Here is a 72,089-nt window from a genome sequence, read left to right on the forward strand (position 1 = left end):
TGTTCTCCAACAGAAAACCACCTTCACAAAATCGACCCCCCTGCTTAAATGGGAATCAGACCTAGGTCACCCCTATCCTACCGAACAATAGACCAAAGCTTGCAAAGCCACTTATATGGTTACCAGTTGTTCTACCCTCTGGGAATTGTCTACCAAAATAACACAAAGATTGTACTTGACTCCTGTAAGATTATCTAAATTTGGTGGGTCGCAGAGTGACAGGTGCTGGAGGAACTGGGGATCCCAGGGGACTTTGCTCCATACGCTATGGAGCTGCCCCATATTAGCACAATTCTGGACGTCAATCTTCCACATTATCTCCGACTCTGTGACCATTCCCCAACCTGGATGGGCGCTCCTATCGCTCGACTTGGAACAATTTCCAGCCCACTCCAGACACACTGTCCTACACATATTGTTGTCTGCTAGGCTATGCATTACAAGAAAATGGAAAAAAACCCTACCACCTACCATAGGGGATGTTATACAGACTACCCAATTACACTACAAATATGAGAAAACACTGGCACTCAGGGATGAGAAAAAAGACAGTGCTGCTAAGAAATGGCACTTGTGGTCATCCTGGTATGATAGGAACTATATGAACCCACTTGCCCTACCCTGAGATTTCTGGACCAATTTGGGAACTTGGGAGGGGCCGGCTCAGGCTCCGGACACAGACTTGATCCCAGATGGGGGTGTCCGGAGCTGGAGACGGTCCTCCTCTAGAATACACCTCAAGAACACCTAGACTTGTTCCTCCATTAGCAACTGAGAACTACTGCAGATAATTGTGCACTGTTATCACCTGTTGAAATGACATGGCGTTGTTTGACCGCCACATTTGCTCTTGTATTACTTTGTTTTATTATTTACGACGATGCTCCGCTTGACGAAAATGATCTGATTGTACTGTAAAGTAAAAACCTTAATAAAAATCTATTGTGAAAAAAAAAAAAAGTGTGTCGTGTTTTTCTTAGAGAACCTATAACTTTACATGTGTTTACTTTTGGTGTTACCTGGGAAATGGTTGATAGTTGACAATGAAAATACACTTGACACTACATGTAATACACTAGGAAAAATGAGGAGGCAGCTAAAATAAACACAAGCGAGACATTTACATTTTTGGGTACACAGATTTTTACTTGGTTTTGTTAAAAAATTAAGCCAAATTGGCTTGCGAGGGAATGGCCCCCCTACACATAAAGTAGTCCAGATATAGATCCCGGACTGCACAGGCACTTTGGGGGGGAAAGCCAGTACGGGCAGGTTCGAGGACCGGCAAGGATAGATTAGGATTGTTAAGTCCAGCCTCGGCCCAACCGTGGCCATATAGGTCGGAGATTGTCTCCGCAAAAAATTATGCAAAATGCAGCATGCAAAGATTATATATAGTTCCACTTGTACTCCGCCATATGGATGGATGTCAGAAAAAGGCGGAACTGGCTGGCCATTATCCCGAAGGCGTTCTCCACCACCCTTCGGGCTCTGGCCAGCCGGTAATTGAACACCCTACTCTCTGGGGTGAGGGTGCGCTGGGGGAATGGCCTCATAAGATGGGGTCCCAGGCCAAAGGCTTCATCAGCCAAAAAGACGAAGAGGAGTCCTTCCACATTCTCAGCATCCGGTGGCAATGCTAGATCATCGTCTTGGAGTTGATCCGCAAACTCCGTCTGCCTGAAGGCTCCCCCATCCGACATCTGGCCGTTCTTACCCACATCAACATACAGGAATTCATACTGTGCTGACACCACCACCATCAGCACAATACTATTAATCCCCTTGTAATTAAAGAACTGGGAACCAGAATGGGGTGGTGGCACGATGCGGACGTGCTTTCCATCGATGGCTTCCCCACAGTTGGGGAAGTTCCACCGCATTGCAAACTCCGATGCCACAGTCTGCCATTCCTGTGGCGTGGACATAAGCTGTGGAATCCAAAAAAAATAAAAAATTCTCCACATAACATTGCAAGCAGGTTATACAAAGACATAATAATCATAATAATAAGAGCATTTTACACCAAAAAAACTAAGCCACAATTAGCACATTCATCACCCCCTCTGATGGACCATTGACCAATTTTTTTTTTTGGGGGGGGGCTAGATGAGTTCAAAATAATATATATATATATTGGTGAACCTAGACTTTACCACACATTTTGGAGAGTAGGCTAGATGAGTTTGGGAGTTCAAGAAAAAAAATATATATTGGTGAGCCTAGACTTTATTATACATTTTGGAGGGGGGGCTAGATGAGTTTGCGAGTTCAAGAAAAAAAAAAATATATATATATATATATATATATATATATTGGTGAACCTAGACTTTACTACACATTTTGGAGGGGGGGGCTAGATGAGTTTGGGAGTTCAAGAAAAAAAAATATATTGGTAAACCTAGACTTTACTACACATTTTTTTTTGGGGGGGGGTTAAAGCATTACAATGGATATAACATAAAACATTGGGAAGTGACTAGGCTAGGTGTGTTTGGGCCCACGATAGCATGCTGGGGAGGTAAGTGAAGGGAAATGTGCATGTAGGCCAAAAAAGGGACATCGATAAGAGCTTATAGCATGCATGGGGGCAAAGGGGACATTCACAGCACATTATAATCATGGTAATTAGGGAAGGAGGAAATAATTAAAATACATTAGCATACATTAAATACATAAAATGTGATATTAAAGGAGAAAACTTACCCTCATATGGTCATCCTGCAGAACCTGGATAATGGCAGAGCAGGTATCAGGAATGATGAGGCCCAGAGCCTGGGGGGAGATGCCCGTCGTGAACTTCAAGTCCTGAAGGCTTCTCCCAGTTGCCAGATAACGTAGGGTGGCAACTAGCCTCTGCTCAGCGCTGATGGCTTCCCGCATAACGGTGTCCTGCCTGGTGATATATGGCGACACCAAAGCCAACTGGTGCTGAAAGACGGGGTCAGACATCCTCAGAAAATTCCTGTAGTCATCAGAATTATTTTCCTGCAGCAGAGGCATATGAGAGAATTGGTTCCTACGGAGCAACCAATTCTTGGTCCATGAACTCCTCCTCACCCTGTTCATGGACTGGTCTAGGTCTAAAACAAGCAGACCTACACCAAACTTTTGCATAGCACGAAGTCGCCTACGACGAGAAGGTGCCTACAACATGGCTAGAAACGAACGGCAAATCAGAACGCACTAAACAGACCGCACTGAAGAACAGCAAGTCCTATGAAGAAGGACCTAAAAATCAGAAACGAGCGGACAGAAACGCAATGTAAAACAAATACGACCTGAACGCAAGTCCTGATAGGCAAGATACGAACCCACAAGCACAAACTGAACGACAGAAATCGATCTGAAAGCACGAAGACTGAAAAGTGCGAATTGTCACTCACCAAACTTTTACTAACACGCGGAAACACGAGATTAGCAAAAGTAGCCCCAAGGGTGGCGCCAAAGAATTCAAACTTCCCCTTTATAGTACCGTCGTACGTGGTGAACGTCACCGCGTTTGAGAACGAGAAGATTTTGTCTGTTACGTGTGTACGCAAAGCAAGCTTGTTGAGTTCCTCGACAAGCCTAACAAGGAACTCGACGAGGAAAACTGTGTGTTTCGCCCGACGAGTAACTCGGTCGTGTGTACGAGGCCTTAGAAGTCGCTTGCTCCTTCTTGGGGCTTTCCGGCAAAACAAAAAACGCATCAGAACTTCTGATGCTTGCCGACCTTTAGACTCCGACTGCCCGCACCACATCCAAAAGGTGCAACTGCTTCCCTTCTGGTGAGCCAGGTTGAGAGAAAAAATAAGTTAGAACAATGTCCTGATTTAAATGAAATTAAAAACTACTTTAGGCAAAAGGGATGGAACAGGATTTAGCACCACTTTATCATGGTGCAAAATCAAATACGGCTCCTTACAGGAAAGGGCCACCAATTCGGAGACCCTTCTACCCTAAGTAATTGCAAAAAGAAAAGCCATGTCAAAAGAATGTAACTTTGTTGATTGGTTCAAAAGGCTGTTCCTGTTCCAAAACCTAATTCAAATCCCAAGGGCAAAGAGGTGATTTAACGGGAGGCAATAAGTGAGTAACTCCCTGAAGAAAAGTCCAGACCAGGGAATGTGAAGCCAAAGGCTTCTGGAAGTACACTGATGAGACTGAAACCTACCCTTTAATTGTTGTCAAGGCTAATCTTTTATCTAAGCCTGACTGAAGAAAAGAGAGAATTCTCTCTACTAAATATCTGCAAGGATGCCAACTTCTGGCCTCATACCATGCAATGTAAGCCTTCCAAACCCTGTGATAAACCTTCCTGGTGACCGCCTTTCTGGCATTCACTAATGTAGTTAACACTGGTCCTTAGATACTATGATCATCTAGCACCCTGGCTTCAATAGCCACGCCGTCAAATTCAGTGAGATTAAATTCAGGTGTGACATTAGATCGAGTCGGAGTGGAAGCATCCATGGCTTACCTACTTCTTATCTCACTACCTCCGGATACCAGGCCCTTCTGGTCCAGGCCAGAACTACCAGAATGACTGATGTAATTTCCTCTTGGAATCCTGTGCAAATGATGTGGCAGAAGAGGAATCATCCCGATTGTAAGTGGATCTCTTGGTCTGGATACAAGCTGCTCAATCTTGCAGTTGAACCTGGATGCCAGCAGGTCTACATCCGGTGTACCCCACCGCTGGCAAACCTGCATAAACACCTGTGGGTGCAGAGACCATTATCCTGGATGTATCTGTTGGCTGCTGAGATAGTCCTCTTTCCAGTTCTCTACCCTTGGAATGTGGACAGAAGACAGCACTGGCACATGCCTTTCTGCCCAGGATAACACATGACTGACCTCCATGTGGGCCAGACTCGGCTTCACGAGTGGGTGAAATGGAAACACCTGTGTATGCTGCTGTGGTTTCAAAGAACCCAGGGAGGAACAAGGTGTTTCAGGGACCTCCACTAGAGGTAACTTAAAAGCTGTATGGACCGTCTGTACAAGAGAATGGATGAGAAGCTTTTGTGATTGAGAGGCTGATATAATCTGAGCCTCTTCAGGCTCTAAATCACTTGAGGGAGATTCCTCTGTTTGGCTATAAATTAACTGAACGGCCATTACCTCTTCTACCTCATCATCCAAGTCTTGCTCCAATATAGGGGAAATAGGGGAAGGAGATCTGTCACACTTTCTTCCACTCTGTGTGGCATTAGCGATCATTTCAGCAATCTTGCTTTCTAGACCCGCCAAAGCTGATGATAGATCCTCCTTAGTAATATACTCTGAGGTAGAAGCATTGGTAGCAGGCCCAATGCCGGATAGACACGGCGGCTCAGATTGCCTGGTGTCATCCAGTCTTTCAGGTGAGGCTATTGCAGCAAAGTTCCGTTTAGCCTCTACAGGGACCACTGATCGAACACATGCGCCCTTTGCTGCAGTGCTCCTCCAAAACGCTTCCTGGAAGACATGGCTTGCTGAAGCATTGGCAACTGGCTTTGTGATACAATGCACAAGCTCCTCAGTACCACAATTCCCCCTTGGAAGAATCTTATACAATGAACTGTTCTTCCAGCTACTGCAACATAATTAGGCTGTCATCACCCATAGGACTCACATTTCACCTAGGACATGTGTGTCCCCTCCTCCAGCCAGCAACTAACTGTATTTTTAACTGTCAGGGCCACGTGCACAAGTCTGTTCTTGCCCCCCATGGATGAAAACACACAGAGCAGCACACCTATGCCCTCTAGTGGGCAAATAAAAAGCATTGCAAGGAAAACTTAAAAAAAAAACATGTCAGCCTAGATACAACTGTTGCAGGTGAATACTTAATAATTGGACCCTGTTTTTTCACAGGGCCACTCCCGTCGCAGGACAATAGCCTAAGCCAGAGGTCCAGTCTTCACCCATCACAATGGGTTCTGTCACACAGACCTTCAAGTACTGGGTACCCTTTTAGCATGAGGGTCCACTCCCTTGGACCTGTACAGCACCCTGCAGGAATGCCTTAGTGCTGTGGTATCCAGGATTCCACTACGCAGGGTTTAGCACCTGAAGGTTGCATTACAGGCAAAACCTCATTGTTGATCCTGTAATCTTCTTTACGGGGCTTGGGTACCATTTATCTTAGCATAGTAGCCTTTTGAAATGGATCTGATCTAGAAATGCTGCCCCTTGATTTTTAAGAACCTGTGTGAGATTACAGCATGGAAACTCACAAAGAGCTCAACAAATGACCATCCACCATTTTAAACACTGGTGAAATAACTGGAGTACTTCCTGTATATGAGGGGTTATATAGGGGATCACTTCCTGTTTTTGGTAATCCTACCAGTATCCATTCACCTATAGGTGGCGCATAACTCAGGTATTAATGTATATGGCTACTCTGTGTCCCCCGTGATGTACGAGAAATAAAGCCATTTTTTTTACAGGTAAAAACTTGTCTCATCTCTCTCACTTATATTGCAGCCTACCCAAGATGCTTGCATATTGTCCAGCCACTGAACAATTTTTTGTGGCTACCATCTCTAAAGCCTCATACACACGCTCGGTTTTCTCAGCAAGAACCAGCAAGAAAACTGCTGGCAGTACTAACTTATACTTAGAAAAAATGAATATGCCATATGCATTTATAGAGCAATCCAAGCCTTTCCTATGATTGCCATGTTGTCCTGGGCTGAGTTTTGTTCACCTTTGTAAACGTTAGGCCCCGTACACACGACCAAACATGTCTGCTGAAACTGGTCCGCGGACCAGTTTCAGCAGACATGTTCGGTCGTGTGTAGGCCCGAACGGACAGGATTCCAGCATACATTTGCCCGCCGGGCCTTTTCCCAGCGGGCAAATATTTCCGGACTTGTTTTAAAACAGCCCGCTGGAATCCTGTCCCCTCGGACATGTTCGGTCGTCTGTACAGACCTACCGTACATGTCCGAGCGCCCGCCATCCCTCGCATGCGTCGAATGACTTTGACGCATGCGTGGAAGCATTGAACTGGCAGGGCCGCCCACGTCGCCGCGTCATCGTCGCCGCGACGGCGCGGACACGCCTTGCGTATTGTTTACGCGTGGATTTCTGTATGATGGTGAGTACAGCCACCATACAGAAATCCCCGGGCATACATGTACGGTGAAAACGGTCCGGCGGACCGGTTTCATCGTACATGTATGCTCATCTGTATGCGGCCTTAGAATCATGAGCTAATGGTTAAAATAGATTAGAATTGCAGGTAGCACACCAAATCCAAGGGGCAAAGGTGGGTGCTAATGAGGTATACTGGGTGTCATGTTCTATAAATTCTCAAGTAAATGCATGCTTACCAACATGGACTTTGGAGACATCAATTAATAGTGGTGAAAAAAAACTATACAGATTTAACAATACCTGATTAAATAATGGTTAAAAAAAATAAATTATCTACAGGGATGTTGGGTTTTATTATTTTATATTATTAGAAGTCTAGGCAACAGTGATTTCTAAAAAAACATTTCCTTGGACATGCTGCAGTTCACTAATTCGAGAATACTAAATGAATTACTGTTACAGTGCAACACAAAAGTCACTCTGGTTGCAGCACTAATGAATAATTATGAATAATTATGAGAAGTGTTCAGGTACAGAGCAGTGTTGTGAGTGTAAAAGCAAATTCTGCTTCATCTCAGTTTGTTCTGCACCAAGATAGTTGTACATCAATTGTGACAGATTTGTTTTAAGAGAAGTCAGTTGAAATGACAGCAAAGGAGTCACTTAAATAGTTAAATATTTTAAGACAGATAAATACAAGACTAATTTCTGCATCAGCACTGGCAATTTAAATAATAAGTGCACTTTTAAAACAACGTTGCTTCTTTAATACCCCCCCACCCCACATCCAGGCAAAGTTTTCAGATAAAACCTGTCACTGTCTCCTTTTGTTTTTTGAAAGTTTCATTTTAGATCATCAAGAATCCTGTCTGTTCAAGTATACTTCTTTTTCATGGTCTGATCATATGCAAACCTCTCTCAGGGTTTATCAAAAATGATCTCCGTAAGGTAGTCAGGTCTGGCCGGCCCTGTGGATAGCTGTTTCTGACTAAGCTCGATCTGCCCTGAGTTCTATTAGTGGCACATAGCAACCATGGGAAGAAGCTTTAAGCCTACATCACCTTCTGATTTACACCCTAGGACTTACAGGACAATGTCCATACTGTTCAAGTGTACTTCTTTTTCCTTGTCCTATCATTTGCAAACATGCAGACCTCTCTCCAAGTTCATAAAAAATAATTTCTGCAAGGCAATCATGTCTGGCCGACACTGAGGATGACTGCTTCTGACTAAGCTCTTTCTACCCTGAGTTTTATTAGTGGCACACAGCAACCATGTGAAGAAGCTTTAACTCTTAGACCCCGTACACACGACCAAACATGGCTGCTGAAACTGGTCCACGGACCAGTTTCAGCAGACATGTTTGGCCGTGTGTAGGCACGAGCGGACCATTTTCGGGCGGATCGGACAGGTTTCCAGCGGACAACTGTTTCTTGGACTTGCTTTAAAACAGTCCGCTGGAAACCTGTCCGCCCGGACATGTACGGTCGTCTGTACAGACCTACCGTACATGTCCGAGCGCCCGCCGTCCCTCGCATGCGTCGAATGACTTCGACGCATGCGTGGAAGCATTTAAAAGGCAGGCCCGCCCACGTCGCCGCGTCATTGTCGCGGCGACACCGCGTCATCGACGCGGCGACACCGCGGACACGCCCCGCGTATTGTTTACGTGCGGAGTTCTGTTCGATGGTGTGTACAGCCATCGAACAGCAACCATGTGAAGAAGCTTTAACTCTTAGACCCCGTACACACGACCAAACATGGCTGCTGAAACTGGTCCACGGACCAGTTTCAGCAGACATGTTTGGCCGTGTGTAGGCACGAGCGGACCATTTTCGGGCGGATCGGACAGGTTTCCAGCGGACAACTGTTTCTTGGACTTGCTTTAAAACAGTCCGCTGGAAACCTGTCCGCCCGGACATGTACGGTCGTCTGTACAGACCTACCGTACATGTCCGAGCGCCCGCCGTCCCTCGCATGCGTCGAATGACTTCGACGCATGCGTGGAAGCATTTAAAAGGCAGGCCCGCCCACGTCGCCGCGTCATTGTCGCGGCGACACCGCGTCATCGACGCGGCGACACCGCGGACACGCCCCGCGTATTGTTTACGTGCGGAGTTCTGTTCGATGGTGTGTACAGCCATCGAACAGAATTCCCCGGGCAGACATGTCCGATGAAAACGGTCCGCGGACCGGTTTCATCGGACATGTCTGCTCGTGAGTACAAGGCCTTACACAATGATTTTTTCAGTAAAGCTCTCCACACTTAACAGCACTGTACAATCTCACTCTGACAGAATTGACCACATTAAATCTAAAATAAGGGAACCTAGTGCACAATGACCTTGTGGATGCCTTTACTGACCATGATCCTGAAATTCAGGGACTACAATCTAAACTTACCGAATTAAGGGACCACTTAAGCAGTAATATCAAATGCAGGAGTATCCCTGAATCTATGTGTCCCCCTGATATATTGGCCTTTATCCAACAACTCATGAAGGCTCTCATACACTATTTGAGAGAGTTAAAATTGTATATAGACAGGGTGCATAGAATTTCCAGACCAAATTTTCTACCAGTTATTGCACCTAAGGGATGTACTCGCCCTTGCCGCGCTCAGTTTTTTCATGTAAGGATTGAATTATGGCTGGGGCCAAACAAAATCTAGTTCTGCAGGATCAATTTGCTGGTTTATCCCTCTATGCAAACTTGTCTTAGCACACCATCATTAACAGGAAAAAGTTCACAGCCCTGGAAAAACTTTTGAGAAATAACGAAATTATCTATACATGGGGTTTCCGTACAAAGCTATGTGTAACATTGAATGGGAAAACTGTCCCCAATTCTAAGTTGAAAAAAAGGGCTACACATATTAAAATAATGGAAACATATTCTGGCTAATGTCCAGTCTCTCACTTCTGCAAATTCTTAGGTGACTGGACTCTTTATGGACCTGAATAAAACAAATTCCTCTTTTTCACAGGATTTTCCAGTCAGTCACCTCAAGATCCAATGTTTTTAACGTGCATCATTTCATTCCTACTGACATCCTCACTAGTGACCCAGAGATAATTTTCATACAATATTTCTGCCTCACCTCACTACTGATGAACTCTACAACGCAAAGACATCTTGTTTCTCATCTGCATCTTTTTCTATTTCACTTCTATCATTACACACGTTATCGACACACGTTATCGACACTGCATTGCCATGATGCTGAAAATTATTTCAATTAATGCCAAGGGCCTTCAACTGTATCAAGGAATCTTCCCCTGCTAAGAGGCCTTCATCCCAATCCCCTACCAATTTATTTTGCAAGTATGACCTCTATGACATCTGGCGTGGCCACCTAAAAGGACTATTCCAGGATTGACTACTTTCTATTGGGCAAACATTCATTGTAAGCTATTTCTCACTCTGAAATAGGAATAATCTCCTGATCATGCTCACATTACAATTGAAATTTATGCCCCAATCATAATACACCAACTAGCCTTTGGAGACTCAACACTTCCCTTATAGCTAATCTACAACTACTAACACCAAACACCAACACCAAATAGGCACATAACCTGTTTTTTTTTTACCTGATATAAATTGCTTTACCTGATGGAATCCCTTCAGGACATACATGATTAAATTATCTTCTCAATGTAAAGAAACAGAGGACCTGTCACCTGGCAGATTGAGCATTTACGCCTTTTCATAGAAGATAAAAAAACAAAAAAAAGTAATAAGCGTCACTCCCCAGTTTTCCTTATCCACTTCACCTCTGGAAGATTCACCCCCCTTCCTGACCAGGCCATTTTTTGCAATACGGCACTGCGTTACTTTAACTGACAAATGCGTGATCATGCCACACTGTGCCCAAATAAAATGTACATCCTCTTCTTCCCCACAAATAGAGCTTTCTTTTGGCTGTATTTGATTACCTTTGCGTTTTTTATCTTTTGCGCTATAAACAAGAAACGACCGGCAATTTTAAATATATATATATATATATTTTTTACTTTCTGGTCTGAAAGACCCAATACAAAAATGTAAAAAAATCTATTTTTTTTGTATTCTTCTACTTATTTTTGGTAAAAAATCCCAATGAGCTTATATTGATTGGTTTTCACAAAAGCTATAGGAGTTGATTTACTAAAGGCAGTTGCACTCTGCAAGAGCAGTTGATCCAGAGCTTATTAAATGAGCAGAAGCTCTGCTCACTTCCATCATATTTTCCTTGTACGTGATTGGGTACTTTTTGCAGAGTGAAGCTTTACCTCATTTACTAAGCTCTGGAGCAACTGCACTTGCAGAGCGCAATTGCACTTTTGTCTGTAGTAAATCAACCCCATAGTGTCTACAAACTATGGGATATATTTATGGAATTTTTTAATTAATTAATTTTTTTAACTAGTAATTGCGGCGATCAGTGACTTATAGCGGGACAAATATTGCAAAGGACAAATCAGACACTTAACTGTCACCGATCAGTGCTTAAAATTTGCATTGTCACTAAACTAATGACAATGGCTGGGAATCGGGTTAACATCAGGGGAAATCAAAAAAATAACTGTGTGCCTAGCTGGTGATTCAGTGTAGTGGGGGAGGTGATTTTACTAGTGGAAGGCATGGATCGGTGTTCCTGCTTTACAGGACAGAATGGCAATCTGCCTTATTTACATAGGCAGACTGCCTTTCTGCCTGTGTACCGAATGATTAGCGGTTGCCAACGTAAATCCGGTCTGCGGGACCAGCTGATCAGCTCCAGCTGTGTAAAATCACAGCGAGAGCGAGCTGCCGGCGGCACAACTCATGTCTGGTACCCGGAAGTGCAGGATCATGTATATATACATGATCCTGCAGAGCACAACCACCTTGTAGCAGTAAATGTGCTAAAGGGCGGTCAGCAAGTGGTTATCTATACTGCATGTTAGACAGCAATTAGGACATCATATAACTATGAACACAACCTGAAATATACCAAAGCTAAGCACTATGGGCCAGATTCACAAAGCACTTACGCCGACGTATCTAGAGATGCGCGGCGTAATTCAAAAATGTGCCACGCGTATCTATGCGCTGTATCCTCTAAACGAGATACACCTGAAAACCATTTTTCCGACGTAAAACAATTACACCGGCGCATCTTGGAGCGCAAAATACGCTAGACACACCATTGATTTGCTAGTTAAATATGCAAATGAGGGAGATACGGCGATCCACAAAAGTACGCTTGTGCGTCGTAGGCTACGCCCTGTATGCATCTGCTAGTTTCACGGCGGAAATTTACACCTTATAAAAGGTGCCTTAACTTTGCACCAGCCGTGTACAGGTCAGCTAAAGCAACACCGTTAGGGAAGAGCTGAGCACACACACTTGCAGGACAACAATCTGTATGCCAACATGCCAGGGGCATCCATGCTCATAGCTATACTAGTGACTTTAGAGGAACGCAGAAGGAGGAGGGAACGGAGGAGGAGGAGGGCACAGGAGAGGATATACCGCAGACGCCTAGATGTCTTTGGCATGGCTGTTTCTGAGGTGTATCGCAACTTCAGATTCAGCCCTGAAGCCATCATGGAATTAACCACAACCCTGCAGGATGACATCACCAGCCCAACACACCGCTCACATGCACTGGATCCACTGGTCAAGGTAGTGGCAACACTCCATTTCCCTGCCACTGGCTCTTTTCAGCGCACAAGTGGATTGTTGGCTGGGATGTCACAATCCTCCATTAGCAGATGTGTGCACCAGGTTGTCCCTGCAATCCTGAGATGCATGGCAAACCAAATCATGAAACCCACCCAGAAGGACCTGCGGATGAAGACAATGACAGATTTTGACAAAATTGCCAGATTCCCACGCACCATGGGGGCCATTGATTGCACACATGTGGCACTACAGCCCCCCCATGAGACAGAGCACATGTACTGCAATCGGAAGCATTGGCATTCAATCAATGTACAGGTGATAGTCGATGCCCAATACCTCATATGGCACGTCCGTGCCAAACACCCAGGATCCAGCCATGACAACTTCATATACCATCAAAGCAACATCCCAAGAGAATTTGAACATAACGTGTATGGGGGCAGCTGGCTGGTTGGTGAGTGACATGGGTGTCAGGTATGACTGTCCCCCCCCACGATGCAGACATCACGAGGGGCACATGCATGACTAACATCCTCCTGTCTTTTCCCTTCCAGGTGACTCTGCATATGCACTTGGACCCCATCTCATGACTCCATTCCGGAACCCCCAAACCCCAGGAGAGGAAAACTACAATGCTGCACACATACGTACCCGTGCAGTGGTGGAACGAACCTTTGGCCTCCTGAAGTCCCATTTCCGATGCCTGGATAAGTCTGGGGGCACCCTGTTGTATTCCCCAAACTTTGTGTGCCAGATCATCGGTGCATGTTGCATGCTGCACAACTTGGCAGTGAGAAGGGGCCTGAAGATTGACATACGTGATGACCTGACCGCCCAACCAGACATTCCCCCCCTGACCGAGGGTACCCCCTCTTCGGAGGGAACAGCAGCCAGGAGACGCCTCGCAGAAGGCATCTTTGCACAGTAAACACACACATTAAACATGGCACAATGAGAATGCATGCATGCACACCACTGTGGTCCCTAACACACACACCCCACATCCTCATCGAATTGGATTAGACCGAAGTACCCCGCATGGTACTAGGGAGCAGCAACGCCACACCAAGGCTCCAATTATGTCACTGTGCATTCATACACCATTCACATGGACCTGGGATCACTTCTCCCTGATCCTGGTGATCCCTACTCCACCAAAAATGAGGGTGACACACTTTTTTCATCAGGAATGTCACCCCCACATTCATACATCATTCACACAAATATAACAAATCATAATCACACTAGAATTAAAAAAAAAAAATTCAAAAGTACACCCAAAATTAACGGCGGCGTGGGCTACGCCTGGGCCGACCACGGCCACGGCCAACCAGGGGAGACTCATGGGGGGGAGCAGGGGAAGGAGGAACTCGGCCACCCCCCTGGTCTTCTGGGTGGCCTTCCTGCCTGCAGCTGAGGCTTGTGGCCTGGGAGGAGGGGAGAGAGAGACCCTTGGGGGGGAGCCCTGTTGGGGGAGGAGTGGCAGGGGCTACCCCTGATGGAGGCCTGACTGCTGCCAGCCTCAGGGGGAGCCACATCCAAAAGGCCAAGGTTTTTCCTGGCAAGGTCCATCCGATCATCCTCAACCTTCCCCCCTCATCCTCCTCCCCTCAACCTCCTCCCCCTCAACCTCCTCCTGAGGTGAGGTGTGGCCACTCCCCTGCCCCGGGGACTCCTGCCTTTCTTGGGGCTCTTCAGCAGCATGTTGTCCGGGGGATGGAGCAGACTGGCCTGATGGCCCAGCAACCTCCTGGCCATCTGTGGATGACATAAAACATACACAGGTTGGAGGATCCACACACTTGGCACATATTCCCTCCCCCCCCCACACATGCTACTCGCCAGATAGAGAAAAAAATGACCTGTCCTCACGGCCTCATCGGAGTCAAAGCCAGGCAGGCCCACTACTTGCTGGCTGTGGAAGTACAGGGCCACTGCACGCTCCTCATCTGTCCACCTGACGGTGCAAGGTGGGCCCCCACCAGTGCCCCTGGCATGGGCATTTACCTTGGCCAGCTTGTCACGGACCAGGCTCCTCAGATCATTGATCTTCTTTGCGATCCCACTGGTGGTCCTCGTCTCACCCCCCCTCATTGATCTCATCAGTAATCTGCTGAAGGATCGCCCTCTTCCTGGCCGGGGGGATGTCCCGGCTCTCAGGGCCATGCAAATATCGCCCAAATCGGGTGATCGCCCTAGCAAAGATATGCTTTTCATGCACCGAGAAGTTGAGCTTTCTCCTCTTTGGAGTCATCTCACCACACAGCACTCAGCACCAAACAGACACAAAAATCAGACAGAACAAACAAACACAAAAAGACACAGAACAAACAAACACAAAAAGACACAGAACAAACAAACACAAAAAGACACAGAACAAACAAACACAAAAAGACACAGAACAAACAAACACAAAAATCAGACAGCAAAAACCAGACACCAAAATCAAACCGCACAAACAGACAGCTAATACAAATTCAAAAAAACACACAGAAAAAAAAGACACAAAAAACACTCAGAAAAAACAAACACCTACTACAATCTCCTACTTCAATAAATCTTTACTCTAACACTACTACACTAACCAAGAAACAGCCACAGACAACAGAACAAAAGCACCTAACTTCAGGAAGGAGAACACAGGGATTTACTTTTGCAATGGAAGGGCGTTTGTCTGGGGCTATTAATACACAGGGCGTATCTAACTAAGTATGCTTGGCCTATTTCCTATCTCACTGATTGCGCCGGGCCGAGTTCTGAGCATGCCCAGTGAGGTGCATATTCATGCGCGCATGCGCAGTACGGCCGGCCCTTCATTTGCATGGGGTCACGGCTCATTTCAATGGAGCATGTCCACTTCCTTCCCACTTTCAATTACCCCGCCTTACGCCTCGGAATTTACGTTACGCTGGCGCAAATTTGGGCGCAAATACTCTGTGGATACGGCACTTACATCACAAAATTCAGCCACCGTAACGTAAATGACATACGTTACGACAAACGAAATATGCGCCGCTCTACGTGAATCTGGCCCTATGGTTTTAACAACAAGTCAGGTGTGTGGCTAGCTAGGAAAATCAAATCCCAACAAATTAAACAGAAAATATTCTCCATCATGCATCCCAATACAAATTGAAGACTTTCCAACCTACAATATGTAGCAAATGCCTTCAGCAATTCCTATAAATCTCTGTATGACTTGTAGAATGATGCATCCACGCCACAACCTACTACATCACGTATTGAATCATTCCTGCAGGCTTGTAATCTTCCTGCACTATCTGTAGAACAACTGAATAATATTTCCCAACCCTTTGCACTCCAGGACCGTTCTTCTATTGTTAAAACACTGCCTAATCATAAATCTCCAGGTATCAATGGTTTCTCTTGCAAATTTTGCAGACAGCTGGGTGACCTCATATCTCCCCATTTACTAACTAACTTGAACCTAGCCATGTCCTCAGGTTCCCTTCCTCCTGAAACAAGTGGCAATTGTCACCATTCACAAAACCAACAAAGACCCTTCTATTACTAATTATTATAGGCCTTTATTGTTTTTTTTAATTCTGACATAAAAATGTTTGCTAAATTACTTGCCCTTGGATTAGTGCATATATTACCATCCTTGATACATCAGGTGGGATCTGTGTCATGGAGATAGGCCCCTGATGGGACTATATAACATAGTTCAACCAATACATAGAAAGTTCATGAAATCTCATATGGGTCTTTAAGGTAGGCACTCTAGTAGGCTGCTATAACTGAGATAGGAACAAATCTCTTAAAGGCACAAGGGGGCGCCAGCTAAGTGCAGCATTAATGAGTATCTTTATTGTAAAATAAGGAGCCAAATACAAGCTCACATAAAAAAAAATCTATATTGCTTATCTGCAGCCATCAGCAGGGTGCTCAATCCACCCAGGAAATCTGCATCTAGCAGCTGGGCAGTGTGCAGAGGAAAGACCAAAACCCGAGTCCACAAATCCCACAGGTAGAGGAAACCCTGGAGCACAAAAGAGGATGTGACGCCATGCCGGGGGAGGGACTGTATTCATGGTAACGAGTTTTAAAGCTCTATTGGCTTATTTGTCAATCCAATAAACAGATGTGTACCAGTACTACATATAAATAGGGGAGTGACAGTAGAATACAGGGCTCAGTGGATCCCTGTAACCAATCAGCATGCATGAGGTGGAAATGGGAGGGGAAAGCAGCCACAGTATCAAAAAATAATGACAGGATTCATGATTCCATATGCATCAGAGGAACAACAGAGCCCAGCAGACCAGCACACTCCTGATCTAAAATATCTACAGAATATATTGCAGAAGATTAAATTAAAATAAGAGCGGTACCTAACATTTCAAAATGGGGAAAACATTTTTACCATAGAAATATGGGAATAATACTAATATTAATAATAAAAATTGATTCACGGAATAAAGCATATGGGAAAAAGAATATGTGATGAATCCTATCTTGGCAGTGTTATAAGCCTTTAATAATTAGGATGGCCAGGGACTTGAAGAAATAGCAGAAAAGGACAAACATGATTAGACAATATGTGGAAAAAGGTAGTATCTCTGAGAACATCCTAATTAATATAGAAAAATATGTATATAACAAACAAATATGTTAAAAAAAATCAATAAAAGGAATCATAAGGAGATACTCAGGTGGTGGATGCAGTATATTAATATATAACGAACCAGTATGGTAAATCGTGTAGCTATAGAGGATAGAACCAAACTAATTGATTACACTATGAACCCACTATATTACAGGGTAGTGCTGATCTCATTCTACTTATTAAGACCAGCTGATGCCAAAATGTCCAATACGTAGATGCAGTAGGTTTCTTATTAGCACAACCTATGGAACAGTTCGGCAGTAATAACCCAGACTGTCAAACCATCAATTATTTTATTGAAGTATTTTGTGAAGTGACTGGAGACACTGTGCCTGTTGCTACCCTCCTCAACCAAACGGCAGTGCACACCAAAACATTTTCTCAGTGTCCATATGGCCACCCAACATAGAAAAAGCGACACGGACACATGAAATAATACACCACAAATTCAGAAAATGAGTTGTAAAATGCTTTAATATTGTGTGTTTTGCCTTTCACCTCAAACTGTTTTTAGGTGTGCTGGATATACTGTATTTACAAGTTAGCCATTTTAACGTTTTACATTGGTACATCTCTTTGAGGGAGAATAAGAAAGATACAAACTGTGTCTTGGTATTCATGGTGAATCTAAATTTACTAAGCTATTCTTAATGCTGGGTTCCTTTCCATAGGTCATCTTGGGTTGTCCTGTGATGGTGGCTTTAACATGGGGGTCTTCTAGTAAAATAGGCTAATGTTTCTTGAAGATCTGCTTCATCCTATTTTTACTATGAAACCGTGTGATGAATCAGATGTGTTGTGCATTAAACTTTTCACGTTTTTGAGATGAACCATTTTAGTGGGGTACCCTTTATCAGCAAATTTATTTTTCATTAATGTACTATGTTTCTGGTAATCCTCAAGCCTGGTACAGTTATGCTGTAAAAAAAGCTCTTGGGTATATTGTTAATCCACAGAGGGTCATGGCAGCTAGTGTAATGAAGGAAAGATTTTCTAGCCGTAGGCTTTGTGTAGTTTACAGCATATATCTTCTCTTCCTCATCGCAAAGTAGAATATCCAGAAAAGCCAGGGAATGATTGCCAGAGACTGATGTAAAAGAGAGCCCAAATGAGTTGACATTGAAATACGAGACAAAGGTAGCCACATCAGTGTCTGAACCCTTCCAAATAATCACCACATCATCTATGTAGTGCCCATAACAAATTATGTTAGCTGAAAAGGGGTTGTTTCGCCAGATGTGGCATGCTTCCTAAAACCCCATCATCAGGTTGGCATAGGTGGGGGGAAAATTCACCCCCATAGTTGTGCCAGTCACCTGAAGTTAAAAATCTCTATCAAAAGAAAAGTAATTGTAAAGTTAGTAAGGCTTCTAGGACAACATTAACCTGTCTTTTGTTAAGCATCCTCAGCTAAGAAATGTTGGACCACCTAAATGCCAACTTCATGTAGTATACTGGTGTATAAAGAACATAAATCAAGGGATACCCATTTGTAAGTGGGCTCCCACTTATATTTTCCCAATGTTTTGAGGAGGTGTATTCCATCTCCAATATAAGAGGGCAATGCCTGGGCTAATGGTTATAGCAATTATTCTATGTACATCGAAAATGCACTTGTGACACTCTTCATTGCTGCCACAATGGGCCATCCAGGTGGATTAAAGGTGTCCTTGCGGATCCTCAGCAAGTTATAAAATTAGGGTACCCTGTAAAAGTGTCATGAGTGAATTTTCAAGTACCTTACAATAAAGGTATTCATTAATGCTACACTCACTTGTGTTTCTTTTAATACTTTACTCCACTCCCTCAGTGAGAATGCTTACATTAGACATGCTGTCCAAACCAATCTTTATCTCCAACAGCACTTGTCAAGGCTGTCCCGTATCATCCATCATATTTGCATTATTTATGGAACCACTGGAGGACAGAATACAATCTAATCCTCACATTGCGGACATTAATTTACATGATCAGGACCAAAAAAATTGCCCTTTTGCCTACCACAAGTCTCAAATTCTAGGTTAACAAATACCTGTCAATGTTTGGCAATGACCTGATGTGGGTGGATTCCTGCCAGTCACATGCTCTTAGAATAAGAGGGAGGTGAAGCCTCCATTAATCTACATGTAATATCATGCCCCCATTGTGTTTAGCTGGTTAGTGGGCTGTCATTTACCACTGTGTATATTCCCACTGGTGTAACTATGGCCACATGGGCTGCTCAGATTTCATAGAGAGGAAATAATAATAATAATAATAATAATAATAATAATGACTTAATGAGTATAAACAGCATGTAATATAGCATGCATTGATAGTTTTTTATGATGTGGGTTTAGTGACACTTTAATGTAACTCTCCCGCTCCCTCCTTCCAATTATATATATATATATATATATATATATATATATATATATATATATATATATATATATATATATATATATATATATATATATATATATACACATTTCTTACCTTTTAGATGTTTCTTAGGAGACAGTGGGTCTGATTTACTAAAACTGGAGAGTGCAAAATTTGGTGCAGTTATGCATAGAAATCAATCAGCTTCCAGGTTTTTATTTGTCAAAGCTTGACCACTTGCCTGCTGGGCACTTTTACCCCCTTCCAGACCAGGTCAGTTTTTAGCATTCAGTGCTCTCACACTTTGAATGACAGTAATGCAACACTGTACCCAAACAATTGTTTTTATCGTTTTTGTTTCACATAAATAAAGCTTTCTTTTTGGGTGGTATTTTAATCACTAGTTATTTTTTTTTTTGTTTGCTAAATAAGTAGAAAAAGGCCCAAAATTTTGGAGAAAAACCCACATTTTTCTTAGTTGCGATTTTACATTATTTTCTTCATTAATGTAGGTCTTAATTTATATTACTTAATTTTTTGGTAAAAATAACCCAAATCAGTGTACATTATTTAGTCTGTGTGAAAGTTATAGAGTCTACGAGCTATGCAACTTATCATTAAAAATTGATCAATCCTGATGTACTGACTGCCTATCCCATTTCCTGAGGCCTAACATGCCAGGACAGTACAAATACCCCCCAAATTACTAATTTTTGGAAAGTAGACATTCCCAGGTATTTAGATGTATTTGTATTTAGAAAATTGCCATAATAACAAGTTATTTATCACACACGGCATTGGCATACTTGCAACCATCACATTCTGCTACTCCTCCTGAGTATGAGGATACCACATGTGTTTCACAGCCTAGCCACACAGAGAGTCCCAACATTCAAATAGCACCTTTTGGCATTCTATGGGCATAAATAACACATCTAATTTCCTGACTACCTATCACATTTTTGAAGGCAGTAGAAACATCCATAAAATAACCCCATTTTGGAAAGCAAACACCCTGAGGTATATTCAATGAGGCATAATGAGTCTTTTGAATATGTTGCCTTTTCCACATGTTTTTGAAAAAAGTTGTTCATTTGTAAAATATTTCTAGCATGTACATCCCAATAATTACACCCCAAAATACATTCTACTGAACATAAGGTAAATAAAAGACTACCTGTGGCTTCAGTAGTGCAGTTGTCCACAGAGAGATCATTGATCCAGGCAGCAGGCAGGGATGTGGTCAGTAACGTCGAAAGGAATCGTCCAGGCAGCAGACAGGAATACTGTCCGTAGTCAGTGCAGGCAGCAGGCAGAGATATTTTCAGGACAGCCAAAGCATTGGTCCAAGCAGTAGGCAGAGATGTGGTCAGCAACAGTCAAACAAATTGTCCGGGCAGCAGGCAGAGACATGGTCAGCACAGCCAAAGTATTGGTCCTGGCAGTAGGCAGGAACATGGTCCATAGTCAGTACAGGTAGTAGGCAGAGGGTAGTGAGTTCAGGCAGAAGGCAACAGGCAGAGGCATGATCAATTAACAGTCCAGGATAAATCGACAGCAGGCAGAAATATCAGTCTTAGGGCCTTAGTCAGGTAAGACCCAGGCACAGGGGTAGAGGCTTTTACCCACCCAAATCTCTTCTAAGCATCTAGTCTCCAGATCCTAATCCATGATTTATAAAACCCTGAGAAAACCAGAAATTTAGTTTTCTCCACTCAAAAAAACTACTCTGGAGACCCATGTGTTATCTTGAATCCCACTACTACAGCAGTAGGGCAACAGATCAGTCCAAACAGCAGGCACAAAACATGGCCAATTAACAGGTCAAAGTCAGTTCAGGTGGAAGGCAGAAATGTGGTTGATAGTTCAAGGGGGAAATCAGAAGCATTGTCAATAAACAGGCCAGTAACAGTTCAGGAGCAGGCAGAGGCATGGTCAGTTTGGGTGGCAGGAAGAGGTGTGGTAAAGTAACATGCCAGGCTCAGTTCAGGAGCAGGCAAAGGCATGAGGAGTGTGAAGCCAAATGGCAGGAAGTCAGTATTACATTCACCATACGTCACTAATATTGTAGTGATGGTATGGTGCCAGCGGAAGCAGTCACCTATGCAAAGGCCTGGTTGGGAAGGGCATTAGGGACAATAATAACAGGTGTCTCATCTGACTCCCCCTCTAGAGCACACAGAAACTTTTTTTATGTCTTTGGCCTGTATCTCTGGGAGGGACATTATCAGGAAAATGGTGATTGTGGCATCTGCTTACTGCATCTGAGCAAATGCTTTTTGGTGGGCCTTCCAGGTACACAAGGACAGTGACAATTTCCTCTTGATAGGTAAGAAAAGATTACAGGTCTCTCAGTGGATTTACAGTAGATCACATAGGAATTATATATTGCCAAATTAAAAAGATACAGTAAATATAAACTTTCTTGTACCAATGGTAAGTTCTCGTTGTTGTAGGGCTGGATCATCTGATCATTGTAGTTGACTCACCTCATGAACATATTGTTCTCACAAACACATTTGAGTTTCTGAACTGGGCCATTCCTTTCGGGGATTTTGTAGATTGAGGGTCACTGTGATTGGCCCTTTACCACGATCTGTGATGCGCTGTGTCCAAGGCATACAGCAATCACAGATCCTTCCTGATGCGTGCCCCAGGGGGTATGGGGGAAGCATGTTCTCAGGAGGACAACAATAGAAGCCCTCCTGGAAATGTGTGACCGCACTGTAGCCATCATTCAGCTATAGCACGGTTAGCAAAGGGTTATTGAACAAGCTGAAGTTAAAAGCTGATTGGCTACTATGCACAACTGCACCAGCTTTTGCACTCTCAAATTTTAGCAAATCAACCCCAGTGTCCTCTTATTAACATACAATGCAAAAAGCGTAGCTTCTAAATCATTAAATATATTCTGTGGACAATATTTAGACATACTGTAAGGGTGAATACTTTGGAACAGCTAAGACAAAAAGTTTTTCTTGTTTATTATTTGGCAGTTATGCCAGTACTGTGCATGGATGTTGAGACCAGGGCCATAGCTGTGCGTTATGAGACCCTATATTAAAATAATTAGGGGGCTTGGTTGTTTTCCTAGCAATTTCATACAATCTTCCTAATCACTATATAGCCACAAAGCAATTGTGATGGCACTTTCATTTACTTGATTTTAAATAACTTTTAGTTTGAGTACCATGTCAGTGACTTAATTTTTATGGTAAAGACCATTCTGCTTCTGGATAAATTTGTCAAGTGCATGCCCATAACACTACTTATGATTTTTCTCATGACGCTTGCTGCCATGGTGGCTTGTTCCTCATAGCTGGGGGGGAGTACCATTGCTGAGCTGAGGCCACTTTATTGGCTTTTCTGAAGGTCTATAGTGGAGTTTAGAAACTGACATCTAAATCTGTGCATCGGAATCAGTATACTCTATCTTGGATGAGTGAATCCCGTTGCAGCTGAGGATCGCGCTGGTATTATTATGGTTTAGGGTGAGAGTCAATATAATTGGGTGTTGGTGACGGCCCTTCTATCCAGCGTACCAGTATACACTTCAGGATGATCACTTCTCATGAACTTTTGTTTGATTTATTTGAAACCTTATTTAGCTGAGTGCTGTACCCTTTTTTATCTATTAGACCACTTTCACACTGAGGCGCTTATCAGGCGCTTTCACGCTAAAAAAACCAGCGCCTAAAAAGCCCACAAAAATGTATTTCCATTAAAATCAATGAATGCTTTCACACTGGGGCAGTGTGCTGGCAGGGCTGTGAAACACTCCCCTCTCCATTGAAATGAATGGAAAGCTCTTCAAAAGTACCTGAGTAGCGATTCAAAAGCGCTCAGTGTTTTTACTGGCAGTTTAGAACCATCTCAGTGTGAAAGTGGCCTTACTTCTATTGTATCCAGCAATATTGTGCTAGCTGCTACTTGTCAGATTTATAGCTCAAGCGCAATAGATTTGTATTTTTATACTTTAAAATAAATTCCTTCAGCCAGCCATTTTTTCAACCAAGACAGTCGGGGAGATTTGGAACATTCAGAATCTGGTGCAGCTGTGCATGATAGCCAATGTTTTTTCATTTCAGCTTGTTCAGTTAAGCTTTGACAATAAAACATGGAAGCTGATTGGTTTCTATGCAGAGTTGTAGCAGATTTTGCAATCTCCAGCTTTAGTAAATAACCACCATTGACTACATTTGCCAGAAACATTTTTTTTGCTGGCACTGTATGTCAATCATATTATCCAAAGAAATATTCTTCAAGTATTTGTCTATGATATAAGCTTGCAATAATCAAGTCATGCTCATGGAAAAAAGGTTAAAAAAAAACAGGGGTGAAAGAGAGGGTAATGTATTTTAAGTGACCCAATAAAACTGTATTATTGCAAACATGCAAACATGTGCATGGTGCTTTCTTTTATCTAAGGATGCACTGAACTATAGTTATCTTAACTAAGATTATCACCAATGAAATCTTCATTTGCAAAAGCAGATATATGTTTATATGCTATTCTATAAGGCTTTATTGAATCATAATTGCATGGTATTTTGGCATTACATATCGCAAAAACACTTGAAGGCCATTTAAAATAGCCTAGAAAATCCTTTCAGACATAACTGTTTATGAAAACAGTTTTATAGCCTTTGATGAATTCCTTTAACTGTTGTTCAAATGCTGCTATAAAATGAGCAAGTACTAAAAGAGAAAGGGTTCCTTTGATGGTTTGTGTTGGTGTACACAAAATAAATTATAAGAAACAAAGAAGTATGTGTGACAATGCAAGCTAGGTCTCTGCTAGTTCAATATCTTTTCATTATTTTGTTTCCCATTAATTATAGTAGAATATTAACATCAGATAAACAGCTTTCTGATTTCTACAATGAAAGTGTACCTGTACTATCATAGAAGTTAGCAAGTTAATATGGAGTTCCACCCAAAAGTGGAACTTCTGCTTTAAGTACTTCTGACCCCTGACGTGCCACATTTGTCATTTTTTTTGGAAGGGGGGGGCGGGTACTTAGTTTTCACAGGTACCCAGCTCCCACTTCCCCTCTTGGCGCCGTGGTGCCAAGCAGAAGTTCACCTCTATCCCCTTCCTCCCTGCAATCTTCTGGGGCACATCACAGATCCCAGTGCGCGCCCGGCTGTGAAGCCACACTTTGACGCCCACACTTGCAATGCTTGCGCTGCAGAGAAGAGGGGAAGAGAAGCAAGGTTTTGGGCGGGTGCATCGCTGGACCATGGGACAGGTGAGTGTCTGTTTATTAAAGGTCAGCATCTACACTTTTTGTAGCTGCTGACTTTTAAATGGGTGGGACTCCCCTTTAATAAAGGGTTTAAAAGGACAGGGCTCAGTGCTGGAGCTTATTTTGCCACCACATCTCACTACAGCTCGTGGTGATGATGTGAGATCTGTCAGCTCCACCCCTTCCTCCATGCCCTCCTCTGCTGAATTGTCCCTTGAACCATTAGTAAAGGGACTATTCAACGAGTTTGGATAAAAGACGCCATGCAGTGCTTCAACTGGTCTGTCTAGGGGACAGGAGCCACACTAGAGCAGAGATTCTTTCAGCTCTGCAGGGGCAGGCCCAGAGGTGGTTCACGTGACGGAAACTTGAGCCATGAATGGTGGTGTGCGATAATGGCACTAACCTTCTGTTTGCCCTTTGACAGGGAAAGTTGACACATGTGCCATGCCTGGCACATGTTCTCAATTTGGTGGTACAGCATTTCTTAAATAGGTACCCAGGTTTGCAAGATCTTCTAAGGCAGGTGAGAAGAGTCTGTAGCCATTTTTAGGAAGTCATACACAGCCAGTGTTCAGTTGGCTGAAATTCAGCGGGAATTCCACCTGCCTGTAAACCGCCTGATTTGTGATATGCCCACCAAGTATAACTCAACTTTGGCAATGCTGCAGCGGGTGCACATGCAGCAGAGGGCCATACACAAGTACTTGTGTCAGTATGGATCAAGAGGATCATTTTTTTTCCCCACGCTAATGGCTGCTGATAAAGGATGCATGCAGCCATTTGAGGAGGTGACAAGGATGGTGAGCCATGACAATGCATGCATAAGTGACACTATCCCTCTTGTGTTCCTGCTGGAGCATATTCTGCGTGGCATTATGAACAGGGCACTCAAGGCAGAACAGTGGGAGGAAGAGAGGGACTTCCTTTCCTCTCAAGGCTTGCTTTATGCAGACACTATTCTTGCGACACCACAGAACACACAAGAGGAGAGGGAGTAGGAGGATTATGGCAGTTTTGGAGGCATTGAAGCAGAGGAAGACATACGTCAAACCTTAAGAGTTTTCAGTCCCCAGAAACCTTGGGAGTAGTATGTGGCTGGGAGAAGGCAGTTCCAGATACTGTAATCCTCAGTAGGGATGAGCTTTATGTTTGAGTCGAACATGCAAGTTATTGTCATAAAAAGTGTTTGGGGACCTGGGTCCTGCCCCATGGGACATGTATCAATGCAAAAAAAAAACGTTTTAAAAACTGTCTTTTTTTGGAAGCAGTGATTTTAATAATAATTTTGATTTTAATTAAAGTGAAACAATAAAAGTTAAATATTCCTTTAAATTTCATACCTGGGGGGTGTCTATAGTATGCCTGTAAAGTAGCGCATGTTTCCTGTGTTTAGAACAGTTCCTGCATAAAATTAAATTTCTAAAGGAAAAAAGTCATTTAAAACTACTCGTGGCTATAATGAATTGTCGGGTCTTATCAATACTGATAAAAGTCATTGAAGAAAAAAAAACGGCATGGGTTCCCTCCCAGTTCATTACCAGGCCCTTTGGGTCTGGTATGAATATTAAGGGAAAACCACAAGCCAACATTTTTAAAAAAATGTGTGGGGGTCCCCCCAAATTCCATATCATGTACTTCAGGTCTGGTATGGATTTTAAGGGGAACCCCGCACCAAAATAAAAAAAATGGCCTGAGGCTCCCCCCAAAAATCCATACCAGACCCTTATCCGAGCACGCAACCTGGCAGGCCGCAGGAAAAGAGGGGAGCATGTTTTTGGGGATCTAAAATCTCTGTAATGCCTTGTACACACAACCGTTTTTTCAGACGGGAAAACTGCTATGAGAGCTTTTTGTCGGGAATCCCGGCCGTGTTTATGCTCTATCGCAGTTTTTCAGATGGGAAGACTGCCAGACAAAAAAAGAGAGAAGGATCTCTTTTTTCCCGTCAGGAAAAAATCCTGGTGGGAAAACCATTCATCTGTATGGTTTTCCGATGGGGAAAAAAACGCGCATGCTCAGAATCAAGTATGAGACGGGAGCTCTCTTTCTGGTAAAACTATCGTTCGTAATGGAGATATCACATTCGTCTAGCTGCAAAGCGCTGAAAATTGCAAATCGTCTCTCACCAAACTTTTACTAACATGAGGATCAGCAAAAGCAGCCCAAAGGGTGGCGCTGTTGGAATGGAACTTCCCCTTTATAGTTCCGTTGTACGTGTTGTACGTCACCGTGCTTTGGACGGGCAGACTTTTGTCTGAGCGTGTGTATGCAAGGCAGGCTGACAGGAATTCTGTCGGGGAAACCCATCGGTTTTTTATCCGACGGAAAAAACAGTTGTGTGTACTAGGCATGAGACTATCTAGGTTGCATAGCTTTTGGGTGTTAATTTATCTTGAAATAATTATTTGGTATAGGTTTCATGGGCACAATTAACACCCAAGGACCAATTGTTCTGCACCTGTTCGACAGGTGCTTATAATTTTTTTTTTTTTCAGAAAGGCCATTTCTTACTTTCATCCAATGTACCTCTACAGGGTTACGGTATGAAGGCACCCCCAACACCCAAAGCACAATTTTGGTGTGTATACTTTACGTTTTTTACAGAAAATCCAATTCTTGCTTTCATCAAGAATACCTCTAGTCATTTCATGCTCTTTCCGATGGTGTGTTCTTAGGGCATTCCACAGGGAAATTTTACTTCCTTTCACTAGTCTGTAGATTAGCAGCAGATTCAGTGGCAGAATGAGTTTGCCACTAAACCCAAAACTGTTCATTACTGGCATTACTGGTAAGCCAGTAATGGTGAAACTGAAATGGGGTATGGAATACAAGGGATACATGGACCCTGTGAATGGCTACATGAACATGCAGCTTGCCAGTAAAGAAGAGTATATTGATGTGGTTTTGTCTTGCCATCTTGGAGAAATTCTAATAAGGTGCAATAATGTACTGTATATACGAGGAGTAAGGATGAGCCGAACCCCCCCCCCCCCCCGTTCAGTTCGCACCTGAACCTTCGAACGGACCGACCGTTCGCGCAAACATTTAGAACCCTATTGACGTCTATGGGACTCGAACTTTCGAATTCAAAAGTGCTAATTTTAAAGCCTAATATGCAAGTTATTGTCGTAAAACGTCTTTGAGAACCCGGGTCTTGCCCCAGGGAACATGTATCAATGAAAAAAAAGTTTTAAAAACTGTTGTTTTTTCTGGAGCAGTGATTTTAATGATGCTTAAATAAAATTTCCTTTAAATATTGTACTTGCTGGGTGTCTATAGTATGCCTGTGAAGTGGCACGTGTTTAGAACTGTTCCTGCACAAAATGAGATTACTATAAGAAAAAAGTAATTTAAAACTGCTTCCGGCTTTAATGTAATGTCTGGTCCCTGCAATATGGATGAAAATCATTGAGAAAAATAGCACAGACACAGACAGTACACACACCACATAGCTTTAGGTGCACACTGCAGAGGACACGGAGAGTACACACTACGTAGCTTTAGGTGCAATCTGCAGAGGACACGGGCAGTACACACCAAGTAGCTTTAGGTGCAAACTGCAGAGGACAAAGGCAGTACACACACCACGTAGCTTTAGGTGCAAACTGCAGAGGACAAAGGCAGGACACACACTACGTGTTTAGGTGCAAACTGCAGAGGATACGGGCGGTACACACCACATAGCTTTAGGTGCAAACCACAGAGGACACGGGCAGTACACACCAAGTAGCTTTAGGTGCAAACTACAGAGGACACGGGCAGTACACACCAAGTAGCTTTAGGTGCAAACTACAGAGGACAAAGGCAGTACACACCACATAGCTTTATGGTGCACACCGCAGAGGACACAGGCAATACACCACGTGAGAATACTGCAGCTAGCACAATCACCTGCCTGCCAGTAAATTAGGAAGAGCTGATCTAGCTAAACTATACAGTGTATAAATATACATGCAATACCTGGGATGCATATATATCCTCTACACACTGTAACTTTAACTGACTAGCCTGCCTGCCTGCCTGCTCCATCTACCTGCCAAAAATGACACTCTCTCTGTCTCTCTCTGTTCTCTCTTAACCACCGCAACACACTACACAAGGCCGACCTGCAGGCGGCCTTTTATAGTGTGGGGCGTGTACTAAACCCCCTGAGCCATAATTGGCCAAGCATGCGGGTCATAGTGCATGCTTGGCCAATCATCAGCCAGCAATGCACTGCGATGCCGCAGTGAATTATGGGCTGTGAAACGTAACTCGAATTTGAGCGAACGGCCCAAAACATTCGTAATTCGACGAACGATCGAACATACGATGTTCGAGTCGAACATGAGTTTGACTCGAATACGAAGCTCATCCCTAACGAGGAGTAGACTACTGTATATACGAGAAGGAAGAAAATGTTGAGATGAGAGAATAAAGCAATTTTCAAATTAGTTTTGTAAAAAAAGTTTGAAATACATTTTTTGAGGTTATTGTTGGACATTGTTTTTGTATGTTTTGTTAAGAAAAATAAACCGATTTTGTTTCAAGAGTACCTCTAAGGGCCCATTCACACCTGAGCGTTTTGTAGCCTGAAGCATGAAGCTACAAAACGTTAGAGGGGGAAAAATCCATTAGGCCCCTTTCACATTGAGGTGTTTTTCATGCGGTACAGCACTAAAAATAGCGCTGCTATACTGCATGAAAAATCATGCCCCGTAGTGTTCAATGTGAAAGCCCGAAGGCTTTCACACTGAAGCGGTGCGCTAGCAGGAGCGCTCCAAAAGTCCTGCTAGCCGCATCTTTACTGCGGTATAGGAGCGGTGTGTTCACCGCTCCTATACCACGCCTTCCCATTTAAATCAATGGGAAACCGCGGTAATACCGCCAACAACGCTGGTGGTATTAACCCTTTTTCGGGCGCTAGCGGGGGTTAAAACCTCACCGCTAGCGCCCCGAATATTGCGGTAAATACGACGGTATAATGGCGCTACAAATAGTGTGGCTATACTGTCACCGCGGCTCCACGCCTCAATGTGAAAGAGGTCTTATTCTCAATGGAGATGGTTCACATCTTCACTCCAAAACGCCTGAAGCCGAACGCCTGAAGCTCAAACAGGTTCTGGACCCATTTTGTTGCTCGAATTGGGCTGATTTGGGCGTTATTTGAACGTTTGTATTCCCATAGAAACTAATGGAAACGCTTGATTCAAGCATCTAGTGCGACAACGAGCGTTTCTACGGGCGTTTGGCGCTTAAATATGCCTAAGTGAAATAGAATATTTACCCAGGAAGAAGATAAAAAAATCTAAAAACATAGCAACAAATGATGAAAGAGATGATAATTTTTCCTATTGGCTAAAATAAAAAATGTCGGAAAACGCTGTATGCAAACGCGCAAATACGCGCGAATACGCGTGACACAACACCGGACAAAATGCTCAAAAACTATACGCTCAGGTGTGAATGGGGCCTTAAGTGTTACGATGTGAAAACACCTACTAACATCCAAAGCATAATTTTTCCACACCTGTTACTTCTATCCAAAGTCTGACTTTATCTAAAAAACAATTGTTAATCTTGGCCTGAGTGTACTATAATTTAGCTTTGCCACATGGTGCTCACTGTGGTGCAAACAATTTGTTATTTCCATCCAAAGTCTGCCAAAGAGACATCAGAATTTATCCAAAAAAATCTCATCTTTTTCAGAGTGTACTAAATTGTGGCCTCTTCCTACAGAATGTCTCCCTAAGCCGATGTTTACAAAATAAAGAAATTGTGCAGAGAAAATCTATTTAAATGTATTTTTTTTCTTTATATATGTCAGTTTTTTGGCAGCAGGTTCTATATACACTTTTAAGGATGTGCCACTTTATAGACAGACTAAGGGGACCCCCAGGCACTATATTTAAAGGAATTTTTATTGTTTCACTTTAACCACTTGCCTACTGGGCACTTTTACCCTCTTCGTGTCCAGGCCAATTTTCAACTTTCAGCGCTGTCACACTTTGAATGACAATTGCACGGTCAGGCAACACTATACCCAATTTTTTTTTTTTTTTGCTAAATAAATGAATAAAGACTAAATTAATTAAAAAAAAATTGTTATAAAATTTTGCAAACAGGTAATTTTTCTCCTTCACTGATGTGTGCTGATGAGGCTGCACTGATAGGCTGCATAAGGCTGATAGACTGCACTGATGGGAACTAATGAGGTGGCACTGGTGGGCACTATTGAAGAGGCACCGATAGGTGGCACTGATGAACACTGATAAGTGGTACTGATGGGCCCTGGTAGATAGCACTGATGGGCACTGGTATGTGACAGTGATAGGGATATACTGATGGGCACTGATTGGCAGCACTGGTGGGCACTTATTGGCAGCACTGACATGCACTGTTGGGACTGCACTGATAACCAGGATACAGATAATCAGTTTTAGGGAAGCCAGTTATCGGCTCTCTGAGGAAAAGACTGTCAATAACAGCTTCTGTTGACATTCAAAATCATAATCAGCTGTGATTGAACACAGCTGATCAGGTGGCAGAGAGCTGTTGATTGGCTCTTTACCTCAATATGTGATCAGCAGCATCCTCTGGACACTGTGATCACAGAGCGAGCCACCTGCGCCCCGCGATCACGGGATGCTGCCTTCTGACAGCATACTAGAACTAGACGACCATGCTGCAGCCATCATTCGGCTATAGCGCAGTCTGAAAGTGGTTAATCATCATTAAAATCACTGCTTCTTTAAAAAAAAAAGAATTTGCATTGAAAAAAAAAATTAGCACTTTCGATTTTTCAAGTTTGCGTCCCATAGACTTTAATAGAGTTCACGGTCGGGGTCTGAACTTTTGCGATGTACAAGAGTTCTGTCAGCATGGATTTCAAGGCTGGGATTACAGGATGCTCTTAGTCTGTAATATCTTGGGCATAAATGACTAAGACATTTTTGATTAGTAGGTAAAACTCCAAAGAGTAGTGGAGTAAAGCATTGTCTATAAGAACAGTACTAGTTGAATGCTTAGGCCTAGAACCTGCCCATGGTCCAGGTGATCAAATATCTTTCAAAGAAAAATGCAGTCATGTGACTGCCAAAAAGGATTAAAGTATTTTTGGATTAAAAAAATTAAAGTATGTAAACTATTTGGATTTGGGCTATGGCATCATTGTATAAATTGATGTGAGTGAGTAACTTGTATAGCGCTACAAATGCGAACTAAATCGCCTCAAGGCTTCAAATATACTTCACTATGCTCAAGAAATCCTTGATACAGTAATTAAGTGCTCTTACACATGGACATGAACAATTCCATGTTTTTAGGCATTCAGGTTTCTCTTTTTTTACTGATCTGAATGGGGTATTTATTATTGTTAAAAAAGATTTTTATTGAAATCCAAGTAATAAATATATAACACCAATTACACAGTGAATATAATCAAGGAGGAATAAAACATAGCACTGTAATGCCGCATACAGGCGGTCGTTTTTTGTGATGAAAAAAAATGACGTTTTAAATCATTTAATAAAGCGACGTTTTTGAAACATCATTTTCAAAAACGACGTTGCCTACACACCATCGTTTTTTCACAATGCTCTAGCAAAGCGAGGTTATGTTTCACCACTTTTTTCCATTAAAGCTCGCATCATAACTAGCTTCTGGGCATGCGCGGGTTGAAAAACGTTGTTTTAAACAACGTTTTTTGCTACACATGGTCAATTTCTGTGAAGTAAAAAACGACGTTTTGAAAAACGACACAAAAAATTCAAGCATGTTTGAATTTTTTTGGGTCGTTTTTTTGAAGACATAAAACAACGTTTTTGCCCACACACGATCATTTTAAATGACGTTTTTTAAAACGTCATTTTTTTTCATCACAAAAAACGATCGTCTGTATGCGGCATAAGAACAGAATTGTTAAGGCTCGTACACACGGTCGGACATCCAACAAAATTTCCCTTGGATTTTTGACTTAATTGATTTGTCCGATCACACCCATAGCATACACACACTCGGACTTTTTCCTCAACCAACACGAACGTAGTGACGTTTTAACGTACGGCCACGCGATTCAAAGAGGAAGTTCAAGTTTCGTACGTCCCGCGTTGCGTTCCATCAGCTACTATATAGTTAGTTTACGTTTCGTGTGAGTGCTTTCCCGATTTCCATTTTCGTGCCTTTTTGCTCGTTACTTTGCGTGCGTTCGCTCGATAACGAGATGTTGCGGAATCCAGCGAGAGAACGGGCTATTTATGGTCTTGGAGTTCTGGCTATTGCTCAAGCCCGGACCAGGACCAGGAAGAGGAGGACTGTTTGGACCAAAAATTGGTTGCTTCATCGGGACCAATTTTCACATATGGCATTGCTGAGGGAGCTGCAGGAAAATAATCCGAATGATTTTCGGAACTATCTTCGGATGTCCGATGCCTGCTTCCAGCGTCTTCTAAACTTGCTGTCCCCATATATTAGCAAGAAGGACACCTGTATGAGGCCTGCTATTCCTGCAGAGCAACGGCTCATAGCCACTTTGCGATATTTGGCGACAGGGAGAAATCTACAGGACATAAAGTTTACTACTGGGATCTCTCCCCAGGCTCTGGGACACATAATTCCGGACACTTGCTGTGCCATTATTCAAGTCCTGCAGAAGGACTATATTCGGGTAAGTTTTTTTCTTTGTTTTCACATTTGATACACTTCATGATTTCTCCAAAATATTTTATTAGTACTTTGTCTTATTTGTATATATTATGTTATTGTCTACCCTCTGGTGTGACAGTCACAAAAACCCAAGTCGGTTGCAACCTGATCCTTCCTTGGTTCACCATATTGGTCCCATGGCAAAGGAGAGAGTTCTTACCACTTGCCAAGCTTTAAGCATTTAACATTATCTACACAAAATGTATTTAATCTGCCACCAGAGGGAGTCATGAAGCATATTATTTGCTCTGCTTCTTAATTGTTATTCCACAAATGTTTTGATATATTTTAGTGTTCTCTTGCCCCTATAATGTATGTTTTCAAAATGCTGATAATATTTTCTGCTCAAGTCTTAACTAATTTTTCTTTGCTTCACTCCACAGTTTCCTTCAAACCGTGAGGAATGGCAGGATGTTGCAGCCCAGTTTGCCAATCAGTGGAATTTTCCCAACTGTGGGGGTGCCATTGATGGCAAACATGTCCGAATTGTTCCTCCACCGGCCTCAGGCTCTTTTTTTTATAATTATAAGGGCTTTAACAGCATAGTTCTGCTTGCTATTGTTTCAGCAAATTATGAGTTTTTATATGTTGATGTCGGTATGAATGGTCGTCATTCTGATGGAGGTGTCATGGCTCATACCGAATTTTATCAGCGTCTTACGTCTGGCACCTTACATTTGCCACCTGCGCAGGACAACGTGGAGGGCCTCAACTTTGTATTTGTGGCAGATGAGGCGTTTGCTCTTGGGGAACATCTTTTGAAGCCCTTTCCAATGAGGAACCTCACTCGTGAGCAACGGATATATAACTACAGACTATCTCGTGCCAGAAGGGTGGTTGAAAACGCCTTTGGCATTTTGTCATGTCGTTTTAGGCTTTTTCTGACTGCCATTCACTTGGCGGAATACAAACTAAATCATGTTGTTTTGTGCTGCTGCATCCTCCATAATTTTCTACGGAGGAATGCTGCTAACTACATAGGTTCCGGGCATACTGATGACCCCTCAGGTGGACGTCCAGCTGAAGATGCAGTGATGCCAGCCCTGCAACAAACTCGACCTGCTGTCTCCTCCCAGAATGCCCGTCTGGTGCGGGAGCAATATATGGAGTATTTTGTGGGTAGAGGGGCAGTGTCTTGGCAGCAAGATGTCCTTTAGTTTTTTGTGAACCTTTAGGATGTTCCTTTTGAAAACATTAAATTTGTTTACAAGATGCTGTTATGTTTGTTTATTACTATTATTTTACTGATTAATGAAATGTTGCTGTGATTATCATTAAATATTTTAGAACAACCAAATGTTTAATTAGCCTTTCTAAAGTTACAAACAGCTATGTGTATTATTATTATGCCTTTTTGTTTCTGATACACACCTTTTCCATATGCAAATATACTGGTAGTAGTGATCAGATAAATAATAATCCACAAAATGTTTCAAAAAATATATTTGTTCAATCCTGCACAATCCAATGTCACTTTTTGGCAGTTTACAAAATCAAAAAACATTGTTAGTTCAGGAATAACACAATTGTGTATTTTTTGGGTAAAATGCTAAACATGCATCTTTTCAAACTCAGCCCTAGACATAGCAAACTTTTTTACATCAAAATTTTTCCTTTTTCAGCTTTCTTCACGCAACAAATAAAAAATTAGCAATGTAAATGTCTGTCCAGATGCACTTTTGTTCATTCTGTGTTCCATTTTTGGGTGTGGCAAAAATGCATGCACAGTGGTCTCCATGCGCCCCGTGGGTTGTGGTTGGCTGTAGCTCACAACATGTAGTTAGCCTTATCACCGGAAACGGACTACCATGTTGTGAGCTAGAGCCAACCGGAACCATAATGGAGTGCATGTCAAACCCTGTGCCTGCATCTTTGTCGCATACAAAAATGCACACCAAAATGAATGGAACTGCGTCTGATGTGAACTGACCCTTAGCACAGTCTTTACCAACTCTCCTTCTCCTGGTGCAATCCCAGGGTCAGAATGACAAGTTGTTCCACTTTTGGCCTCGATACATTGGGCATTTCTATATGTGCATTTTTGTATGATTTTAAGGTCAAGCCCTTAAAATATAACAAAATGACATTTGTAGGCACCAGGAGAAGAAGAGTGGATAAACACTCAGCTGAGACCCTGAAATCACACATAAAGATAGTCATTTTGTGGTAATGACCTACCATTAACACTTTTTTTTGGAGAAAAAACTCAGATTTTACAAAATGTGCGTAGTGCAAATAGAATTAGTGCAAATTCTTTCAATTATCACAAACTGAGCATGTGCAAACAAGGCTAATTACAAATATTTCCATGATAAAACCTTGAACACGAGGGAACATTTGTAATTATAAAACAACGATAGAAAAAAACTAAAATTTTGCTAACAGGTCGTAATAATCCCGGATTCGTCTCTGAACACCAGTGGCAGCCTCCTTGAGATTTTCCAGCTCTGTCATTGCCTGCAGCATATCAGCACTGATCCGACCAATAGTGCATCCTGGTAGTTGGTGGCCTTGGAAAAAGACAAAAATTTAGTATGTGTTTGATGGTGAAGTGACTGAGGCAATCCCAAAATAAACCAAAATGTTACAATGGGGTCTATTTTCTTGAAATACTTACCTAAACCTAGACACTCAATTAGTCCTAACAACCTTTTTCATCTTCATAATACACCTACACTACTAGTGAATGTACACACTACAGATAATACTCTGTAAATCTTGGGCCAGGTGCATATCCATGTGTCTTCAAATGCATCTACCTAAACACCACTGCCACCTCTCCCTTCTACATGCTCAAATTTTGAATACACTAAATAATTTGCTATTGTGGTGTAGGCGTGTGTGGTGTGGACCTAGAAAAAAAAAACAGGTGTTGATTTTGCAAGGCACATGTTCCAAAAACTTACTGGGGCAAACAACAACCTCCGAAGGCTCATCTTGCATTTCTTGCACTCCTTCACCCTCAGCATATCTGGTGTCTGGGGATGTGCTGTCGACTGGTGGCTCTTTGCTGGGTCCGGCACTATCCTCCAAATCCTGCAAAGGTTGGTGTTGAGCACACTCACAATCCTCTAAAATGAAAGAATAAATCATCTATGAATCGTTGCCAAAATTACATTATATTAACATAATCACATGTGCTGCTTTTAAAGTCCACCAACCTTGCCCTGGTGAACCAGTTTGCGCCACACTAGTGTACTACACTATGCATTATTACAATAAACGCTATGCTAGGGAACAGGAGTATGATGTCATATAAAATCTATGAAGACATGTCTATATCTAGGCCACATTAAACAACTCAGGCAGATGGCACCCATCACTCTTGTTTGCTATGGCAATATGGTTTATATGATGTGAAATCTAGCAGGCGTGACTCTGTGTGACTCTGATCCCCAGGGACTCTCCTCTACCCATCTCTACCCTGTAAATGCGTCATTAATGGTCAGTGATGAGCCACGCATCTAACATAAAGTGTAATGTACCCCTTAAGTTCAGTCCTGACACCATGGCGTTTGTCCTATCTCTAAACACCCCTGTCACTGGCAAAAGCACATAAGCATTTTTATTAACTTACGTTTTGGGGCAGATTTGGGGCCTGTTGTCTCCCCTGTTCTCTCCCCTGTTGGAGCCCGGCCAAGGGAAGCCTCCCTTTGTCCCCTGTGGTGTCTTTCTCTGTGCCTTTGTCCTGTTGAAAAATTAGAATACAGTATATTAAGGATTTGCCAAAAGTAGCCAAGACATAATAAAAACTTTACAATTTTAATGAACTGCTTTTAAACTTCCATTAACTTCTTCTGTAGGCCCCACCAGAAAACTAAATCATTAAATTTCATCCATCTATAATGTACAGACAAATAATTCTCAAATTACATGTACTTACTTCTTTTGATAATGGTGCGGTGAATGGCTTCTAAATTTTCTTGCTCTCTGTGCTTCAAATCTGACCATCGTTTGCGGATTTGGTCTTTCGTTCGTTGGATACCATAATCTCCTTCCAATACCGCGAGGACCTTCTCCAGAACCCAGTCTTTATGGCTGTTGGGCCTATCATAATTTTCAAGTTTACAATCGTAATCGTACTTCTCAAAGATGCGAACCATCTCCACCATCTCCCCCTTGCTCATGGGGGTGGCCTTGTGTTTTCTATAAACGCCTCCACTGCGGGGCCTATTCGTTTTCGTGGGTTCCGCCATCACATTCTCCCTCACACATCCCAGAATGTCGCATGAAGAAAAAGGATTGTGGTCCCGCCCCAGCGTCATGACGCACGTAGAGCGAAGCTTCACGCATGCGTAGGCTATATAAATCAAGAACGAGCGCTCGATGTCACGGACGCATGCACGAACCTAACGGAACGACTCTACGTGCAGCCGAAGGTCTACGCGGAACGAAGGTAGGTGAATACATTGGGACACTAGTGGTTACTGCATGATTTAGCTTAGAGCAAACAGAGATTGTATAAGCAGGTTAGGAAGTTACAGCAAGCACTTATTGGTCGTATTGTATCCTTTATTGCAGATATCTCATCCAAATAATGCCGAAAGCAAAGGGTGGAAAGCTTAATTCCAAAGCATTCATCACTGCTTTTATTGATCTCTATAGATCACACACATGTCTGTGGCAGGTCACCAATAAAGACTACTCCAATAAAAATAAAAGGCAGGCAGCAATTGATGAACTGGTGGCAGAAGCAAAGACTGTGTACCCCAGGGCCAACGAGACCCAAATAAAAGCAAAAATTGGGGGCCTGAGGAGCACTTTTAAGAGGGAGCTCAAGAAGATTGAGTGTTCAAAAAGATCGGGAGCGGCAGCAGATGATGTTTATGTGCCCAAGCTATGGTACTTCAGCAGCCTGATGTTTTTAAAGGACCAAACAGAGCCAAGAAAACATCTGTCCACACTTGCATCCGCATCAGCAGAGGCCACAGATACTGAGGCTGAACCAACTCAGGATGAGGAGGAGGAGGAGGAGGAGGAGGAGGAGCTCAGCTTGACACAGGTATAGTATTCCTGAAAATATGTGCATTCAGATATACTATGATCAGTGGCGTTGCTAGGGGGGTGACATGACCAGAGGTGTAGGGTGCTGGGTAATGTAAAGGGGTCCAGACGTGCAGTTGTGGAGAGGGGTACACAGTAGTAACAAAATGATATTGAAGGATGCAGAGGTATGCAGGGGGCACAGTGGGGTGTTTGTACATTTTAACGTGTGGGGGGGGGGGGCCAGATATTGGATCTGCCCCGGGTGCAAAATGCTCTAGGTACGCCCCTGACTATGATGTTAATGTGTTGTTATGATGGCAAGAAAATAAAATGATGCTCCTTTTTCAGACACAGGACGTTGCCAGCCAAGAAGAGGCTGGGCCCAGCAGACAGTCCACACAATGTAGAATCCCTACACTGAACCCTCCTAGGAAAAGGGCCAAGAAGAGGCAACATCTGGATGATGCCACGGCTGATTTTCTAAGTAGGGCCACATCGGTCATCACCACAGCACCCGATAGTGCAGAAGGGTTTGGCTGTTTTATAGCAAACAAACTACGGGAGATTGATGCCGATCAAAGGGAGCTATGTGAGGGGATCATGGTCCAGCTCCTTAGCAAGGCCAGGAAACGGGAGCTAACCCCTATTTCACATGTCTGTGATATAGATCACACACCTCCAGCCAATGTACAACAGGCCTACCAACAACAGACAAGCTTCCAAGCACACCCAGCCTACCCACACCAGCCAACCTACCCACACCAGCCTGCCTACCCACACCAGCCAACCTACCCACCCCAGCCAACCTACCCACACCAGCCAACCTACCCACCCCAGCAAGCCGAGCCACACCAGCCAACCTACCCACCCCAGCAATCCCACCCACCCCAGCAAGCCGAGCCACACCAGCCAACCTACCCACCCCAGCCAACCTACCCACCCCAGCCAACCTACCCACCCCAGCAATCCCACCCACCCCAGCAAGCCGAGCCACACCAGCCAAACTACCCACCCCAGCCAACCTACCCACCCCAGCAAGCCCACCCACCCCAGCAAGCCGAGCCACACCAGCCAACCTACCCACCCCAGCCAACCTACCCACCCCAGCAAGCCCACCCACCCCAGCAAGCCAACCCACCCCAGCAAGCCAACCCACCACAGCAGCATGGGGGTCAGTGGCCAACTCAGAGCCCCGATTTTAGGGGATACTAATTTATCTTTAAATATCTATGATTTTGAACATATTTTTGCTATTATTTGTAGTTGAGTATGTTTTGTTTGGTTTGGCTTAAGAAAAAATGCTCGAATTATGGCATAAAATCTTTATTTTTTAGATATTATTGTTTTTGGTATTGTGGTGTGAGTGTTAAAAATTATAACGCTTCAGCTGATGAGGTGTGAAGTGTGGAGAGTGTTGGCCAGTTTGGTATGCTGAAATATCAGCCTGTTGAAGTACCACAGCCTGGGCACAAATATGTCTGCTGCTGCTGCTCCCCATCTTTTGGAGACCACAATCTTCTTGGGCTCCTTATATTTTAGTTAATGCTCAGGTCCCCAAGTTTGGAGATTATAACCTAATTTATGTATGCCCTGGGGTACAGAGGCTTTGCCAACTCAACCAGTTCTTCAATTGCTGCCTTCCTGTTGTTTTGTATTTGGATCTGTTATTATTTTTCCCATTTTTTGCTAAATAAAATGATGATGCTAAAAACTTGTGCATTATGTGTGGAAAGTCAAATGTAAGTTTGTGAGTAGGCAGGCCCTTTGCTAAAATTGAAGGGACATAAATAGGGTAGTTATTACTTTGCCCAGCATAAAGAATTGGGGATATTTATTGGTTTTGCATTTCAAATAAATAAGAAAAAAAAGGCTGGATTCATATCCAGAAAATACACTAATCCAAAGTAAATACATTTGTTTTTAATCCGTCCGTATCACCAGTTGAGCAGATGTACATATTAGGACATTCTAAAGAAAAATAGAATATGCGCTGCTATTTGAGATTTCGAAACTTGCCGCGTGACGAATGAGCATTTTCAAATACGAACGCTAGTTTTACTAGACAGCTGGCTTCCGGGTGCTCTTTATTTCGGGGCATGCGCATTTAGCTTTTTTTGAAAAATCCGATGGTTTTCTGTACACACGGTCGCACTTTGCACAATCGGACTTTTCAGAACAGAAAGTTGGTCCGTTCACAGACCCAACTTTTTGTCCGATTGAAGCCAAAAAAGTTGGTCCGATGGAACGTACACACGGTCGGAGAAATTAGAAAAGTGCCGGATTTTGAAGTTGGTTGGCCGAAAATCCGACCGTGTGTACGGGGCTTTACAGTGTAAGAAAAAAACATTATACATACCTTAATTTCAAAATCAAGCCTGCAATTAAAAAAATAATTAAAAAAACATGAAACAAACAAATATGCCTGAAGATATATTGACTTGTCTCTTTTTTCAACCAGACTAACTATACAAAACTACAGGTATACTGTCTCTGCAGAAAATTAATAAAAGGTCCAAAAATACATTTTTCTTGTGAAAGGCAGACAGTGAATTCAAAGCTATTACTCAATGAATAGCATTAAAGATGGAGTGCAGCAGTCTCTCATAAGGAGTGGGTACATCTGAGATAGAAACAACAAAGGGCACATTGGCATTATCAAAGATAGATGTGAGCCTACAATTTGGGCAGTTTTGGTAGGGGCTTGTTGCCATAGTGGGCGTGACACTTTACAGCTTAAAAAATGTTGATAAAGGTGCTACTGTCTGGGCAACCATGAAAGCAATTTGTTTAAAAAATGTTGATTTTTTTTTTTATAAGGAGTCATATACCACCTGGTATGATGTTTGATGGCCGTCCCCTAGACCGTAATAAAGTGAGTACTTTTATGAAGTTTTGAAGATATGTCAGTCCATTCTGGAGGGGGATACCCCAACTTATGCCTGGTACACACTATGGGCCTGATCCACAAAAACCCGCCGTAACTTAATTTTTGCCATTTAAGTTACACCGCTGCAAAATCTCTACCTAAGTGCCTGATCCACAAAGCACTTACCTAGAAATTTTCAGCGGCGTAACTTAAATCCGTCCGGCGCACGGTGTGCCTAATCTAATGGGGCGAGTCCCATTTAAATTGGTCGCGCTCCCGCGCCGGACGTACTGCGCATGCTCCCGATGTTATTTTCCCAACGTGCCTTGCGCGGATTTATGTTGCGCCGGGTTATGAGAATTGCGATGGGCTTAAAAAAAAAAAAGAGTTGCGGCGGGAAAAATAAAAAATAAAAAATAAAATGACAGCGACGCGGGATAGAAGGGTATACTTTTACAAGGTGTAAACAGTTTACACTTTGTAAAAGCAGCCCTAATTTTGCGACGGCAAACTAATACTTACGGAGAAAAAACGAAGCGTAAAAGCTTTGTGGATCTCCGTAAGTGCTAATTTGCATACCCGACGCTGGATTTCGACGAGAAATGCCCCCAGCGGCGGCTGCGGTACTGCATCCTAAGATCCGACAGTGTAAGTCCCTTACACATGTCGGATCTTCTGCCTATCTATGAGAAACTGATTCTGTGGATCAGTTCCATAGATAGAAACAGGGATACGACGGCGTATCAGTAGATACGCCGGCGTATCCCTTTTGTGGATCAGGCCCTATAAGATTATTTTGTTTAACACAACTATTCGATGTAATACAGCGATCTCCCCGCTGTGCTATTGTGCTCTGACAAGGGAGCCACCCTCCTGCTAGAACACACCAGTCAGCACTCACAGCCATTGGCTGCAAGTGCTGATCAGAAGCTAATTGGCTGCTGTTTTTCCTGCATTCCTGTTCAATAGAAACTGGACGATAGACCGGCTTCTGTCGGACAGGCAGCTGTCCACACTCGCCGAATGTCAGCTGATTTATGTTGAACCTGCCAATACCAGTCAATATTAGGCCCATCAGTGGTCGGTGCTAAAAAATATTGGGGGTCGGCAAACATTATCGCCCCCGGTCGGTCAGGTGGGTCTGGTGCACTTACCCCATCTATGATGGGAAGAGCTTCTCCCTTGCTTGGCGTAATCCCTTGCTTGGCCCTTCCCCTGCTTTCCACGGGCATTGTAGTGGCTTACGTTTCTTCCCTCCTCCTCGGCGGCCAATTGGTACTCAGCCATTCTGAAAACAGGTCTCAGACCTTTGTTCTGATTGACCACATTGAGGATCAGTGTTTTAATAGCGAATACTCATTCGCTGTTGAACACCTTGGTGGGCACAATGCTCTGCGCCACAAGCCCATCCTAATTTGAAGCCTATCAGAGCCCCTGGCAAGTCTTCACTGCCAGGTTCCCTTACCAGCAATGGCGGCAGCAGCACCCGACAGCTGATAGAAGCATCGGCTGCAGTGCCGACATCACTGGAATCCAGGACAGGTAAGTGTCGCAGTATGTGTAGCTGCTTACTTTTAACTTTTAGAGGGGTTGGCAGAACTCCACTTTGAAGACAAACACTTGCACCTGATTGGGTATTCTTTAAGGTTCTCCACATACACCAAGCTCTAGGAAAAATGTCTATTTGCATTTAGTAAATCCACTGATTTGAATCTCCATGAAGAGGAAGTGGTGGAGAGGTGGAGTGGTGATGAGGTTTCCATCTGCAGATGAGGAAATATGGTGGTCCAACCAGGTAAAACACGGATGGATGCAGAAATAGATTAAGCCATAAGTACTGGGGTGCTAAAGATATAATTCAAATGTGCATGCTGTAGCTGTCATGGGGATGAGAGTGAAAAGTGTATTTTTTGGCTCCAATACTGTGAGCGCACCAGGTGTCTGTTAGTTGTTGTGCATGTAGAGCTCTTTTCAAGGGTTTTGGGAAAGCTTTGTCTGAGCTAACAACTCTGCTTCAGTCTAATGAGTCTCCTGTAAAAGTAACAAATCGGCAAACACAGCTTTGTTTAGTGCCAAAATGCCTTTTTCCTTTTTCCTTTTGTGGGTAAAATATACTGTATGCCTTTGCACATTATGAGAGATTGCTGTAACCACCATAATGGAAACTTTTAAATAATGGTATGCTTATGGGTGAGAGAATTAAAGCAAAAAAAATAAATAAAATAACTGCACACATAGATAAAAGATGTGGAAGAAAGCTTTGAAGAGATGACATTTTTGGAAAACTCAGAGACCTGATTGTGCAGAAATGTGAACATGAAGTGAATACTCATTGTAGTGTCTAAAACCATAACAGTGAAATTTAAATCTACATTAAATTGCCTACCATATAAAGAACTATAGGGAATTACAAACACAGATAAAAAAAAGGTCAGGCAACAACTATCATGTGACCAAATATCTAATACAAATGGACAAATTAAAACGAAACTCGCTAAAGAAGTCATGTTGAATAAATTCAGCAATAAGAGAAATTTTGGGGGGTATTTACTAAAACTAGTATAAAATCAACGTAGAAGGATACACTGAAGGGAAGGGCCACTCATACAGCCATACATGTCTTATCATCAGCTAAAAGGTGGAGCAGCCAGGCACTTGGGCAGCTTTTCAGAAAAAGGAGAGGACTCTTAAAGCAAACAGCAATGAAAGAGGAAAACACAAATGTAGTAGGAAAGGGTTTAATATATACTAAACAAGATTAAGAACACCCACAAAAGTGATGTATGGAAAGGCTCAACGGCTGAATGAACCGCTCAGTATGTATCGTCAGGCTGCAGCAGCAGCAGCAGCAAGGGTCCCTGATCCTCAGGCCTCATACACACGGCCGAGAAACTCGACGGCAAAACACATCGTTTTGCTCGTCGAGTTCCTTGTGAAGCTGCCGAGGATCTCGGCGAGCCACATTTTCTCATTCCCTTCGGAGAAAAAGAAGACATGCTTTCTTTTTTGCCCGACGAGATCCTCGTTGGTTTCCTCGTCGAAAAGTGTACACATGACCGGTTTCCTCGGCAAAAAAAAAACCCAGAAAGCTTCTTGCTGGTTTTTGCCGAGAAACTCGGCCGTGTGTACGAGGCCTCAGAGCCATCCAAGCTGCAAAAGGACAAACACTGGAGAGAGGTGAAGTTAAAAATGCACTTTTTATTTTAAAGGTTGCAGGATTATTATTTGTTTCTAAATAAAAATCAAGTTTTAGAGATAGTCTTTAAAATGAGTCTAAAGTCCAATTTTTTTCTTTAACCCCTTCCCAACCAGCCGCCAAATTTGTACGGCGGCAGGTTGACTCCCCTGGGCGAAACAACGTTACTTTACATTGGTTCGCCCTTTAACCACTAGGGGTCCTGCGCCGCCGCTGGATCTGATGGATCTGATGATCGCCGGTCACCCGCGATTGCTCGTGACAGAGCAAGAAGTGGAATCTGTGTGTGTAAACACACTGTACAATTTGGGGTGTTCGTGAAAAATTCAAAAGCCGCGAAACTCCCTTTAAAAGTCGATGAGAGAGATCAAAAGTGCTAATTTTAAAGGTTAATATGCAAGTTATTGTCATAAAAAGTGTTTGGGGACCTGGGTCCTGCCCCAGGGGAAATGTATCAATGCAAAGAAAAGTTTTAAAAACAGCGAGCCTGATCCTCAAAAGGGATACGCCGGCGTATCTACTGATACGCCGTCATATCCCTGTTTCTATCTATGGAACTGATCCACAGAATCAGTTTCACATAGATAGGCAGAAGATCCGACATGTGTAAGGGACTTACACTGTCGGATCTTAGGATGCAGTACCGCAGCCGCCGATGGGGGCATTTCTCGTCGAAATGCCGCTTTGGGTATGCAAATTAGCACTTACGGAGATCCACGAGATCCGTAAGTATTAGTTTGCTGTCGCAAAATTAGGGCTAATTTTACAAGGCCTAAACTGTTTACACCTTGTAAAAGTAGACCCTTCTACCCCGCGTCGCTGTCTTTTTTTTTTCAAATGTTTTTTTTTCCCGCCGCAACTCGTTTTATTTTTTTTTACACCCGTCGCGATTCTCAAAACCCGGCACAACGTAAAACCGTGCAAAGCACGTCGGGAAAATGACGTCGGGAGCATGCGCAGTACGTCCGGCGGGGGAGCGCGCCTAATTTAAATGGGACTCGCCCCATTAAATTAGGAACGCCTTGCGCCGGACAGATTTAAGTTACACCGCTCAAAATTTCTAGGTAAGTGCTTTGTGGATCGGGCACTTAGGTAGAGATTTTGCGGCGGTGTAACTTAAATAGGAAAAATTACGTTGCGCCGTGTTTTTGTGGATTAGGCCCAGTGTTTTTTTAGGGAGTAGTGATTTTAATAATGCTTAAAGTGAAACAATAAAAGTGAAATATTCCTTTAAATTTCGTACCTGGGGGTGTCTATAGTATGCCTGTAAAGTATCGCATTTTTCCCGTATTTAGACAGTCCCTGCACAAAATGACATTTCTAAAGGAAAAAAGTCATTTAAAACTACTCACGGCTATAATGAATTGTCAGGTCTCGGCAATACAGATAAAAGTCGAAAAGTTAAAAGTAAAAAAAAATGCGTGGGGGTCTCCCCATATTCCATACCAGGCCCTTCAGGTCTGGTATGGATTTTAAGGGGAACCCCACTCCAAAATAAAAAAAAATGGCATGAGGTTCCCCCCAAAAATCCATACCAGACTCTTATCCGAGCACGCAACCTGGCAGGCTGCAGGAAAAGAGGAGAGGGACGAGAGAGCGCCCCCCACCCTCCTGAACCATACCAGGCCACATGCCCTCAACATGTACCCCTACCATTTCACAAAAATAGCCCTACCATTTTGCAAAAAATGATCCTGCTTCCATGGGGGACACCTGCCGTTTGAAGCTCTTCCACCGTGACAGCTCTTATATAGCTGAGAGCGGGGCCACCAGTCATGTGTGTGGGTGACCCCGCCCCCCTCTGACGCCACAGGGAAATGCCAGGGTTACCCAGTGCTATGTACGGTGACCCCGCCTCCCTCTGACGCAACTGGAAACCCACAAGTCAGGATCGAGTCTGCGTTTTTTTCTCCATACCTTGTATCCTCGCTCGAGAAAGGATTTAAATCGCTGTATTTTTTTTTCTTTTTAATAAAGGACTTGGCCCAAGCTGTCTACTATGGTATTTAACATTTTTGTGAAATGGTAGGGGTACAATGTACCTGTTACCAATTCACATGGGGGGAGGTGGGATCCGGGGTCCCCTTTATTAAAGGGGGCTTCCAGATTCCAATAATCCCCCTGCCCGCAGGGTTGTGGGGATGAGCCCCATGTTGAGGGCATGTGGCCTGTACAGGTGGAGAGGCACTCTCTCGTCGGCCCAGTATGGAATTTGGGGGGACCCCCATGCATTTTTTTTTTATATTTTGGTTTGGGCTTCCCCTTAATTTTTATACCAGAATCCGAGGCTAAAGTGGTTAAAAAAAACAAACATGTTCTACTTACCTGCTCTGTGCAGTGGTTTTGCAAAGAGAAGCCTGGATCCTCCTCTTCCCATGTCCCTCGTTGGAGGTCCTGGCCTCTCCCTCCTGTTGTTTCCCGCCACAGCAAGCAGCTTGCTATGGGGCATCCAAGGGGAGCCGCAGCTCCGTGTGTCCATTCAAACCATTTGGTTTGGCCCGGCTCCCCCTCTGTCCTTATTGGTTAACTGACTTTGATTGACAGCAGCAGGAGCCAATGGTGTGTCTCAGCCAATCAGGAGTGAGAGTTTCGGATGGCCGAGGCACTCGTGCGCATCGCTGGATCGAAATGGAGCTCAAGTATTAGGGGGGCTGCTACACACAGAAGTTTTTTTATCTGAATATATAGAAGGAATTAACCTCCCTGGCGGTATGATTCTTTCGGAAAAAACATGCTGAAAGTGGTACAATTATTTGCAAGGTAATTTGGTGTTTTATACTGTAGGCCTGTGATTTTTAGGAATAACTCACTTAAATCTGACCAAACAAGAATCTAATAGGCATCCCGGGTATGAAATTTTTTTAAAAACAACATTTTAAATTATAATATAATAAATAATTATAAATAATTATAGCAAGTAATAATATAATTAAAATAAAAATTATTCAATAATGTAATCAACTGAAAATCACTGAAATGTGCTCAGTTGCAGAATTGTTGCTGTCATTATTTTATTTTTTTTATGACGAATTTCCCCGCAAATCGCTATCGCACAATTCTGCAAGTGATTATAATTTATTATCGCTGTTTTCTAGCTGATCTAAAACCATTTTTGACATAAAAAGACACTTTTGGTTGCTATGGACAATCTACAGTTTTCAGGCAGAAAGAAAGGTTTTTATTATATAAAATGACATGTAGGACACTTGGGCAGACCACTAGGGACAAGGGGTGTGTGTTTTTTTTACATACAGTACTGTAATCTATAAGATTACAGTATACTGTATGTAATGTGTTTGTTTACTTTTTTGAATTTGGCACCGATCTCCGCTCCCGTGTGTCGTAACGTCGCAGGCAGGGCCGGCGCAACCACCATGCGGACCAAGCGGCCGCTTGGGGCGGGCAGGTCCGCAGCCTGGGATGGGGCGAAAAAATTACCTTTTTTTTAAAAAAAAAAAAAATGTTATACTTTGTCCGGGGACCGGAGTTGCCGCCGCCCTCCGGCGCCCGGTGTCCCGCTCCGGTGTGCTAATGCGCCGCAGCGCCTGTCAGTAGCTGACTGAATGTGGCCCGGGCCGGGCGCAGCCAATCCAGTTACTGCCTGGTGATGGATGACGCCGGGTCCGGGCCTGTAACTGCACGGCACTTCAGTGACGACGTCCTCCTCCGCGCAGGAGGACGTCTGACGTCACTGAAGGGGCGGACCTCCGCTGCTGGGTGACACAGTGCCCAGTCCCGCGCCGCCGGAAGATTGAGATGGCAGAAAAGCGCACAGGAGGTGAGGGTGGGGTCGTGGCGTGGGGAAGAAGAATGGATGGATCATGGATGATGGATGATGGAAGAACGAAGAAGGAGCAAGGGGGGTTAATGGAGACGGGGCCGGGTGGATAATTAATAAAGCAGGAGGGCTTAATGGAACTGGAAGAAGGAGTGGGGCCCCCACTCCTTCCAGTTCCATTATGCCCTCCTGCTTTATTAATTATCCACCCGACCCAGTCTCCATTAACCCCCCTTGCTCCTTCTTCCATGATCCATCATCCATCCTCCCTGGGCCCTGCTCTGCTTCCGCCATTCCTCCCCCCCACAGTGGGGGGGGGGAGGAATGGTGGAAGCAGAGCAGGGCCCAGGGGGGATGGATGATGGAAGAAGGAGCAAGGGGGGTTAATGGAGACTGGGTCGGGTGGATAATTAATAAAGCAGGAGGGCATAATGGAACTGGAAGGAGTGGGGGGGGGGAATGGCGGAAGCAGAGCAGGGCCCAGGGGGGATGGATGATGGATCATGGAAGAAGGAGCAAGGGGGGTTAATGGAGACGGGGTCGGGTGGATAATTAATAAAGCAGGAGGGCATAATGGAAGAAGGAGTGGGGGGGGAGGAATGGTGGAAGCAGAGCAGGGCCCAGGGGTAATGGATGATGGAAGAAGGAGCAAGGGGGGTTAATGGAGACTGGGTCGGGTGGATAATTAATAAAGCAGGAGGGCTTAATGGAACTGGAAGAAGGAGTGGGGGGGAGGAATGGCGGAAGCAGAGCAGGGCCCAGGGGGGATAGATGATGGATCATGGAAGAAGGAGCAAGGGGGGTTAATGGAGACGGGGTCGGGTGGATAATTAATAAAGCAGGAGGGCATAATGGAAGAAGGAGTGGGGGGGGAGGAATGGTGGAAGCAGAGCAGGGCCCAGGGGTGATGGAAGAAGGAGCAAGGGGGGTTAATGGAGACTGGGTTGATAATGAAAGCAGGAGGGCATAATGGAAGAAGGAGTGGGGGGGGGTTAATGGAAGCAGTGGGGGATAATGGAATAAGGAGCAGGGGGGGAATGGATAATGGAAGCAGGGGGGTAATGGAAACGGAGGTGGATAATGGAAGCAGGGGGGGTGGATAATGGATGCAGGGGGGATGGATAATGGATGCAGGGGGATGGATAATGGAAGCAGGGGGATGGATAATGGAAGCAGGGGGGATGGATAATGGAAGCAGGGGGGATGGATAATGGAAGCAGGGGGGATGGATAATAGAAGCAGGGGGATGGATAATGGAAGCAGGGGGATGGATAATGGAAGCAGAGGGGGTTGGATAATGGAAGCAGGGGGGATGGATAATAGAAGCAGGGGGGGTGGATAATGGAAGCAGGGGGGATGGATAATAGAAGCAGGGGGATGGATAATGGAAGCAGGGGGGATGGATAATGGAAGCAGGGGGGATGGATAATAGAAGCAGGGGGATGGATAATGGAAGCAGGGGGGATGGATAATGGAAGCAGGGGGATGGATAATAGAAGGGGGGGGGGATGGATAAGTCGACTTCCACACTCCACCACCGGCCACCAGAACTCCCACACGCAAATAAATATAATGTAGTAGATGTGACCTGCAGTCCTATGTAACACCACAGATAACAGTGATAACCCTCAGAGTACAGATAATGTAGTAGATGCTACCTGTGTTATCTGTGGTGTTACATAGGACTGTCTGCAGGTCACATCTACTTCATTATCTGTACTCAGAGGGTTATCACTGTTTTATCTGTGGTCAGCCCTGTCGTATTTCAAGGTAACAGTTTAGGGCCACATATGGGGTATCTCCGTACACAGGAGAAAGTGTTACAAACTTTGGGGGCATTTTCTCCTTTTACCCCTTATGAAAAGGTAAAGTTGGGGAAACATTTTTGCAAGGGAGGTGGGTGACCGTTGGGGGGGGGGGGGGGCGCCAAAATGGAGCTTCGCTTGTGTAGGCAGAAATCCTTGCACCGGCCCTGGTCGCAGGGAACGGAGATCGGCGGCACAGGAGGACGCTGTGTGAATCGAGCGAGGTCCCGCTCGCTCACACAGCGTGGTGACATTGCTGGATCCAGGAGAAGGTAAGCCAGCGCACGCTGCAGGCTCTGCATATCTACCCCGAGCGTGACTCGGGGTTACTGATTTTGGTAGAAAAAATCAACCCCGAGTCACGCTCGGGGATACCGCCAGGAGGGTTAAAGTGATTGTAAAGGCAGAAGGTTTTTTATCTTAATGCATTCTATGCGTTAAGATAAAAACCTCCTGTGTGCATCAACCCCCCTAGAACTTACCTGAGCCCCATCTAGATCCAGTGATGTTGTAGGAGTGTCTCAGCTACCCTGTACTCCCCTCATTGGCTAAGACAGCAGTTTGGCACCATAGGCTTCCACTGCTGTTAATCAAAGTCAGTCAGCCAATGAGAAGGGAAATGGAGTGGTGTCGGGCCACGGCTCCATGGCTCCATGTCTGAATAGACACACAGAGCTGTGGCTCAGCTTGGGTGCCCTCATAGCAAGCTGCTTGCTGTGGGGGCACTCAACAGGAAGCAGGGGCCAGGAGAGCTGAAGAAGGACCCAAGAAAAGAAGAATGACATGTTTGTTATTTTTTTTTTTAAAAGGAGACTTTAGTATCCCTTTAACTAAATACGGACTACCCACCACTGTTGTACTGCGGCAAGTTGGCTCCCCTGCGCGAATGGCAGTCATTGTACATCAGGCTCGTACACAGCAATTTGTGAGCGCGCGCATGCCTATTCATGAGTGGTAGAGCCAACCTGCGACCGCTCCAGAGACAGGCAGAATGGGGATCTGTCAGTGTAAACAAACAGATCCCCATTCTGTCAGAGGAGGAGAGAGAGATCTTCTGTTCCTAGCAATTAGAAACAACGATCTCTCTCCTCCTCCAGTCAGCCCAGTCCCCATACAGCTAGCAACACCTCCCAGGGAACACACTTAACCCCTTGATCACCCCCTAGTGTTAACCCCTTCCCTACTAGGGACATTTATACAGTAATTAGTGGCTAATTTTAACTCTGATCGCTGTAAATGTCAATGGTCCCAAAAAAGTGTCAAAAGTGTTTCATCTGTCCGCCACAATGTCACAGTCCCGCTAAAAATTGCAGATCATCGCCACTACTAGTAAAAAAATAAAAAAATAAATGCCATAAATATATCCCCTATTTTGTAGACGCTATAACTTTTGTGCAAACCAATCAATATATTTTTTGCCAAAAATATGTAGAATACATATTGGCCTAAACTGATGAAGAAATTTGTTTTTATTTATTTATTTATTTTTTGGGATATTTATGCTAGCAAAAAGTAAAAAATATATATATATTTTTTCAAAATTGTCACTCTTTTTTCGTTTATAGCACCAAAAAAAAAGGCAGAGATGATCAAATATCACCAAAATAATGCTGTATTTGTGTGAAAAAGGGGACATACATTTTGTTTGGGTACAACGTCGCACGACCACGCAATTGCCAGTTAAAGCGATGGAGTGCCGTATCGCAAAAAATGGCCTGGTCATTAAGGGGACAAATCTTCCGGTCCTTAAGTGGTTAAAATAAAAAACCTTCTGCCTTTACAACCACTTTAATGTTGATAAGGTTCAGAAGCAGTTTAATGTTAACAGACCTAAATGTATTTTCCTTTGAGGGTGATATGATCGCGTTGTATAAATATATAGTACAAATGATTGACATTGGAAATGAAATTGGAATTTGTAAACTTTGGGTTCACAAAAAAGTGTGCGTAAACTCCTTGCAGAAGGGGGTTTAAACTTTAAATATGGAAAGGCTTATTTACGCTTAGAGCAAATGAAAGTGTGGCATAGTCTTCTATGTGAACTGGACCTAGCAGGTTCAGAAGATTGCTTCAGCTCACAACATTAACTGCTGCTATTATTTATCTTTGGAAATAAAGGGCCAGATTCAGGTACAAATGCGGCGGCGTAACGTATCGTCTTTACGTTACACCGCCGCAAGTTTTTCTCGTAAGTGCTTGATCCACAAAGCTCTTGAGTATAAACTTGCGGAGGAGTAACGTAAAGACGTCCGGCGCAAGCCCGCCTAATTCAAATGGGGCGTGTACCATTTAAATTAGGTGCGCTCCAGCGCCGAACGTTCGGCGCATGCTCCGTTAGTAAATTTCCCGACATGCTTTGCGCGAAATTACGGCGCCCCGACGTGTTTGTGAATGGCGACGTGCGTAACGTACTTACGCCAAATTTTTTTTTTTAAATTAGACGCGGAAACGGCGGCCATACTTTAACATGGCTGGTGTAAAGTTAAGCCATGAAAAAGATTGCTTAACTTTGCGATGGGAAAAAGCAACGTTACGCACGCGAGTAGCTTCGTGGATCGCCGTAAAAGCTAATTTGCATACCTGACGCTGGAAAACAACGCAAACTCCACCCAGTGGCGGACGAAGTATTGCAGCCTAAGATCCGAAGGCGTACGAAGCCGTAAGCCTGTCGGATCTTAGCCAAAAGCGTTCGTATCTTGTTTGTGAATCACAAATTAAGATACGACGCGGCAAATTTGAAAATACGCCGGAGTATCAGTAGATACTCTGGCGTACTTGTTCTGTGAATCCGGCCCATAGTTTCTACCAGTCTAAATATGTGCATATTAACAGAGTGAAAATGTAAGGAACTTTGCAAATAACATTAATTATCAGGATTGATCAATTGTCAAAAGTACATAATTCCACAACACAATTTTTTCATAATTATTGAAAACGATATTGATCAGCATGTTAAAAACTAAAAACTACAGATAATACTGGCCTTGAACACATAAGATGCAGAGGATAAAATATATAATTTCCTTTCACAGACTATTAGATCATTTTGTTGCATTTTTGGCTTTAGTTGTTCTCAAAAATATAGAAAAAGGCGGGATTATAGTTCCAAGTGAAAGAAAACCTTACTTAAACATTTTGTGGGCTTTCCAGTTGGTCAGGCAATCACTTTCCTAGAAACCCATGTCTTGCTCTGTAATGACGTCACTAATTTCATGGTAACTAACAGGTGGTAACCTCAGTAATACTGGCTCAGCCCATGAAAGTACTGCATCAACTGTTTTCAGTCAATAACTAAAATGCACATATTCCTTATGTATACAGGTCTGACATTTTATTACAAAGAATAGATGCCACTGAGACAGACTGATGGCTCAGTAAAACATGTTTGGGTTTTATTAAAAACAAATTCCCACAGCGCATGAGGCTTGTACTACAGTTTCATGATAAAGAAGAGCTCCTTATAAATTACTGGAAATAAAAAAAAAAAAACTTTGTTGCCTGGACATCGTGGATGAAATGCTCACAGTCTGTAATAAATTAACTCAGAACTTTGCTTCACCAGCCCAAACAAAGCAACCATTTGTCTGAATAGCCACACTGAGCTGTGAGTTATATTTCCACAACTGCAACTTCATTCATTTGCAAATCATCCTGCACATTTAATGCTCAAGTTTTAAATACCTTAAGAACTAATAAATAAAGTAGAAACAGAAAAAAAGTCTGAAAGCTTAAATGAGGATTCAATTTTTTTTCTGCTGTGTTCTTTTCCCAGGGTAATTTTTACCCCCATATTGAGGCTTGAGTAGCATCACAACTTAAAAAAAAGAACACATTTAAGGGCTTAAACCTTTGCTTGTGTGACTAAAATAATCCCACCTGTTTCTTTCAGTGGAGTTCAGACTCCGCCTTTGCCAGTAATTAAAAGAAAAACATTTCATCCAAGAATATAATGGCATAATGGACTGAATGTCTGGAAATCACACAACATGTTTAGTAACAGTTAAAGCATATCAACATTTTTTGGCCATCCCTTTTGTTTGTGCAAGTTCTTGAAGTGTGTTATGTACAGTAAATATAATATAAAGGGGTTGTAAAGGTTTGTTTTTTATTTTCTAAATAGGTTCCTTCAAGCTAGTGCATTGTTAGTTCACTAACCTTTTCCTTCGATTTCCCTTCTAAATGTTTTTTTCTTTATTTTCTTTGTCTGAATTTCTCACTTCCTGTTCCTCCTCAGTAAGCTGTTCTGGCTGACTAACCCCCATGGATGATGGGGGCAAGTTTGTTGAGTAGGGATGAGCTTCGAGTTTGAGGCGAACTCATGTTCGACTCGAACATTGCCTGTTCGCCTGTTCGGCGAACAACGAACAATTAGGGGTGTTCGCGGCAAATTCGAAAAGACGCGGAACACCCTGTTAAAGTCTATGGGAGAAATCTAAAGTGTTAATTTTAAAGGCTAATATGCAATTTATTGTCCTAAAAAGTGTTTGGGGACCTGGGTCCTGTCCCAGGAAACATGTATCAATGCAAAAAAAAGTTTTAGAAATGGACGTTTTTTCAGGAGCAGTGAATTTAATAATGCTTTAATAATTTAATAATAATTTGCATATGGCTGTTATCTTGGAGTTTTCTTTTTGCTTCGGATCTCCATCTGTTTAACTGAATGCTCCACTCTATATGAAAAGAAGGAGTTCTATCAACTAAACTGAGGGGGTCAGTTAACAAGCCTGTGTGCCTAAACACGAAAGTGTCAGGCCATTTGTTGCGGTGAGTTTGCATTTCTGATGGGTGGTGGAAGCACGCAGTCACTGTGGTGTGGTGAAAGCACTTATTGAAGATTGGGAAGGATTTTTTCTTTTCCTTTGCTCTCCATTTATGAACTATTTATATATATTTTTTTGTTCACTTAGACAGTTCATGGACTTTATTTGTCAACCTGGTATTTTTTGATGCGATTTTTGCACGGATTTTTGGACACTTATATATTGACTCACTTAGAGGGTGGATTATTTATTTATTTTTCACTATGTCACTGTACCGATATTATATTTGTTGATTTACATTTTCACCTATTTTTTTGAGCGCTGTTTAATATCACATTTGGCACCTTATTTATAATAGGTATCACTGTATTTGTATATTAACTATTTTGGATTCTATAATTTTTAAAGCAGCAGCTCTTTCATATTTATTAATTTATTCATTTATTTTATAAATATCACTAGTGTTCACATTTATTCTCCAGCTACGCGCAGTGAGGGTGGCTCACATTAGACGGCCCTTATCTCCACCCCTTTTTTCTACAATGCTAAAAGTGAAACAATAAAAGTGTAATATTACAATAAATTTCGTACCTAGGGGGGGGGGTGTAAAGTCAGCATGTGAAAAAGCGCATGTTTCCCGTACATAGAACTGTCCCTGCACAAAGTGTCATTTCTGAAAGAAAAAAAGCCATTTAAAACCGGCTTTGCGGCTCTAATGAATTGTTGGCTCTATCAATTACAGAGATGATTCATTCATAAAAAAAAAAAATGTGTGGGGGTTCCCCCAAATTAAATTACCAGCCCCTTCAGGTCTGGAATGGATATTAAGGGGAACCCCGCCGTAAAAAAAAAAAATGGCGTAGGGTTCCCCGCAAATATCCATACCAGGCCCTTCAGGTCTGGTGTGGATTTTAAGGGGAACTCCACCTCAAATTAAAAAAAAAATGGCGTGGAGTCCCCCTAAAAATCCACACCAGACCCTTATCCGAGCACGTTAACCTGGCCGGCCGCAGAAAAGAGGGGGGCCCCCTCTCCTGAACCGCACCAGGCCACATGCCCTCAACATGGGGAGGATGTCCCCATGTTGATGGGGACAAGGGCCTCATCCCCACAACCCTTGCCCGGTGGTTGTGAGGGTCTGCGGGCGGGGGGCTTATCAGAATCTGGAAGACCCCTTTAACAAAGGGGACCCCCAGATCCTGGCCCACCCCTATGTGAGTTGGTAATGGGGTACACTGTACCTCTACCATTTCACGAAGGAAGTGTAAATAGTTAAAAAAAAAACACACAGACACCGTAGAAAAAAATCCTTTATTAATAAAAAATAAATAAAAATTCAGCGATGTGAATCCACTGTCTCCTATCCAGCGATGAATGATCTCTCCAGCGACGGATGATCAGCGGTCCGGTCCAGCAATGCAGAAGATCCATCCGTCCAGAGCACAGCAGGGGAGCTCCACTCTGGAGCTGTGACATTTCTTATATAGGGGAAGCGGCCACCCGTCACGTGACCCCGCTCCCTCTGACGCACCCTCGTACGTCACTGGGAAAGACCCTGAAAGACCGGGCTTTCCCAGTGACGTACGAGGGTGCGTTAGCGGTAGCAGGGTCACGTGACAGGTGCCCGCTTCCCCTATATAAGAAATGTCACAGCTCCAGCGCGTCATTCCACTGGGCTGTGTCCAGTGGAGAGTGGAGCTCCCCTGCTGCGCTCTGGACGGATGGATCCTCTGCATCGCTGGACCGGACCGCTGATCATCCGTCGCTGGAGAGATCATCCATCGCTGGATAGGAGACAGTGGATTCACATCGCTGGATTGTGTCTGTGTGTGTTTTTTTTTAACTATTTACACTTCCTTCGTGAAATGGTAGAGATACAGTGTACCCCATTACCAATTCACATAGGGGGGGCCAGGATCTGGGGGTCCCCTTTGTTAAAGGGGTCTTCCAGATTCTGATAAGCCCCCCGACCGCAGACCCCCACAACCACTGGGCAAGGGTTGTGGGGATGAGGCCCTTGTCCCCATCAACATGGGGACATCCTCCCCATGTTGAGGGCATGTGGCCTGGTGCGGTTCAGGAGAGGGGGGGTGCCGAACTCTGTCCCCCCCTCTTTTCTGCGGCCGGCCAGGTTAACGTGCTCAGATAAGGGTCTGGTGTGGATTTTTAGGGGGACTCCACGCCATTTTTTTTTTATTTGGGGTGGAGTTCCCCTTAAAATCCACACCAGACCTGAAGGGCCTGGTATGGATATTTGCAGAGAACCCTACGTCATTTTTTATTTTTTTACGGCGGGGTTCCCCTTAATATCTATTCCAGACCTGAAGGGCCTGGTAATTTAATTTGGGGGAACCCTCACCCTTTTTTTTTTCTTTATGAATGAATCATCTCTGTAATTGAAAGAGCCGACAATTCATTAGAGCCAGTTTTAAATGGCTTTTTTTCCTTCAGAAATGACACTTTGTGCAGGGACAGTTCTATGTACGGGAAACATGCGCCTTTTCACATGCTGACTTTACACCCCCCCCCTAGGTACGAAATTTAAAGTAATATTACACTTTTATTGTTTCACTTTTAGCATTATTAAATTCACTGCTCCTGAAAAAACGGCCGTTTTTAAAAAAAAAATTGCATTGATACATGTTTCCTGGGACAGGACCCAGGTCCCCAAACACTTTTTAGGACAATAACTTGCATATTAGCCTTTAAAATTAACAATTTAGATATCAAATGTTCGAGTCCCATAGACTTTAACAGGGTTCTAAAGTTCACACGAACATTTGGTGTGTTCGCAAGTTCTGATGCAAACCGAACAGGGGGTGTTCGGCTCATCCTTATTGCTGAGGAGAAACAGGAAGTGAGAAATTCAGACAAAGAAAAAAAACATTTAAGCCCTGTACACACGGTCCGGATTCTCGTCAGGAAAAAAAGGTTGTTTTTCCTGATGAGATTCTTGGCAAGATTTTCTTGCCGGCCGAGTGTACACACTTACGATTAAAAAATACCGCCGTTCTTTTGAATGCCGAGAACGCGGTGACGTCATTGACTACGACGATCATGCGCTCGTCACATTCGATGCCGTCGCCGCCATCTTGCATCATCCTACCTATGCCTTGGAAGCTACCGCAAATGCGTCAAAGTCATTTTGTGTTGGGGGTTAGATAGGAAGGATGTGATGTCACAGCACTTCTTGTCAGTTGAGAGGTTTGGAGTGCCACACCATATATTAATTATTTTAGCTGAATGATTTTATGTTTCAGCCATGATGAAGGGAACAGTTTTCAGTCCCAGGAACACATTGGCTGTAGCACCTGCTATATGCTTGGAATAAAACCTAATTTTGGACTCTATATCTTGGTGTGGTGCTCTGATTTTCACACTCAAACACCATTTCTACAGTTTGAGGTCACTAGGCTGATTTCTCAGTTCACCAGAGCACCTCACCCACTTTTGTCAAATATATAAATTAATACCCACATGTATCCACCTGAGCTCTTCCAGTGATATCCATTACAGCACTGTACCTCTTCACCATATAGAAGCATATCACTGATTGCAGCCACCAATAGATCAGTATTAAAAGTGATATGCTGGTGCATAACTGCATAGGGGTGGAGGATCTGTATGTTATCTCCACTAAAAATAGTAAATTAGTATATCCTAAAAAATTTGATAAAAAAATAAATATATTCCCTCCACAAATTAATTCACAGGTTACAACAATGATATTGAATGATTTAGATGATATTAGTGGTCATTGTGCAAGCATCAAATGATCACATAACTGAATTTAATGACATTTGAATTCTAAGGCCTCGTACACACGATAGGTTAACCAGAGGACAACGGTCTAAAGGACCGTTGTCCTAGGTTAACCTATGAAGCTAAAGTTAAAAAACCGATCATGTCAGAATGTGGTGACGTAAAACACAACGACGTGCTGAAAAAAACGAAGTTCAATGCTTCCAAGCATGTGTCGACTTGATTCTGAGCATGCGTGGATTTTTAACAGATGACGTGCCTACTAACGATCGTTTTTTTTTTCCCATCGGTTAGGAATCCATAGGTTATTTTTAAAGCAAGTTGACTTTTTTTGAGCTAAGGTTAAATAACCTATGGGGCCTACACACGATCGGTTTGAACCGATGAAAACGGTCCATCAGACCGTTGTCCTCTGGTTAACCTATCGTGTGTACGAGGCCTTAGTGATCGCAAACCTGTGAAATTATGTCATGTGATTTTAATAGCAGACTTTTTAAATGATATTTTCAGGTAAATTTATTAGGGTACGTAAATTACATAAATGCCCTGTTAAGAAGGATTACAGGGGGAAAAAAATATTTTCTAACTTTTTACTATTTTTTTTAATTTTCTTTCAAATTCAAGCTCTATCTTTCCCTAAAAAATGTATAATAATTCCTGTTATTAATTAGTAAATCAGAGGAGCTGGAAGAAAAGACATATTCACACCAAAGGTACTTTTGCTTCACATGACTGTTGCCCTATTCTGGTCCTGGGCATTGGTGAGCATGTCTTTTGGGCAAGGTGTTAGCCATGTATTTGGACGAGTGACCCGTTAATCACCTGGCATAGCCCAAAGAGCCCACCCCCAGGTAGGCCTCCTACAGTATGTGACCCACATTTGACGCCCAACAAGTTAATGAGGAACATGGAGTAAGTGTCATCCGCCTGCCCTACAAGCCTACTTTTATTAAAATAAACAGCAGGTTAAAATAGACATCAGTTTCCCACTCAGAGGTTCTTCCACATCTATGAACAAACTAAAAACCGAGCCGCCTTGATCCCTTGTTGGTACAACACCACTGCTCTTCTTACCAGTTTCTGTGACTGTGTATTCCAGCTCTACAGCCTCCCTTGGTTCTCTTAGCCTTTAGTCACAGCACCCTGCTACACAGCCCAATCCTGGCCTCTGGATAAGATTTCTCCTGACACCCAATAGGAGACAACTTTACTCCTGGAACAAGACCTCCTGTCTTATGGCTGGGGCACCTCTGACCCCTGGGTGAGACTCCCTGTTTTGGCTCCTAGCTGGGGCTCCTCTGACCACTGGGTGAGACTCCCTGTTTTGGCTCCTAGCTGGGGCTCCTCTGACCACTGGGTGAGACCTTCTGTCTCCCACACTGGAAGTTGTCTCCAAATAGGGAGCCTCAGGCTTGAGTATATAATGACCCTGCATACCTGTGCACTCAGACAATCTGCAGGCACCTGGTAAAATCTAGAAACAGGATTGAAAGTTCTGATCCAATACTTCAGGATCTGGAGAAAACCAAAAACACAACTTTCTCCAATCAAAAGTGATAGATGGAAATTTATAGGGGCAATACAACCTACCACAGTTGTAGCATGTGTATACCCCTGTATGACTGCCTTTACAGCTTAATGGCCATACACACAGACCAAACATTGGACAGCATCGGCTGGTTTAATAGAAATCGGACATCATTCGACCCACGTACACGACAGCCAGTCCTACAGAAGCCAGTCAGACATGACCGAAAAAGGTCTGCCAATGGCTGAGAGCACTGACTGGTGTGTTCTGGCATAGGGGAATTCCCCTGGTCAGAACACAATAGCTTAGCTGGGGAGATCGATGTACTAAGATCGGATTGTTAGTACCGCGGCTCCTTCTGAGCTCTTCCATTTTATTTTTTTCATTCAGCCTGCTGGGTTGAATAAAAAAAAAAAAGATAGTGTGTACCAGGCTTTAAAAGGGGCTGGGGGCGGTTGAGTGGCTGTAAAAACATGCCATATATTTTTACCTGCCTCAACTGCAAGTGTAACTAGACTTAAGGACTGTGTCTTTGTTTACAAGGGGACCATGGTAGAGTTAGAAGGGTTCTATACAATGACATGGGTAGTTAACTAAGTATTCATGTCAACACTTTTATTCAGTTTTGGAAAGAGTAGGGAATCAATAAAATCCCTGTTAGTATTTTTTTTTTCTTTCATTTTTTTTTGGTGGTAGATGGGGAAATTTTTCTTTGCTTCCTGTTCTGTAAACATACACTAGACGCATAGTAAACAAACTTTCTGCATCCAAATATTGCAAAATACAATTAAAAGCTAAATTTATTGAGTGGTAGTTACCTCCCCATAAGCAGCATATCATTTTGATCAACAGTAGACTCACAAAAGTGTTGTTTTTCAAACTATTAGTAAAGCTAATGAATATATCTATTAGCTTCCCTTTGGGAAGACTTCAACTAGTATAAAAGAGAGGTTGCCAGAAATAAAAAAAGGTTCCTGGATGATAACATTTCATCTAACTGGTATTCAAGGTACTGATTAATCAAAACATGTGAAATTAGGCTGCAGGGTGTGCTTTAAGTTTGTGATCCATTTTATTGGAGTTTTATTTTCTCACAGCCTGTTCAAGAGTTATTGTACTGCTTTTATCACTTGTTATTGGCAAGCCTAAAAAGACTTGGAAAATAAATTCATATTACATTTTCATGTATCTCTCAAACCTTTTTTCAGTGACTACTATGTAGAGTGGTTGCTAACTGAAGGGGGGGGGGGGGTGGGACTGACCAGGGGAACTGACAGATTGCTGTTCATACATTGTATGAACAGACAATCAGTCATTTCTCCCCTTAAAGAATCGGGAGCTGTGTGCTTACACACACAGCACCCGGTTCTTGCTCTGTCACATGCTATCGCGGGTACCCGGGGCTCATCACACCTGCGGGGCACTTGCATCGGCATCGGGGGCGAGCAGCGGGCGTGTGTGACCTTCCCCCTAGTGGCCATATGGTGAAGCGATGTAACATAATGCCGTTTTGCCCAGCTGAGCCATGCTGCCGCAGTAGAACTGCAGCGGCTGGTCGGCAAGTGGTTAAATAAGGAGAAGCTATGTTCACTTTAATAAACCAATCATGTGCTAGAAAAAGTAATGTTCACTTTGCAAAGTGAATGATCTCATTCCTAAGTAAACACTATTTGCTCTATAATAAATTAGTTTCCTAGAATCACAAGATTTTATGGAAAAAAAATGGGACATTTTTTTGTTATGCAGTGTGGCAAGGCTGATGGTGCTACGTGAATGATCTGTATATTATATTGCTAACTAATAGTAACACATTCCTGTTACCAAAAGTTACCAGACTGTTAACCTGCCCACCAAATCATCCTTGTCACTGTGCAGTGTATGATTTCTTGTTGATTGAACAATGTACTACTGTGTATATACAGTTTATCTATTCTAGGTCCAAACACCTAGAGTCAAACTGCAAGCAGAGCGGGGCAACCGTTTTCCCTACTACCAAAGTTATTGGTTTAACCCCTTTCAGTAGCCCCCTGGCTCTTTAAGAGGATCTAAATGTTGAGAGGTAGAGGCAAGTTTTCAGATCTTTTGGCTGCTGTGATTGGCTGTCTCAGGTGTTACATGATCGGAAGCTGTCAATCGAAAGCATGCATCAGGATCTGTCCGTGACAGGTTAGTTACTATGCTGGGAGCATGGAGTGAGCACACTCTCAGGATAGAAAAGTTGTTCCCCATGGATGCATATAAGCAGTTACTCTGCGTTAAAGCCCACCTACCCAGTGGCTGCATTTACACGTAGGGCTGGCAGGAGCAGTTTAAAGTGTATTGATGTGCACTAGTTAAGGAAAGGTCCATGTGGGTGGAGAAATTAACAAACAGTAAAAAACAGTGTACAAAAACAGCACTTGAGCCAGCTAATCAGCACAACAAAACCAATTATAAATTGTTTCTAACATTAATAAAAGATCTGAGCTTTCAGCCTGGGACATATACAGTTTATCGTTTCCATAATATTTTATTAGGAATATACAAATAGAAAGAAAAACAGATCAGAAAAAAATACATGGGCCTACTGGCTTAAAGGTATACATGAATTCTACAGCCATAATAACGAATCAGTATTTTAACCAAATACAAGAATAATGTGAAACAAGACAATGGTAGATTGAGTAAGATTGAATATAACAAAGGTTGTAGAGAGAGCATATATTTTGTGTAACATAAGCCAATATGACTTGAGTCTTTAGAGAGGTCAAGTTCACGTTAGAACAGACTATGGTATGGTTTAACCTGATTTCTTGAAGCAGGGAGAGTTGGTTGCATATGATTCTGTAAGATACCGGAGGGGTGACTTTTTAGGGATGGCTAATGCTGAAGATTAAAATTTACCTATGCTACTATAGCAGCTGCCTGGAAGAAACCATCGGTTTCTATACTAAGTATGAAAAGAAAAGTCACATGGATAATGGAACAAGAAACAAGAATTGGCTCCATGATGGATAAACTTACCCAGTTCAATGAAATATGGGAGCCTTGGTTGAAATTTATGGGAATCTCATATACCTTGCAGATTTAGAATTAGCTTTCGCTTTGGACTGATGTGCACTTTTGACAGGTAGGCTCTTTGGGCCAGATCCACAAAAGGGATACGCAGGAGTATCTACTGATACGCCGTCGTATCCCTGTTTCTATCTATAAGGCTGGTTCATAGAATCAGTTACGCATAGATATCCCTAAGATCCGACATGTGTAATGGACTTACACTGTCGGATCTTAGGATGCAGTACCGCGGCCGCCGCTGGGGGCATTTTTCATCGAAATCCAGCGCCGGGTATGCAAATTAGCACTTACGGAGATCCACAAAGCTTTTTCCCTTCGTTATTTCTCCGTAAGTGTTAGTTTGCCGTCGCAAAATTAGGGCTGCTTTTACAAAGTGTAAACTTAGTACACCATGTAAAAGTATACCCTTCTTTCCCGCGTCGCTGTCAAAATTTTTTTAAATTTTTTTTTCCCGCCGCATCTCTTTTTTACCCGTCACGATTCACAAAACTCGGCGCAACGTAACGTAACGCAAAGCACGTCGGGAAAATAGCGTCGGGAGCATGCGCAGTACATCTGGCGCGGGAGCGCGCCTAATTTAAATGGGACTCGCCCCATTAGATTGGGCACGCCTTGCGCCGGACAGATTTAAGTTACACCGCTGCAAATTTCTAGGTAAGTGCTTTGTGGATCGGGCACTTAGGTAGAAATTTTGCGGCGGTGTAACTTAAATCGGAACATTTAAGTTGCGCCCGCTGGTTGTGGATCTGGCCCTTTGTCCTTCTTTTATCTTTTCTCCAACTTTTCTCTTTCTCTATCTTTCTTTCTTTTATTATGCTGTCTTTTTTTTTCTCTATCATTATTTCTATTTCTCTCTTATTATATTGTTTATGTTGTTTCTTTTTTTTTTATTATATTGTTCTTTTCCTTTATTTTGACAAGAATAATATATATTCTTTATTATTCTTCCCATGTGTTACATTTTATTTTAAAATGGTTTGATTGAACCTAATTGTAATGGTTTCTTAAACCCTCTTAGGTATGTTATATAGAGGATGGTTTTGAAGTTGTCCTCTTGTTATCGGGTTATTCTTATTATCTATTAAAAGGGAGGGGGAATGATAGGGGTTATTCTGCCTCTTAGGGCACAGAGTGATCCCATTAGGGGTGTCGGGGGGGGTGGAGTTTACCCTAGGCATCTATCCTCCTTATAGATCTAAACAAACAATCTATTATATTTATTAAAATGTCATGGGTCTGTATTGGATTATACGGATTATAGTATCTCTGGAGGTTGGGGAGGACAATTGGGTTGGATTTTGTTTTCTTCAATATATTTATTCTTTTTTGTTATTCACAATTTCTTTTACGTTTTAATGGTACTTTGTTTCAATGTGGAATGGAAGGGCAGGAAATTAACTAAATGTACCATGTTGTTTTTGACTGTATGCCACACTGTAATAATTTTCATTGATGTTCATTACATTGTACTGATTTTTTTTTTCTGAAAATAAACTTAAACTTGAATGACAAAAAAAAAAAAAAAAAATGTTTTACCTATGCTTGAGGGTAATTTCAAGGCTGACAGTCCAGCTGGCAACCTTGATTAGTTCTGTTAGCTGTGTAGAGGTGGGTATGGGAGGGAAGGGGGGAGTGGGTGGAGGGATGGGACATATGCAGTTTATATGTAGCAATGATTTCATTGAGAGTAGTTATACCTTAAACGGTAACCACATCTTCCTTGTTGGTTCAGCAACATACGTGAAGCCCAAACTCTGAGGAGGATTTTCATGGTGCAGTCAGCTCCCAGAGCCAGCAGAAAGAGTAGGAGAGTGTAGAGGTTGGCGGGGAGTCTTGTGACCTCATGACTCTGCCCCCCGGAGCTTTGATAAAGAGACCCACCCACTGATTCCAGAGTTTTTCAGAGCTCCTACCGCTGAAGATTTGCATGTATATATACATTAATACTGTGCCATTAGTTTATACTGGGTGAGTGGTGGGTTTACATCCACTTTAAGGTCACACTGGTCAGGCATGTGCTCCGACTTCCAGAGCACAATTCGCTATTTCAAAATCAATGGTTCCATATGTACAGTTTTAACTGGTCCGACTTGTGGCGGTCCAACTTTGAAAATGCTTCCTGCACTACTTTGGTCCAACTTGGGCATGATTTCAGTACATTAATTTGAATAGAAGTCAGGATCATCATCTTAACTGATCCGACTTGTGACGTGCGACTTCTGCTCTGAAGATCTTGAGGGGGAACCCCCCCCCCATAGATCCATACCAGGCCCTTTGAGTCTGGTATGGATCTCGAGGGGGAACCCCACATCAGGATAAAAAAGAAAACAGCGTGCCCCCCCTCAAATAAGATATATATGGAAACCATGCCAATATAACTAGCTTTTACGGTGAGGTGCACATGGAAGGGCTTTGAAAAAGCACAAATAAACAGAAAATATAACATAAGTCTTCCAGAATCCCACAATGCCTTTATGCCTTTTAAACATTAAAGGGGCTCCCCCCTCTCCATTTCAACATACTGTTTTGTTTAATACCACAGATAATATTTAAGTTACACCTATAATCCACAGAATTGAGCCCATATTCTCCATGTTCATTCAGTTATCTAAATTCATGGATGCCTAAAAGAGTGGAGCTTAAAAAATAGGCTAGGTCTTTGGAAGGGCTTAAAGATTTATAGCTTGTGTGTTTGTATCATTTTTAACATAACAATATAAAAATAAATTGAAATCTATGACTCTGTCATACCCTACTCGTACCCCACATTTATATTATTATTGTTTATGTCTAGCTAAATTTCCAATAAAGAAATGTATGATATTCTCTGGATAGATCCTGCTTGTTGTACAAACAGATGCATTATTTTATTTAAATGTCTCCTCCTTCACATTACCCTTGCTATTATACTTCAATTTTCATTCATTGCACCAAGGAAAGAGAAAGCCCATCATATCTGCATTTTCCTTTATCTTCGGCAATTACTTTTTTATAATTCTGAAATGATTTGTGATAAACCGAGAGAATGGCAGTGAGACGGATTAAAAGATAATGATAAGGCATGTTTTAGTTGAAACAAAATCACTGTTCTATTTAGAAGAGTAATTTCAGCAATACATCTTGTGTAATGTTTTTAATCACTTAGCGATTACTTGTGTGGTGCTGTTTGATTCATTGGCATGTGAGATCTTGATTAAAATGGTTTTGACTTAGCTATTACCCCCATGGAGGCCAACCATGTGGTGCTGACGTTAAATCAGAGACACTTTTTCCTAGTAAGAGAAAAACTGATGTTTACCCATTTACTTGGTGCAATGTTTGTAAAAATACTTTAAAGTGGAGCTCCACCCAAAAGGGGCCTCCTCCCCCCCTCCGGTGCCACGTTTGGCATGGCAATGTTTGCCATGGCAAACTAAGCCAGAAGTTAGTGCCTTGAGAAAGCGCAGTGCAATTCACACATGCACAGTAGGTAACCATCTGTAAAGCCACAAAGCACTTCAAGAATCGGCTTGGGTGAGGACACTGCAGGTCCCCTAGACTCGTAAGTGACCAAATAGTAGTATTTGTAACTACGACTTAAAATTTTTTGGTGGGGGGGGGCTAGAGCTCCTCTTTAATAAGTGTCGTCTTTGGACCACACCTTTTCCTCCAGGATCATATCAAATTGCACACCTTTTCCTTCAGGATCATATCGGATTGTTAGGGCATTAAATAAACTACACCAGGAAACTAGTCAGCACCTGATGCATTTAGGCCCTGAATAGTTCTGGTAGTTTAAGTCACGGATGTGTAAGCACGTGATCTTTAATGGGGTGTTGTGTCAGGGTAGTCCTATGTGCATTGAAAGGAAAAAAGATGAACGGTAGAGAAAAAATGTAGAGGGTCAAGAAGGGTCCAGAGAGGGATAGAGGTTAGGGTTCTCTTCCTAGGGATGAGGAATGTGTGCCCATGTGGGACAGCCTACATTAACCACTTGACCCTAAGAAGGTTTTACCCCCCGTAGGACCAGGTGATTTTTTGCTATTCAGCACTGTGCTACTAGCTTGCAATAGCGCAGTTATGCAACACTATTACAGTACTTCTCTGGAGAGGTGATCGTTTTTTTTTGTTTTGTTTTTTACACTTTGATTGCTTTTACAGCAATAGCAAGGTTTTAAACTGTCATGAATGGGTTACATTCATAACAGCTGTGATTACTATTGTGTACTGTGGCCCACAGCTCTCACGTGGTACATGGTGCTGTGATTGGCCCAGATACCATGTAAAAGAGCTGGAAGAAGATAGTGGAGGAGCCCGGCAGAAGGCAGAAAGCACCGGAGAGTGCAGAGAAGGCACTGGAGAGCGGGAGAAGAGGCTGGAGAGTCAGAAGAGACCCCCAAAGTTAGAAGACCCCCAAAGTCAGAATAAGACCCCCGGATCTGCCTAATAAATGACTTTAAAAACCTGTGTAGTGTTTTTTTTTCTTTACACTTTTCCTCCAGGTGAATGGGTAGGGGTACGATGTACCTCATTCACATAGGGTGGGGGGATTGGGATCTGGTTCCGATAAGACCCCAGCCCGCAGACCCCGACAACCAACAGCCTGGGTTGTCGGAAAGAGGCTCTTGTCCTCATCAACATGGGGACAGGAAGCTTTGGGGTAGGGGGAGCGTAGGGCGCCCCCTGCCCCAAAGCACCCACCCCCCATGTTGAGGGCATGCGGCCTGGTACGGTTCCGGAGGGGGGTGCAGGCTCATCCCCACCCCCTTTCTTGACCAGCCAGGCTGCGTGCTCGGATACGGGTCTGGTATGGATTTTGGGGGACCCCCACGCTTTTTTTTGGCGTAGGGGTTCCCCTTTAAATCCATATCAGAACCAAGGGCCTAGTATGCTCCTTGAGGGGGAACCCATGCCAGTTTTTTATTTAAAAATTGGCGTGGAGTTCCCCCTCAATATTCATACCAAACACAGTGCCTGGCATTGACTGGGATCCAAGTCGGATCCCCGTTCATTGAAAGACAGACATATGTTGGCTTCAAGTCGCAGGGCAAAGTCAGATCCAAAGTAGTTTGGAAAATGGTTACATTATTTATATTTTATTTAGTTTATTTGTATTCTATTCCTTTCTATTCTATTCCATTATATTTTGTTATTTTATTTTCTATCCTATTTTGTCCTATTTTACTCTATTATATTATATTCTTGAATTTTCGGTTATATTTTTTTATGCAATTTTTTTTTCTATTTTATTTCTTTATTTTCTATTCTATTTTATTCTCTTTGGAAATTGGTAAACGATTCAAATTGGAAAACCTTTGGAATTCAAAAACTTTTCGAACTCTAAAACTATTCGAATTTGATTCGAACACTTTTTGAATCGATCCAAAAACAAATTCTGAAAACAAATTAAATGAATGAAACAAATTTAAGTAAACAAATTTGTGTAAATAACAAATAGGAATGGAAACAAAACAAATGTTTTCGTTCTGCACATGTCTAGTGACAATGTTGTCATATTTTAGTATTTGCAATGGTGGAGGTGTCATATTTATTATTTTCTAATAAGGTTTTTCAATTATTTTGATATACCGGTTTAGTCCTCCCTGACGATTCTTTTGTAGACCTTCAGTTCTCTTTAATTAATTAACCCCTCAATGGCTGGGCACTTTTACTAAATAACTAGTGGGCACGACTTGAAAGTAGGGCACTACAGTAAAAGTGCCCCACCATTGAGGGGTTAATTGTGATCCCCCTGCTTGACTCTCTCCCTGACAGTTGTGGGGTTAAATCTGTGTGAGGCTGTTTAGCTCTGTTGATAATGATGATAGTGAAAGCATGTATCCCCATGTATTCCCTGCGTAAGGATTCTCCACAGTTGCTCAACTCTCTGCTGATATGAAAGTCTTCGCCCCCTGTGCCTCAAACACTTCCCTGTGTTAATGGGGTTAACTGTTTTCAGTGTCCAGCTCGGCATTCAACCCGCACTAGTGTGATTGCCGGGGGGAAGGGCGGGGATAGTGAATAGATGGGAGGAGAGTCCTGTGATGGCCTTGACATGCCCAGGGGCCAAAGTTTTTCTAAGGGATGGTACAGGCACAGGGATGAGAAAATTCAGGTACAACTAATGTGGTTTTGATTTTTAAAGAGAAGGCAAATACATGGTGCATGTCTATTGGAATTGTTGAACATGAGGTTTAAAACCAATTTAAGTTATTGAATGAGTAGAGCCTAAAATGAGTAGAGCCTACAAAAATGGTTCTAGGTTCAATTTTCATGAGACTCTTACATCATAAAAACTTTGAAATGTGCAGGGGTTGAAAGGGTCCCCTTTATTAAGACTCAGTACTATTTTTTTTTCTTCTTTTTTTTAAGTGTATTTTGTGCGTGTACTCGAGAGAGGAGCCGGACTGCAGGAGTTGGGAGTAGGCAGGCCTCCCCCAGAGGCAATCTGCCACCTTTCTCCATGCCCCGGTTGGCAATGGTGGGTGTGTGAGGGGGTCCTCCCACACAGCCCGCCCTACCTGCTCCGCTTTGAAGCCCAACGTGGCAGAGGGACTCCCTATAAGGGAGTGAGAGGATCTAGCCCGCTCAACCAGCCCCGTTAGTCCTTCGCCTCTCTTTTTAGAGACCGCGTGGTCAAAGTGCGTGCATGTTAATCCAATTTCGAGTGTGTGTAAGTGTGGTGTTTTTTGTGGGAGGGGGGTGGGCGTACTAAGCGCAAGCTTACCTCGCATAGCACACCCACCGGGAGCCGGGCTGAGACCACCAAACTCAATTCACATGTAGCTGAGACCGGGATCCGAACCTCTAGCTGCAGAGGTGAATGGCTTGTCAGCGCAGTGCCAATCGCGTTGAGCCACCGCAGCTCCGTACTATTGACATGTGTACAGAAATTAACTAATAAATACAGAAGGATCCTGAGAGGTAATTAGTATAATCGCTCCAGATTCCAATTTATCTTAATTAGTTAGGCTTTGATGCTATAGGTGTCTTAATGAAATTAAATTTGGGGGGATAGCATGCATGGCAGCTGTGTATGGCGGGCATGTAATCCTGAAGCTCTACCGCTCAGGTCTTCTGTTCAGCACTCAAAAGCTTCTTATGGCACAAGAGTATTCAACACAGCATTCTTAATCCCCAGGCTTGTTATATGAGCAAGATAGGTAGGCAAAAAACAAATTCTTCAACTCAAAAAGAACAGCGGCTTCCTAAGGACACTACAATAGAGCATTTTTTTTATCAGACTTGCATTCCTGCGCTCAATTTTACCAAAGGACAGAGCATAGCCTCCGAACCTGCTCTCTGACCTGAGTGCGGACACCAGCGATGTCCCTGAGGTAGAAAAAACACATTGCTAGGGGAGAACACAGACAAACTGGAAATCAAATTTAATGAACTAGTACATAATGTTCATGTCATAGAGAAATAAAGACTCTCTATGAGACAAAATGTTTCTCATAAAAGACCTAGAGAACAGGAAGTGATGCAAACATCATTGAATCAGAGGGGTTCTGGAATCGGTTTTGGGACACAGAGCTACAACTATACCCGGAGGGCTTCTCTAGCTTCAAACATTCCTGAAATAGACTGGTATATGTACATGGAGCTCCAGATTCCAATTTATCTTAATTAGTTAGGCTTTGATGCTATAGGTGTCTTAATGAAATTACATTTTGGGGGATAGCATGCATGGCAGCTGTGTATGGCGGGCATGTAATCCTGAAGCTCTACCGCTCAGGTCTTCTGTTCAGCACTCAAAAGCTTCTTATGGCACAGGAGTATTCAACACAGCATTGTTAATCCCCAGGCTTGTTATATGAGCAAGATAGGTAGGCAAAAAACAAGTTCTTCAACTCAAAAAGAACAGCGGCTTCCTAAGGACACTACAATAGAGCATTTTTTTTATCAGACTTGCATTCCTGCGCTCAATTTTACCAAAGGACAGAGCATAGCCTCCGAACCTGCTCTCTGACCTGAGTGCGGACACCAGCGATGTCCCTGAGGTAGAAAAAACACATTGCTAGGGGAGAACACAGACAAACTGGAAATCAAATTTAATGAACTAGTACATAATGTTCATATCATAGAGAAATAAAGACTCTCTATGAGACAAAATGTTTCTCATAGAAGACCTAGAGAACAGGAAGTGATGCAAACATCATCAAATCAGAGGGGTTCTGGAATCGGTTGGGGAACACAGAGCTACAACTATACCCGGAGGGCTTCTCTAGCTTCAAACATTCCTGATATAGACTGGTATATGTACATGGAGCACATCACTCCATGAGCCCTATACCAACAGCAAGTACCAGACTTAGAGATATAATTGTATGTCACCATTATTATGACAGTAAAAAAGTGCTTTTGGCAAACACATGAAATAAATTAGTCATAGATCATAAGGGCAAGAAAATACAAGCCTTCATTCATCTACTACTCTTGCCAAATGCCGTAACGTAAAACCTGTTACCTCTCATCTTTTCCATTTCGCCTCATCGTCACTAAGGATGGTATACAGCAGGAGTACCCAACCAGTGGCCCGTGGAGCCTTCTGATGTGGCCCGCGACCGCCTGCTCTGGAATGGCTGGTTGGCAAGCCCATATTGCAGGTTGCTGACCTGCCATCCCAGAGCATCAGTGTTGTGAATGAAGTGACCGGTACAGAAAGCAAGCGGCTTTTCAGAAAGTGCACCACACCTGCAGGATATAATAGACGTCTATGGC

At 43.1% G+C, this 72,089-nt stretch overlaps 1 protein-coding gene across 1 annotated transcript; it reads left to right on the forward strand.

The window, feature by feature from the left end:
* The first annotated feature begins 27,711 nt into the window (after positions 1–27,711).
* Positions 27,712–29,386, forward strand: LOC120916907 (small nuclear ribonucleoprotein F-like). The gene is made up of 2 exons (XM_040327849.1): positions 27,712–27,939; positions 29,354–29,386. The coding sequence occupies exons 1-2, from the start codon at positions 27,712–27,714 to the stop codon at positions 29,384–29,386; spliced, it is 261 nt and encodes an 86-aa protein (XP_040183783.1).
* The last annotated feature ends 42,703 nt before the right edge of the window (positions 29,387–72,089 follow it).

Source organism: Rana temporaria, chromosome 11 (genome assembly GCF_905171775.1).
Source record: "Rana temporaria chromosome 11, aRanTem1.1, whole genome shotgun sequence".
NCBI classification, from domain to species: Eukaryota; Metazoa; Chordata; class Amphibia; order Anura; family Ranidae; genus Rana; species Rana temporaria.

Coding starts and splice junctions, on each gene's coding strand:
- LOC120916907 (XM_040327849.1), top strand. CDS start 27,712: ATGAGTTTGCCACTAAACCCAAAACTGTTCATTACTGGCATTACTGGT. Junction 27,940..29,353: donor TGTATATACGAGGAGTAAGG/ATGAGCCGAACC, acceptor TACTGTATATAC/GAGAAGGAAGAAAATGTTGA.